Consider the following 71,927-nt stretch of genomic DNA (forward strand, 5'->3'; position numbering starts at 1 on the left):
ATATATATATATGTATGTATAACTAAAATGCTAGTCTTACCGTTAGTAGGCCTCATTCACGAAGCCGATCTATAAGGTGGGTATAAGGTTGCTGCCTATAAAATGACGCTTAATGGGTGTACACTCACACCTACCGCTTGCTTGACTGGTGGAGGGTCGTTAGCCGAACGGGTAGGATAGGGCAACCCTTTCCTCATTAAAAGTATAATGTTCAATATAAAGTAACTACATGTTTTACAAATTCCCATTCCTAGTTACTTTAGGGTAAAATGTGAAAATGATGCTAATCCATGGAATTACACTTCGTACCTTTGTCAAACGTTGATGGAGCGCGTGTGGTTAACCGACACATCAATTTGGGGGTGACATTGGTAGCGAAGGGTGACTCGATGTTTGTCATAGATCAATGGAGCGTGTGTGGTTTACCGGCACATTGATTAGGTGATAGTGACATTGAGTGCACCAAGTTAATTCGCATGGTTATTCACAAATTTGTTTGTGATCCTCGGTATCCCAGTCGCAAATTTGAAATGCATATCGAGATTTAAACATGCCATTGAAAAGTTCAATGAATCTCAAAGATCTAGGAGTTTTCAATACATTTAAAACCTAAATTGCTTTTTCATTTTTCATGGTGAGAATTAGTGAATCGTCATTCACTTACCTTCAAATTATTTACTTTTAGAGTACGGCATCCCTTTCTAAGTTGTAAATAATGTTGTTGGATCCTAACCCTAATTTCTCATTTGGGTGTTTAATTAGGGATTCATTTCTAATCAAACTTTGTTTCTTTCCTTTTTCAGATGTTTGCAAACAACAATAACAACAACGCTTCTGGGTCATTCTCGTTGATGAACTTGTGTCAGAAAGTGACATTTGATGGTTCAAACTTCATCGAGTGGATGAGGTATATCCGCATGATCACATGCTACGAGGACAAAGAATATGTCCTCGATGAAAAGCTTGAGAAGATCATCCCAGATGTTGCTACTCCTGAAGAATTGACCGCCTTTGAGGCCCACAAGCGTGATGCCATGAAAGTTCACTGCATCATGCTGGCCACCATGAACCTCGAACTCCAAAAGTCCTATGAGGACATGTATCCGTATGAAATGCATCAGGATTTGCTAGATAGGTATCACCAGAGCGCGAGGCAAGAGCGCTATGAGATCATTACTAACATAATCACCGCTAAGATGGGGAGTGGAGAATCCCTAACCTCTCATTTGCAGAAAATGCAGAGGTATGTCGATCATCTCCTCAAACTTAATGTTAAGTTTGATGAGGATTTGGCTATCGACATAATCCTCCACTCCATGCCCTCCTGCTACAATCAGTTTAGGATGACCTACCATATGAACAAAGAGGAGGTCTCCTTGAGCAAGCTCCAAGGACTCTTGAGGACTGCTGAGAGCAACCTCAAAGACAAATCCGTTGCACCGTCCCCTGCTGTGGCCGCTCCTGTGATGGCAATAGTCAAGGAAAAGGTAAAAAGAGGAAGGCTCCATGTAAGAGCCACCATAAGGGGAAACCCCGTGATGGTTCGTCCTCAAGTGGGACCAAAGTAGGCCCTGTTAAACCTTCTTCTGATCCTAAAGAAGCAGAGTGCTTCTATTGCCACCAAAAGGGCCACTGGAAGCGAAGCTGCCCACAATATCTGCAGGGCATAAGAGATGGGAATATCAAGCCCACCTTTGCAGGTATGTTTTCTATTAAATCTAATAACTCATCATTTGCTACTTCATGGGTTCTTGATACAGGGTGTGGTTACCACATTTGTTCTGATGTGCAGGGCCTAAAAAGAAGTAGGGAGATGGAACATGGGAAGATAAACCTGATTATGGGAAACAGAAGATCGTCACTTGTGACCAAAGCCAATGTTTATTCTTTGGTGTTAAGTAATGGGTTAGGGATAGATTTAGAGAATTGCTGTTATTCGCCAGATATGGCAAGAAACATTATTTCTTTTCACGGGTTGTTTAGACAAGGTTTCAGATATTCTTTTGATAATAGTAATGGTTCTATTAACGTTTATTTGAATGGTGTCTTTTATTTCAATGCATTACCTTGTAATGGGATTTATGAATCTGTGATGGTTGTTGATAATTTAGGAAATAATGTTTTGAATATTGATTCGTCTACTAGTCTAGACAAAGCATGCTTGTGGCATTGTCGCCTTGGCCATGTCAACAAGAAACGCATAGCCCAACTCCAAAAGGATGGGGTGTTGGAGTCATTCGACCTTAGAGACGATGACACGTGTGAATCTTGTTTACTTGGGAAGATGACAAAGTCACCATTTACTGGCACTTGTGAAAGGGGTGAGGGTTTATTGGATCTCATACACACCGATGTGTGTGGTCCTTTTAGATCCACCACAAGGGATGCTTGCCGCTTCTACATGACTTTTACAGATGATTATAGCAGATATGGATATATCTACTTAATCAAGCAAAAATCGGAAACCTTTGAAAAGTTCAAAGAGTTTAAGAATGAAGTGGAGAATCAGCTGGGCAGGAAAATCAAGATGCTTCGGTCAGACCGAGGAGGAGAGTACCTAAGTCTTGAGTTTCACGACTATCTAAAAGAATGCGGAATTGTTTCGCAATTGACGCCTCCGAGGACGCCACAATTGAATGGTGTGGCTGAGAGACGTAATCGGACCTTGTTGGACATGGTTCGTTCTATGATGAGTCGAACTTCGTTACCAATAGCTTTCTGGGGGTATGCCTTAGAGACTGCCACCCATATACTTAACTTAGTTCCCACAAAGAAGGTTTCCAAGACTCCTCACGAGATGTGGACAGGGAAGGCTCCCTCGTTGGCACACATTAAGGTTTGGGGTTGTGAGGCTTTCGTAAGACGTGAGACTCATGACAAGCTTGAACCTCGGAGTGAGAAGTGTTATTTCATCGGCTATCCGCAGAAGTCTTTTGGATACCTTTTCTATAGACCGAGTGACAATGTTGTCTTCGTTGCTAGAAGAGGAGTTTTCCGAGAAAGGGAATTGATAAGCCAAGAAGACAGTGGGAGGCAAATTGAACTCGAAGAAATTCAAGATCAAAGCGATGAAGGAACCTCTGACACTGGCACTCAACTTGAGGAGGAAACTCCTGTTGAAACTGTTGACAAGTCCTTACCTCTTCGACGTTCCACTAGGGCTAGTGTTCCACCCCAGTTATATGGTTTTCATATTACTACTGAAGGGGATACATTTATTAGTGATAGCACACTAGTAAATTTGGATGAATCTAGCAGCTACAAGGAAGCCATGGCAGGCCCGGAGTCTGCTAAATGGAAGGAGGCGATGGACAGCGAGATTCAGTCCATGTACGACAACCAAGTTTGGAATTTGGTTGATAATGTACCAGGTCGTAAGACAGTCGGGTGCAAGTGGATCTTCAAGAAGAAGACGGACATGGATGGGAAAGTGCATACTTATAAAGCGCGATTGGTTGCGAAGGGCTTTACTCAAACTCCTGGAGTTGACTATGATGAGACATTCTGACCGGTTGCAAAGATAAAGTCTATTAGGGTAATGCTTGCAATAGCTGCGTTTCATGATTATGAAATATGGCAGATGGACATGAAAACCGCTTTCCTTAATGGAAAGTTGGCTGAGGATGTCTACATGAATCAGCCAGAGGGTTTTGTCCATGCGAAGTATCCAAATAGAGTATGCAAGCTTGAGAAATCCATTTATGGATTGAAACAAGCGTCTCGCAGATGGAATCTTTGTTTTGACGAGAAGGTTAAAGAGTTTGGCTTTCTGCGAAGCGAAGATGAATCTTGTGTGTATGTCAAAGCCAGTGGGAGTATAGTAAGCTTCCTCGTATTGTATGTCGACGACATACTACTCATAGGAAACAATGTCCCAACCTTGCAGGAGGTTAAGTCCTGGCTTGGGAAATGTTTCGCTATGAAGGACCTCAGAGAGGCTGCATATATTTTGGGAATAAGAATAGTAAGAAACAGGGAAAAGAGACTGATAGGACTTAGTCAGGATACATACTTGGATAAGGTACTAAAGCGTTTTAGTATGGAAAATTCCAAGAAAGGGGAGTTGCCAATCCAAAGCAATACCAAGCTAAGTAAGACTCAGAGCCCGAGTACAGAGGCAGAGACAGTTGATATGAGTCGAGTACCTTACACTTCCGCAATAGGCTCTATCATGTACGCTATGACTTGTACTCGCCCTGATGTGGCCTTCGCTTTGAGCATGGTCAGCAGATATCAAGGGAACCCTGGTAGAGCTCATTGGATTGCAGTTAAGAATATTCTTAAGTACCTTCGGAGGACCAAGGAATGGTTTCTAGTCCTCGGTGGGAGTGATGACTTGAGGGTACGAGGGTACAGTGACGCCGGTTTTCAGACGGATCGGGATAACTTCCGATCACAGTCGGGCTGGGTCTTTACCCTAAATGGAGGAGCAGTAACTTGGAAAAGTTCCAAGCAAGAGACCGTAGCTGATTCAACGTGCGAATCAGAGTATATTGCGGCGAGCGAAGCGTCAAAGGAGGCTATATGGTTGAAGAACTTCATTGGAGACCTTGGAGTTGTGCCATCCATAAAAGAGCCGATGGAAATTTTCTGTGATAATGAAGGAGCGGTTGCCTTGACTAAGGAACCGAGAGATCATGGTAGATCTCGGCATATTGACAGAAAATACCATTTTATCAGACATCGGGTAGAAGAGGGACTCCTCGTTGTGAAGAGGGTATCATCAAAAGAAAACCCAGCAGATCCCCTTACGAAGGGACTGAGTAGGGTCAAACACTTGCAGCACGCTAGGAGCATTGGGCTGAAGGATGATATAAGTTTGAATTAGATAGGAAATGTGTAATAGATAGTTTGTACTTGACATTAGATGAATAAATAAAGTGTGTTATTTATGAGTAAAGCTACTATCTTTTGTTGGTTATTTATCTATTGTTTCCATTTTGCATGTTTTGACTTCCTGAATGATAGGATTATTCAAAAAGGTCCATAGTCGGTCATATTTTGGAAGTAGGTATGAATGAAGACTGTCATGAATTGTTTGTAGATTGTCTAAAAGGTTTTGGACATAGCAAAGGTTTGCTGCAAGTTCATGAGTGCTTATGAATATGAGTTGAGCATTGGAATAAACCCAAGTTTGCTGTATCACTTTGTGGTGTTTTACCTTAAGTGATCGCAAAGCGATAACATCATATAGTCTTAAAACTTAGAGATATGATTGTTGTTTGCTGGTTGGTTATGCATTGATAATGTGTAAACGCATCAGTAACTTGATGTTATAAAATGCATTATTGTGTGTAATTTTAATTAGTAAATGATGGATGCATATGAGTCGAAGTTGATCTGTTCCTTTTATTCTATGAGAATAAAAGTGATATATTGGCCACTTGATGATTTAGTTTGACTTATGTGTCGGGCCCGGTCAGGATGAAGTTGATGTGTTCAACTAAATTCTAGGTCGAACAAATCAGAGATCAAGAAACAAATGCTGGACAATAAGCATTGTTAGCATAATATATGGAACGGAGGATTATAAGATCCCTTATCTAAAGGACAAGTTGATCAGAGTTGACAGCAAAGTGTAAGAGCTACGATTGCTAATCGGATTCTGAAGTCATATGTGAGATATGGTTACTAGACCTATCCAAGTGGGAGACTGTTGGAATAGTGTCTAAGCCCATAACTATATTTGGTATGTACTTGACCCGGTTGTGCATGGTCCTTTTGGGTTGCCTTCTCCAAAGCAACTTGACAAGGTAATTTAAGGAGAAAGAGAGAGTATTATGATTTATTAATATATATTATAAGAATAATATATTAAAGGAGAAATCATATTTATTTAATTAGTATTGGTCATGAATTAATTAGGAATTAATTTGGTGCCCAAAAGAGATTAATTGAATAAAGGGGTATAAACTGTTAAATGTATGATAGTTAAGTTTTGGGTTAAGGAAACCTAATGGGCTTAAGGGGGAACGAAATTATGATGGGTATTCATCATATTTTCGTCCAAGGCCTTATTCCAGAAGGTTCCTTAGGCTGCTTGGTGGCTAAGTTGTCCATTAGGGTTTAGACTGAAACCCTAGTAGCCTGTAAGTATAAATATGACCCCTAGGGCATTGAATTCGGCTACCACTTGATTCTAAGAGTACCCTAGGCTGATTTCTAGCCTCTCTCACCCTCTCTCATATTGCCTTCTTGCTTGTGGGGTTTGTGAACCATTAGAGGAGTTGCATTTGTGACTCTAAGCTCAAGAGAAGAAGAAAGAGAAGATCTAAGCCAACAATTGAAGAGGTTGTAACGCCCGCATATCTGGGCTAGTCAATTTAGAGGCAATAGGAGTCGAAAACGACTTTTCGACAAAAAGATTATTTAGAATAAATAATCTTAACCAAGTTGTAGAAGATGTCACAGGGTTTCCGTACATATAAAGAACGCCGAAATCCGAGTTATAACGAAGAAGTTATGACCCGTCGAAGTTTCGCGTCAGAACCGGCACGGCGCCGGGAAGCGTAAATAGTAAATTTATGATAAAGCGAGATTTAGATTTAGCGCTCTAAACGAAAGTCGTAGAATATGTTAAACTATGAACTTCGATAAAAAGAACGCCCAAATCTGACTTCGTATGAAGAAGTTACGATTTTTCGAAGTTTCGGATTAGCAGTGTACAGTCCGAAATTCGAATATTAGATCGAGCGATTTTTAGCCGACACAACCTAAAAGAGAATTGAAGATCTCATTATTAGTAGCGTAACAATAAAAAGACAGACGAAAATGGACATCAGATGAAGAAGTTATGACATTATAACGGACCAATCCTGTCTCCGCCTGTTAAAAATATAACTTTAAAAATAAATTCAAAATTAGCCGAAGGAGTCTAAACGAAAGTTGTAGAGTGCGTCTCCACCTACGCATGGATATAAAGAACGTCAAAAACGGAGTTCGTATGAACGAGTTACAAATTATAATAGCATATTTACGTATTAAAATAAAGTATAAATCATATATACGTACACATATATATACATATGTATATATCATTAGAAAGGTATCGACGATGCGGTCATTATAAGACTAATGTTGAGTTCTTTCGACATTAGTTTAGTACAAATATCTTTAAATCTATTTAAAATAGTATTATAAAGGGGTGTTTAGTTGTTTATATAACTATAAGGTCATTAAGTAATTATGGGGGGGTAGTTTTTGTAAATTCAATTACTATAAATAAGAGGCTTGGGCTCTCATATTTTTTGCACCATTCTCTTGATTCAAGAGTCTTTATCTCCTTATCCCCCGAGCATTTCGGTCCCTCGTGATTCGACTTCTCTTTCTGTAGTTTTAGTATAGTAAGGCGAGCGCTGAAGCGTTGCACGAATCTTTCTTAGAAAGATTCAGCGACGAAGTTCTGCCCCTGCAGAGCCCGACTCCTAGCTAAAATCCCCTTGTAAGTAAGTTATGCTTACCCAATTTTAAATATAGTTTATATTTAAAATTAGTATTGTTATTATAAATTTATAATAAATATTTGAGCTATTATTATGACTTATATAAGTGTCGTTATAATATCTTTTTAACTACTCGCGGTACGGGGAATCTGGTTTAAAGGGCCGCATGGGGTTGTTGGATTTCAGAAGTGCTATATGCCAAAATGGTCCTACCCTCCGGTGTTTTATGTCTGGCCCCTGTCTGTACATAGTGGTTGGAAAGTATTGTTTAAACGCTTATATAATAATAATAATAAGACTAATAATTAGTCACGGTAAATATTAGACTAAAATCTAGTGGTAATAATACTAGGTTTCGTCGAAGGAAATTATTTTAAAGTAAACGAAGCGCTGTCCGAGTACCGAGTCACCACCTTCTCAAGTGAGTGCATAGTTACTTTCATCTTACACATAGATATGAAGTATTTTATATAAACTACGTGCTATGTGTGCACATTATCTGAATACTTGCTGTCTATGCTGGTTGAACGTTTTATACATGTTTTAAAGGACTTAAACTGTATACGTATTTTATATATACGAAAATGTTGGGTATGAGATGGGTAGATGAATGATGAGAGATAGAAGATGACGTGAGTATACATTGGCAGCTACAGACTTAGTGCCTATGGGACAAACACCGGTAGCTATGGACTTAGTACCTTTTAGACGTTGGTAGCTATGGATTTAGTACCTGTAGGAATTGGTAGCTATGGACTTAGTACCTGTTGAACATTGGTAGCTATGGACTTAGTACCTATTAGATAAAGACTGGTAGCTATGAATTTAGTACCAGATGAATAGACTATAGCAGCTATGGAATTAGTGCTTTATGAACGAACATTGGCAGCTATGGATTTAGTGCCAATCCCATAACCCTGGAAGTAAGGGACTTCGGAATAAACGAATGCAGGATAGATGACTCTTAGGTTAAATCTTAAAGAGTAAAGAAGATAATGAGGATGGGTAATTGGGTTGATTGTTTGATTGAACATAATAATTATATTATTGTGGGTTGAAAACCCTATGTACTCACCAGGTTTCCCAACCTGACCCACTCAGTTTATGTATATCACAGGTGACGAAGTGAAGTGACATTACACTGAGAGATTTAAAAGAGATGTAGATCACTAGTGTAAATCATTGTAAGTTCTGTTTATGCTTATGTTTCGGTATTAACGATGACATCCCAAACATTTTAAAATGAAATAAATACGTTTCTTCGAAAATGTTTTAATAACGTATTTACCATGTTTTTCTGGGAACAAATTCCGCAACCTTTTTATAAAATGAAGTACTCTGATTTTTATAAAGCATAAAAAAAATCGGTCTTTTCTGGCCGTGATTTTGGGGATGTCACAGAGGTAAACATCTAGATCTGATTCTATATGTTATTTTTGTTGTTTATATGCTAGATTAGGGTTTGTAAGTCTTGGAATCAAAGCATGTTCAATAGTGAAACCTAGATCCAAGCATTAGGGTTTGTATGAGCACATAGAAATGTTTCTTATGTATAAAAACCATCACTTTATATAGGGCTCATCCTCCGAAATTAGGGTTTTCTCCACACAGCACCAACTTGCCGAGTCCAACCGCCGACTCGCCGAGTTGGCCACTTAACACGCGACCAGAATCGCGACCCTACTCGCCGAGTCCACCCATGGACTCGCCGAGTTGCCCTTTTCACATTCACACTTTGAACCCTGAAATTGCACTCATGAACTCGGGATGTTACAATATCAAATTTAACAACAACGTTATTGTTATATTTAAAAAAATCATATATTTGTAAAGACTTCAACTATATAGGTGTTTCTGCGCAACGCACGGACATTCGCCTAGTATACCATTATACCTTATGGTCTTAAGTGTCCCTAATAAATATACCATGACATATGCTAAGACACACACCACTATTCCATTTGATTTCCTTGATTGCGTTTCGTCCGTTTTATTTCCTTTGTGTCCTCTACCTGCATCAAGAATGACCAATGTTTTTTATATGGAAAAAAATGAGAAAAACAAACTAAACCAAAATACCAAAAAGTGTACCATTTTATATATATGTTTAATTGATGAAGTATAAAAATTAAAAGACTAAACTGCACAAACAGTCCTTGTGGTTTGCTCAAAATTGCCACTTTGGTCCAAAAAAGTTTGGACTAGCACTACAGGTCCAAAGTTTTTATTTTGTTGCAAGTTTAGTCCAAAGCACTTTAAAATTTCTTCAAATGACGGATTTGCCCATTTCTATTTGTTTTTTCCTTTACTATTTTTATTATTTAATTACAAAGGGTCATCTCTCTCTCTCTCTCTCTCTCTCTCCAATCGTTCAAGAACATATAAAATAAAAAATACGCTCCCCTTCCCCTTGTTCTTCCTCCTTGCAACCCAAACCCACCAACAACCTTCCTTTGTCTTTCTCTAGTGACTATCGTCTTCCAAAATCGATTTTTTGTGTTCAAAATATCTGTTGTGAATCATTTTTTTATGAGAAATCAGTTTTCGGGTTTCATCTTCTCTAACCCAAATTCTGGGTTTCATCTTATGGGTTTCAGCTTCTCAATTTATGGGTTTTATCTTCCATTATCGACTAGATAAAGATCCTTCGTCGTCAAAGGCGCTGGTAAAGGCGACATCGTTGAAGAGAAAGATGCCGCTTTTCAGAGCCTTCATCAGATTAACTAGTCAGTACAATAACGGTAGTCCTAGAAAAGTCGAAGAAGGCTAGATATGAAGATCAAGGTCGTCGGAGCCACAACGAACCCTAACTCCGATTAGGGTTTCGTCGAAGTTGCTATGAAGATCCAGTTAGGGTTTCGCCTCCACTTTAGATATATCTATCTCATCGTCAATCTGAAATCCCTCACCATAGTTTCTATGAAGATCCACTACAAAAACGCTCGCTGCTATGAAGATCCACAACAAACCCTAGCTCCGATTCCCTCCACTTGTTATCATCGGAAACATCTTTTTCTCCATCATCATCTTTATTCCATTCGAAACTAGAAGCTGCAAATTGATTTGGTGATGGAGTAGACAATTTCAACGGACATGATAATGCTTCAAACTGTAGCACGAGCAAGAGGTGAGAGAAGTAAATGAATTGTGTTCTTGAAGTACCAATTTTCATATGTTTTATAGAACTTCTTCTAGTTATAAAGGTTTGAAAATTATGGATTTTTAAGGTTATAAGCTTCATATTGTTTGTGTTTGCAGTGGTATTAATTCATGGAAGTTTGGTATAAATAGAGAGAGAGAGGGGGGGGGGGGAGGTAATTTCTTTTTTATTTTTCTTTTAATTAGAAAAGTTTTTAAATAAATAAAAAAACTAAAAAAGAAAAAAATAAGGGTAAAATCGTCATTATAAAATAATTAAATGCAAATGGGACCAAACTCACAACAAAATGAAAACTTTGGACCTGTGGTGCTAGTCCAAACTTGTTTGGACTAAAGTGACAATTTTGAGTAAACCACATGGACCATTTGTGTAGTTTAGTCAAATTAAAATAATTATTATGCAATTACGATTAATTTTTTTTTGGGTAAATTACATGGATGGTCACTGTGGTTTAGGGTAATTTGCGTGTTTGGTCCCTAAATTTTTTTTTTTTAACTCGGACCATCCCTATTTTACATTTTGGTTGCGCGCTTGGTCCCTGTCCCGTCTAAAAAGACTGATTTACCCTTATTGATTTCTTTTACATTTTTTAAATTATCAGTTTTTTAAAAAAATTATTAATTAAATGTGGAAAACATATTAACCAGATAAACATTAGTCTGATTCAAGAACCTATACCACCTGAACCTCTCCCCCCTTTCTCTTTTTTTTTTTTTTTTCTCTCTCTCTCTCTCTCTCTCACACACACACACACATTTAAGAACAACACCCACCGCTACCATCGGAAAATCTACACCAAGAAATATACATAACCATCACCAGAAACCCCTCTTTGTTGTCCTACACAGACAGCCTCGATCTCACACCCGGACGACCGGTAGACTCAAAACCCTATCTAGGCGGCGTCAGAACGGGGGTGGTAGGAGGTTCAGGGTCGTTGAAAAATGCTTGGACGAGAAATAGAGGAAAGCGACGAAGAGTCGTCGGAGTGACCACGCATCCACCTTCTATCCATTGTAGCCTTTCCGATGAACGATTTCCGGTGCAGTGTACGTCGGAGTTCATCAGTAGAGCAGAGAGAGGATCGAGAGTTTTAGGGTCCGCCATTTTTTCTTTCAAGAGAGCTAAGGGACGGAAGGAAACAGAGGACGGAAAGAAGGAAGGGGGAGGGGTGGGTTGGTGAAGAGATTGCCTTTTATTTTTATTTTTTTAGTTTAAATTAATAAATAAATAAAAAGAAAATTAAAAAAGAAATTAATAAGGGCATAATAGTCTTTTTAGGTTAGATGAGGACCAAACGTGTAACAAAAATATAAATTAGGGATGGCACGGGTTAAAAAAAGTTTTTAGGACCAAACATGCAAATTACTCTAAACCATAAGGACCATCTGTGTAATTTACCTTTTTTATTAAACATAATCAACATGTGTTTTTATGTTTTAAGAAATTACGTGGTTTTTTTAATTAAATTTTAGCAACATCTTTTCATAAAGAAACCAATAAAATCTAAATAAAAAGAAAACACAAAACAAAAACGATTTTATATGTTAAAAATCAAAATTTTTGATTTTGATATGTTCTTAATAAACAATCAACCTATTTTCATCCTTACCTTAACAAATACTATTTCATAATCACAAATTAACTACATGTAAAAAATGATAGATTATGAAAAGTTTTCATTTAAATATTTATTGATTGTCTAAAACTGTTAGAAATACGGATGATTTATTAAATGATAAAAATAAAATAATGGGTTTTATTTTCATATAGGTTAAAAATATAATGCTTTTCGTGAAACTGTTTTTATTTTTATTTTTTATATATAAAATAAGTTTTCTCTCTGTACATATATATAAAGTTAGATATATTGAAAGCAAAAGCAAAAATCCCTACTCGAAAAGTCCAACTACAGAAAAATAGGCACTTCTAAAAATGGCTTCTTCTCTTCGTCTTCAAGGCCCAAAACGAATAAACCTCCCCAAAATTAATCATAAATCCTGACAGTAGTAGATAGATCGTGTTCCCTCCCTTTTCATTTACTTTCTCTCTCTAAAACGGAGTTGTTTTTAGAGAGAGAAACCACCACGGCGATGGCTATCCACCGTCGGCGCCACCACCACCACAACACTCATAACCGGTTCCGTTACCTTATTCCGGCTATTTCTGTAATTTCCGCTGCTATTCTCATCCTGTACGGTTTCATCTCCCTGCTTGCACCTTCCCCTGACCATCCCCACCATCTTGTACGGCGGAAGACGGTAATTGATTTCTAAATATTACACTCGCTGCTACTTGTATTCGTTTATGTATGGATAAAAGAACACGTTCATTTCACCAATTGTTAAGTTTACATTGATGATTTTTTTTTCAGTCCGATGATGACTCACTTCTAGTTCATTCACTCTTCAAAGTTCCGGTTGGTTTTTTTATTTTTTTTTTTTGCCAAAGAAGTTAATTTTGTCATTGTTCAAATTGGAAGTTTGGATTGTTGTAGTGTGATTTTGGAATCGCGATTGGATCTGGCTTTTGTCATATTAACTAATTTGGATGCAACTTTTTCATGATTTGGGATCTAGATCAGTGGTGGGATGGGAAATGATCGAAGTTTATGGAATACAAGGATGTCGAAATTTTATTTTGGATGTAGCAACGCCAGCAATAAGTTTCCAAGTAAGTGACAAATGGAATAATCTGAGTAAATAGTAATACAGGAGTTTTTGGAGTTTTCCAGAAATGTATGTTTGATCTGGATGTTTTGCTGAATCACAGAAGTGGAAACAGTCACATATCCTAATCGATACCTATTGATAGCCACAAGTGGGGGTTTAAACCAACAACGAACTGGGGTAAGTCCCAATCGTCCCATTATCTCTTTACCAAATCTAAATTTGTACAATTACTTAATTTTGATTTTATGCACCATAGAATCTTTTTTTTTTTTCTTATAATTTCTCAACTATAAATGGTACATTCCTATTTTTACAGATTACAGATGCTGTTGTTGCTGCACGTATTCTGAATGCTACTCTTGTTGTTCCAAAACTAGACCAGAAGTCTTTTTGGAAGGATGCTAGGTTAGTCACAGAGAAATGATTGCACATACATACTATATACATGAATGGGTTCATAATAAAATTTGGAAGGATGCTAGGTTACTCATAATACCCTTTTCTTTTACAGTACTTTTTCAGAGATCTTTGATGTTGATTGGTTTATATCACATCTATCAAGAGATGTGAAAGTAATAAAAGAACTTCCAAAGAAAGGAGGCAAGATTTGGACTCCTTATAATATGCGTGTTCCTAGAAAGTGTAACGAGAGATGCTATCAGATTCGTGTACTCCCTGTGCTTTTGAAGAAACATGTAAGTTATATCTTCTCCAATTCTGCATTGTGTATTTTATAAGCATATAGTGTCTTGCATTAGTTCTAATGACATCATTAGTGTTCTTCACTACTTTGTGTGCAAAAGACATGGATGCCCTTAGTCACTGAAAATAGCTCTAGAAAGCTAGGGCTGGCTGTTAATGGTTTTTAAAGTTTAAATAAATTTATGATTTCTTTTCTTGTGCAGGCTGTTCAGCTGAGCAAATTTGATTACAGACTTTCTAACAAGTTGGAGACTGATTTGCAAAAGCTTAGATGTAGAGTAAATTATCATGCTTTAAGGTTCACTGATCCTATAAATAAAATGGGTCAAAAGTTGGTCAACCAAATGAGGAAGATGGGCAAGCACTATGTTGCTTTACACCTGAGGTATGCACTTAAGCAAATAGTTTTAGTGTCAATATGATTTTCATTCCCAATCCCTTATCTAGATGATTTTATTCTAGGGTTCAATGCAAGAAACAACAAATTACTTTTATTGATTTGTTTATTAAAGCATTGTAGTTTGAAAAGTCCACCTAATTATAGCAATATCATAATAAGAAAAAGTTTAAAGTTATAATGCTACAAGTGGGTATATTTTTTCAATGTTGTAATAGTAACAAATGAAAGTAGGATACTATAATACACAAATAAATGTAAGTGCATTGCTAAGTTACTTTTACAATTTATTTTGTGAGTGATTTGAAAAGTTGCATTCTTTGTGCTAACTACAACTTTGACCATTTTAAAATACAGGTTTGAACCTGATATGCTTGCATTTTCAGGATGCTATTATGGTGGTGGAGAGAAGGAAAGAAAAGAACTCGGTAAAATACGAAAAAGGTGGAAAACTTTACATGTAAGCACTTAATCCTCATCCTTACTTATAATCATTTATGTCCAAACTATCCCCATAACCATAAATTTAACAAAGATAATTTTGACCTCAACTTTATCCAAAGTGAAACAAATGCTATAATAAAGTACATTACTAATCACAGAGCAACAATCCGGACAAAGAAAGGAGACAAGGGAGGTGTCCACTTACACCTGAAGAAGTAGGTCTAATGCTGAGAGCACTTGGATATAGCAAAGATGTTCATCTTTATGTGGCTTCAGGTGAAGTATATGGTGGAGATGACACATTGGCTCCTTTGAGAGCACTCTTCCCCAACATTCATTCAAAAGACACAATTGCCCCTAAAGAAGAACTTGAACCATTTTCCTCCTTCTCTTCTCGTATGGCTGCACTTGATTTCATAGTCTGCGATGAAAGTGACGTTTTCGTTACCAATAACAACGGAAATATGGCAAAAATTTTAGCCGGACGAAGGTATTTTTATTTTTATTTTTATCAAAACACAATATATTTTGTCATTAATTTATTGATTCAACTTCAACCATTGTAATTTTGTCAGCATAGAACAAAAGGTTGTACTGTGTTTGACATGCATTAGAGTGGGACCGGGACTGATAACATTATAATATTTTGTCCTACCCAAAAGGTGGGATGGAAACACACTCTCGATATCTTGTATGTGCAAAATACGTAAATGCCCTCGTCATCCTCATAATCAAAAATAGCCCTGTAAAGCTTGTCCAGTCTCGTATAGTTCTATCCTATGTAACAAACGCAGCCTTTGGCTGCTTTTGTTACACGGGACACGACTAGATTGAACGGGACAAGACGAGCTTCACAGGACTATTTTTTATGATGAGGATGAGAAGGACATTTACGTCTTTTGCACATACAAGATATCGAGAGCGCGTTTCCATCCCACCTTGTTGGGTAGGACAAAAAATTATAATTTTTATGTCGTTTTACATTTCCCATTGGCTAGTTTTACTAAACGTCATTTTATCTGCTGGCAGCTAACTTTTCAGTTAGTCTGTTAAACATAGCTTTAAACAGTGGCACTAACTGTTTTTTTTTAATATATAACAGGAGATACTTTGGACACAAACCAACAATCCGCCCAAACGCTAAAAAACTCTACCGTTTATTCCTAAACCGAGAAAACACAACATGGGAAGAATTCTCATCACGCGTACGAACACATCAAAGAGGTTTCATGGGTGAGCCAAAAGAAGTAAGACCAGGGCGAGGTGAATTCCATGAAAACCCCGCCACTTGTATATGCGAAGACCCCGAAGCCAAATCAAAACTCGAATCACTCCCTCGAAAATTCGGTAAAAACAATCTCATCGACCCCACCGATGAATCATTAGTCCCCGATCAAGATACCGAAAACGAATCTGAACCGTTAGATCAGGATCAAGACGAAGATGATGATCTCATCGGGCCTCAATTTCAACATTTAGTCAATGATACAAGTCTTGATGATGATCCTTTGATATCTGAATTACCTGAACTTGAAGAGTTGCTTTCGGATTAAATAATCCTGGTTTTAACTTTTAAGTTTCGGTTCGTCTCCATGTGTGGAATAGGTATTAAAAGTACAAGTCATGAAGCACATGGTACAAGCATCCACACCCAATCCTGAACCCTTCTCTATAATATTTGTTGTTTCATTAATAATATTACCGGGTTATTATCCTTTTACCCAAGAAAAAACCATGAACCCTAAACCCTGGACTGTACAGAAGGTTAATGCTCACCGGGGGCTTAGGTTAATTAGAGTTGACAGAAGACAAGGAATACAGTGGTTTGGTCCCTGACTAAAAGGGTATTGTTTGAAGGTTTTGGCTTTGGTTTACTTTAGGTTTTTTGAGGGTAACTTTGTAGAAACGTGTTGGTAGACTTTTTTTAAATATCTTTTATTGTATTTTTTTTTGTTGTTTGTGGTAATATTTTGATGGCAATGTAGGAATGTATGAAAGTAGACAGATTTTCGTTTTTGCATTTTGTGAGTATTTTCCTTGTAAAATGTTCGTTGGCTGTGTTTTTATTTTGTGGGTTGAAGTATATTATATGATAAGTTCGTTTGAGTTAATCGTGGCAATGTTGATTTAATTATGTAAAAATAAGTTAATTTGAGCTATATTTCATTTCATTGAGTAATAATATTGGACAAGTGGATGACAAATCGGTGAAAGCATACAGACCAAAAAAAAACCGGAACCAACCCTAGACCGGACTAGAACTACATATTATCAAGGTGGTTTTCGGTTTCCAAATATCCATTTTTTTGGTTTTCAGTTTCCAAATCTAGCACCCAAAAACCGGTGTTGGAACTGGTACCCTTTTAACCTACCTAGCTGTCGGTCCTATATATCTGTTTATTTCAGTTATCGGGTATTCAGTTTCCAAAGTGCTTATCCCTATACTATTGAGACATTTTGAAAATTAACAAGTGTATAGTCATGTCAAATCAGTTAGTATTTTTGTGAGTATTTTCCCTGTAAATTGCTGTAGTCTTTATGTTATTCAATAGTATTATATATATATATATATATATATATATATATATATATATATATATATATATATATATATATTTGTGAAAAGAACGAAATTGTGAGGGTAGACATAAATGATAAAACTATGCTATTACGGGGTGTTTGGATACAGAAAAAATGGCTGCTTATTAGTTTTTTGTTTATTCTCACCACAATAAGCTAATTTAAATGTTTGGATAGGATGTTTAAAAAATAAGCTTATTGTGGTAGGAATAAGAAAAATAAGTTAATTTTAATAAGCAAATGGGAAAATGTTTATTGCTTATTGCTTATTATTTATTTTACTCATATAAGCTGTTTTATTTTGCCAAACACTTAAATGCTTATTGCTTATTCCCACCACAATAAGTTAATTCAAACACATTTTAAAAAAATACTTATTCTCACCACAGTAAACAAATAAGTAATGAGCTAATAAACTAAAAACTATTTATCAAAACGGCTTTAAACTAAAAAAAACATGACCATTTTTTGTATTGAAAGAAACCATTTAAATATTAAATTATGTCCGAAGTCGTTTGTAAGGTGCAAGTTTTAACTGTAGAAAGAGCCCTAAAGATCTTCATCAGCTGATTGACGAAAAATCAAGACATCCTTCCTCAAATGCAAGGAGGATCAACTGGAATCGGTTACGGTCTCAAATATCAGGTGAAAATCGATCACGCTAACCCCATTCACACACCCAAAACCTCCCAAAATCCCCCTTCAATCGATCTGCATTTCACTATAATTGTCCTCCAAATTCTCACACTTTACATCGGCATTTACTCGATTTCTAACTTTTTTTAACAGGCAAGATGTATAGCGGATGTGAAAGCCGATACAGATCACACCAGTTTCCTCACCGGTACTCTCAGTCTCAAAGAAGAAAATGAGGTTTTGAGTTGTTTATTTGATCTCTGATTTGCGTTAATGTTGTATATGTGGAGTTTTGATTTTGGTCGGATTGAACTTCTTCATCTTTGTTTGTTTCAGGTGCATCTGATTAGGCTTTCATCAGGTGGTACGGAACTTGTTTGCGAGGGCTTGTTTTCCCATCCGAATGAGATATGGGACCTTGCTTCTTGCCCTTTTGATCAACGAATCTTCTCTACCGTCTTCTCTTCTGGTAATTAATCTATTATCTTCTTAATTGGGATTATGATTGTGATATTCGTGGTTATAAGCAGTAAATGACTTGGTTAAACTAAGCTAAGAGTGAGATCTAGATAAAAATCCAGAAGAATTCATCTGTTTCACTAGAGAAGTAGCTCTAATAGGATTTGTTGATCAAAGATACTGGTAACAGATATGATTCTAGTTTGGTCAAGGTAGGGAAATGCATTATGAATCTGGAATTTTGAGGTTTGCCAATTTTAAGCCATGATTGCAATCATGACTTACATTTGTGTTTTGAAAAAGTATCTCATTTGAGTTCAGCGTTGTATAAAGATTCCTGTTAATATCTTGCTGTTGAAGGTGAATCATATGAAGCGGCTGTTTGGCAGATACCTGAACTGTATGGCCAGTCAAATTCTCCTCAGTTGGAATGCATTGCTTCACTCGATGCACACAGTTCAAAGATTAAGTGGTGAGTTATGTTTTCTTTCTTCCTAAAAGCCCATTGATTTCCTTTCTTGTATTTGCAATTTGCATCATTATATGTAGTAATGTCTTATTTATGATCATATTTATAATGACAGTGTGCTGTGGTGGCCATCTGGAAGACATGATAAGTTGATCAGTATTGATGAGCAGAATATCTTTCTTTGGAGCTTAGATTCTTCCAAGAAGAGTGCACAGGTATAAGAGAGCAAGATTCTTTAGACTAATCAAAATGTGAAAATCTGACAGCTACAATATAAAACTTTCTAGTATTTAAGAAAGTTTCTTGTACATGAAATATATATATATATATAGGTACAATCTCAGGAGTCTGCTGGGATGCTTCATCATATTTCAGGTGGAGCATGGGACCCACATGATGTAAATGTTGTTGCATCGACTTCTGAATCATCTATCCAGTTTTGGGACTTACGGACTATGAAGTATGCTCTGACTTTGGTCAAAGTTTCTTCCCCCTCTTTAGTTATGCAGAAAAAAGATCTTGTTTCTTCAACAATTTCTCATTTGAATGAAAAAATTGAGTTTATTGTGCAACTTTCTCTTTGATTTCATTATGAATTTTGGGAACTTTTGAAGTACTACTAATTAGATGCATGTTTATCAAATTTCAGGAAAACAAATTCAATTGAGTATTCCCATGTTCGTAATATAGACTATGATAGCAAGAACAAACATATGCTTGTAAGTTCTTTGATTTAAGTTCATCATACATAACTATTATATTATGGTAATTAAATATTGTAAAAAAAAATACAGGTAACAGCTGCGGATGAATCTGGTATTCATATATGGGATCTTAGAATGTCGAAGGCCCCTGTTGCAGAGCTCCCTGGACATTCACACTGGTAATATTATATTTTGTTAATTATTGATATAAAAATAAATAAATTATCATTTTTTGTAATCTGATTACCTAACTTTTTCATTTGACTCTTATCTTTTCTTTCTTTTTATGCAGGACTTGGTCTGTTAGAAGTAATCCTGAGTATGAAGGAGTCATTCTTGTACTCTCTCTCTCTCTCTCTCTCTCTCTCTCTCTCTCTCTCACTTATGTAAATGCAAGAAATAGCAACATACTTTGAATTATCTGTTTATTATAGCCTTTTTTTTCTTATTACAACATTGTGCTTTGAAAAATGTACACAGTTATTATAGAAAATGTAATATAAATAAGTAAATTGAAAGTATGATGCTATAATTGGACATACATTGTGTATATGCAGAGTGCAGGAACAGACTCGGCTGTTAACTTGTGGTTTGCTGCTCCTGCTAGCAATGATGAATTGACATCTGATAGGTCTCTCTTTTTTTTTTTCTTATTATATTTTGTCATTTTGTGTTGAATGAATACAGTTGAAAAGTACGTATATGCCCTTGTCCCCCTTACCAATTTATTTTTATTTTTACAGCTTGTCTAACTCCACTACTAAATGGACGGAGTCTTTGCTCCATACATACAATGACTATGAGGACAGTGTTTATGGTAATTTGATTGTTTTTTTTTTCCATTGATAAATTATGTTTAATGAAATATTTGAGAACATGATGGGATATTGGAAGAATAGAAATAATCGAGGGCAAATTTGTAAAAAATTAGGGATTAATCTATTTATTAAGTCGTTCTTTCTTTCTGCATTAACTTGATAACATTTGTTGAAAACACAGGCTTGTCATGGAGTTCTCGGGAGCCTTGGATCTTTGCATCATTATCTTATGATGGAAGGGTAAGACATCTACTCTGTGTTCTATTTTAGTCAAACATTCAAACTTCACTACTTTTCATGTACTTTACATCGAAACTATATATGGATAAAACATGTTTAAGAAATTGATAGCACACTTATTGGAAAGGAAAAATAAGCCTGATTTTCTCTATTTAGCCTATGTTTGACAGACTAGCTGAAAAGCTAGTTGGTAGTTGATAGAGTAATAGCATTTGGTAAAAACGAGCTGATAAGCTAGATGACAAACAAAATGACATATAAGGGTATATATAGTGGGAAATGGGCGGCATATAAAGGGTATATTATCAAACTTGTGGAATAAGCTCTATGAGCTTATCAATAAGCTATCTGAAATAGTATTTTAAAAAAGCTAGCTTATAAGCTACTTTAGCAGTTTCTCACCAAACACTACACTGCAATAATATATAACACAGCCTTAATCGTTCTTTATATATTATGTAAAAAACAAATACTCGTATATGGTGTACATAATTAGTGAATTGAGTGATATCTCCATTAAGTTAAAAAGAAACAGTAAATAAATTTTACTCTACATTTTGTTATTTTTATGAGGTTGATATTATGTTCTTTGTGAAAAACAGGTCGTTGTGGAGTCGATAAAGTCTCATCTCCCAAGAAAGTGAACACACCCTTTGCACATACAATGTGTATTTTGAATTTTGAGGAAGTTTATTGATATAGCTTTTTTAAAGGATTTTTGTTCTTAACATTGTCCTGTTCTTTTGTCACGCGGGAAGCAAATTATATTTGAATTTGTTATATTTCACTACTATTGAATAATAAGTTGTTTCCATGTTATGTTTTCTTAGAGTTTTGTTTCTTTTTTACTTAACGGGACAAACTTCTAATACATGGCTGTTTTTAAACTACACCATCTGATTTATTGGGTTAAGCCAAAAAAATTATAGCATGACGTATTGAAACAAAATTACTTATAATTAAGTGAAATATAGGTTAATTGATAGATTTGTTATAAGGTTCTTTTTTGTTTAACATGGAAAATAATGTGGTTTGTACTATGTGGGTATATTTAGGGTGAGAGGTACCAGACATGTGGAACTTATATATATATACACTAGAAAATTTTGAGCCCGTGCTAAGCACGACCCACAGAGGATAATGATATGTTTTTTTTACCATAATCTAAAGTATAATCTGTCAGTAACTAAAAAGTAAAGATTTTCTGCTTTAAATGCATGAAATTTCAATGTCAAAGCATTAATAAGAAAAAGAAAATGAAATTATACTCTTATAATGAACAAGTAAATGGCAATTGTGTTATATATTTTTTGCAAGATTGTTGTAGTCATTCATAGGTATGAAATCATGACTTGATAATATGATTGCTTATGCTTTTAAGTTATATGCCATTTCCTCTTGTTGAGTTGATGGAGAGTTGTGAAGCTCATAAGAAATAGAAAACCAGTCAACCACCAAAAAAAGTCAACTGATCTGAAGGGTAAAATTTAGATGAAAGTGCATAGTCGCAAGCATAATGGAAAAGTAAATTCCAACCGAATAAAAGATGACGCCATGGGTAGCAAATACCTTCTGCGTTAACTCAAAACGAAACCAACAAATTGGTATACCAAAATTTCAAACGAGTAAAGTCTAAACTAACCAATCACAACCTCCTTGAGTAAAGTCCAAACTAACCAATCACAACCTCGTTCCCCTTCTTCCTCCTATTCGGCAAGTGTAATCTGTTGGAATTTGAGTAACATCCTTTGTATTCATCACATAAAATATTTTCATTTCATATAAATCACCACACAACACGATATCATATAAAGTATTTATGGTTAAATACAAGACATGGTAACTTACTTCCCTTTTCACCGATAACAACATTGCACTTTGAAAAAATCTACCAAATTAATGGAACAGGATGAAAGTAGGTTTCTATTTGTTGTTTTTAGCCAAGGTAGCTATAGCAAGAGCACATGGCCATACTGCAATAATCATCTCCAATGATATGAAAAATAAACCATGGGAGAATACAATGTTGTTCTAAGAAACCGAGATTGTGAATGCCCCTTCCCTTCGAAGATATATTTTGATTGAAATTTGGTGTAAATATACAAGCAGTTGTCAAAATGTTATCAAAACATCTGTTGTATCTTGATAGATTCTTTAAACTACAATCTCGCTAATAGAACGAAATTAAATCAAGATGCTATGGTAAACAAATAACTGAAAGTATACATTTTACGGGTTAAATGTGAAAAAATTGCTACATATTATGGCAAAAAAGCGAAATTATGATTATATTATGAGTGAAAAAGTAAGGTACCTTCTACACATGACAGAATAACCTAATATTTTTTCCTTCCGTTGGAATGAAGCCACACTTCAGCCTTAAAAAGATAAGTTCCAACTATGCGATGAAGCTTATTAGTTATTTGAATTTACCCCAAATATGTAAGATGTGAAATTACCTACCTGTCCTTGTAGAGTGTAACGACCGAAAAATTCCAACCAATTTAAATTTTTCAAAAACAACCCGATTCCATTAAAGTTATTACAAAAAGGTTTTCAATAATTTAAAGTATTCCCAGAACCACATCACGACAAAAACATGAGGAGCGGTACGATCACGCCTTTGCCTTGCCACGGTCTCCTGAAGAACCTGAAAAACATTAAACCACAACTGTAAGCCCGAAAGCTTAGTGAGGTATCCCCAAAATATCAACCACATATACCATACACGCATAACATGCCATAACATATCCGATCACAGAACAGCCATGCACTTCGGGTCTACTGTGTGACTGGTACGCCGCACCGGCCAACAGTCCACCTGGTCCACCCTCCGAGTCTAGCCATATACATCGAGTCTACAGTGTGATTGGTCCGCCCGCACCGGGCCTTCAATCCACCCGGTCAACTCTCTGAGTCTACAATATGATTGGTCCGCCCGCGCCGGGCCTTCAGTCGGCCTGGTCCACTCTCCGAGCCTCGGCACGTCTAGTCTGCCCTCTTGGGGCCTACAGCCTATCCGGACCGCTCGCTGGGCCTTCGGGACAACCGGTCCGCCCTGGGAATCTTGGCCTACAACACAAAGCAGGACCCGCCTCAACCCAACTCCAGTCCAAATAACCATGTGCACATAAACATACAATCATATAACAATTCACAGTCAACAAGCCGATCAAACAAATCGCATAGCATACCATCATCCTAACCAGGATACCGACCTAACCTGTCACTAGCATAGCATCACCCTACATATCAGGGAACCGACCTTAACCAAGTCTCTAACATATACCATCCTAGCTACCAGGATGCAAACTTATCAAAGCAATAACATAACAACAAATACCCGGATCTCAATCCGATAAAGGGCCGGCCTTGGTGCCTTAGACCCTGTTGATATAGTGAGGATAACTCACCTCGAAACTGCCGGCTGAAAAGATAAGATCTCGCTGCTCCAACTCCGACACGAACTCCTCCACTGAACAACACCAAGGCACTGAACTCAATAATTACCAAAATACCCCTGGAAGACAACTAGTCAACCCTTGGTCAAAGTCAAAGTCAACCTCTGACTGACTCTACTCGCCGAGTCAACTCGATGACTCGCACGAGTCCCCATGCTCAAAATTTCCTTCAATCCGCGACCCAACTCGCCGAGTCACCCCGAGACTTGCCGAGTCCAACAACTCTGAGTCCACTCGCACACAACTCACCGAGTCATCCCTTGACTCACCGATTCTCGGCGAAACCAGAAAAGATTGGGACTCTTCGACAAGACTCGCCGAGTCCAAGAACAGACTCGTCGAGTCTAAGGTTATCTTCAACCTACTCGCCGAGTTGTTCTTCCAACTCGCCAAGTTCCCGCCTATCTTCAAGCAACTCGCCGAGTCTACCCATGTGACTCGTCGAGTACCACCGGGTCTAAATCCATACCGAGGCTTTCCAAGCCATGCAGATGATCCAAACCATAGATCTACCCTTCCTAAGGCCATCCATCACGTAAAGTGGCAAACTTTACATGAATCCAAGGAGATATAGGCATTTTCACTCTAGGGTTTGGGCTTGGGACAAGATTGCTCCACCAACCACTCAAAAGCATGGACTTTTATGCATTCTAACCCTTTTCCATTCCAGATCTGAGGTAGCAACCTCAGATCTAACCTCTAAACTCCAATACACCAAAGGATATGATCTCTAACACCTCCAAAAATGATGAATCTAGATAATAGCAGCTCAAACAATGAAATAATACCTCAAAAGGAAGCTCCAAGAGAAGATTAATCCGGATCCTTGCAAAGCCCTTTGATTCAAGTCTCTTCTCCTTCAAGATTTCTTCAACAACCACTTCTCCAAGCTCCAATTGCACTCTAATCCCTCACAATCACGTCTTAGGGCTATCTAGACTTCTACAGGGGGTAAAGAGGCTGGGAAGAGGGTATAATGTCCTTTAAATAGGGCTCATCCTCCGGATTTAGGGTTTTCTCCACTCAGCGCCTACTCGCCGAGTCCATCCGCTGACTCGCCGAGTCGGCCACTTAACACGCGACCAAAGTCGCGACCCTACTCGCCGAGTTCACACATGGACTCGCCGAGTTCCCCTTCCCAATTTGCTCTTTTAGCCCTTCAACTTTACTCTTGATATTCCGGGATGTTACATAGAGGAAATCAACTTTGTGGTTTTTCATCACTACAAGTTGCATACGCAAGAACCTTTAGATCCATTCAAATCATCATTAAATTCAATGGAATATTAACTAAATTCAATTGAAAAAGTTCATCTTTTGTGATGGTTGTTTTTTTAACAACCAAAAATTACAAACTAATGTAGTAACATATGGGTGAATAATTATTTATATTATACACATTGGTTCAATTTTAATAATTGTTATTAAACAACTAATTGTTTTTTTCACATATATGCCACACTAAAACACTTTGCTTGCTAATATAAATGGAAACTGAAAGAGCAAATATCTAAAAATGCAAGTAGTCATGTATAAATTTTCCACAATAATAGTGCAAGTTTATCATCATTTTCAGGGAGTTCCATTATGCTAATTATCATATTAATACTTTAGCACCATTAACATAATCTTTTATATCGTACCATGTTGCTTAAGAAAAAAAATCATGGTTTTCTATAGCACATCTTGATCTCACCTTGAATCACTATAAATACTATGCTTAAGACATTTCATTCTAATAACAATAGTGATACTGATTGGCTTCTACAACTGACAATCATTATCACTTTCATGCATCAAACTGTAGATTAATAAGCAAACAAGACACCGAAACCATCAATGCCTTCCCAAATTAATAATAAACAATGATTTTACCTCTCTACTGACATTCTAGAATAAGATAAATCAAACTATAGATTAATACTTACTCGAAAACAATTTTACACACAAATACTTGAAACCATCAGTACCTTTTAGAATTGTTCAAGTCAATGCTCCCAATTGTCAACTTTACTTCTCTGTCCTATAAGGAATTGCACTCTACATAATTACATTAGGTTGTACACATATAAGAATAGGAGAAGAGATTATATGTGAAAGTCTATAGAATTATATAAGAATTAGACATTGCCAAACATATGAAATTGGTGCATGAGATATAATAAAATTATATTAATTAATCAATTAGTTTATTTTATTATAACAATAAGGTTATCATTCAAACCTTTTAAACATAAATATGAAAAATACATATAATAAAATTATATTGAAAGTCGATTATTTAATTTTGATTTTTTACTTTTATTTAATGAGGGAAGAACTTATGGAAGAACTTATTCGACCTATAACTGTTGCCACGTGTAAACAAAATAGTGGAACAACAACAATGACCCCACTCTTTAACCTCCGGGATTTCCCCATCGTCACACCAACGGAAACGATAGGTGAATCTCCATTTATCTCTCTCACACACAAACACACAAAAACACACACTCTCAAAATCCTCACTTCGCATTTCGCAAAGATTTCAGGCCTCTGATTTCTGTCTTTAAAGCTCCGTATTGCTCTCTCGAATCTCCTTCAGTCCCCTAACCAGACTACAGAAGAAAGTTTCTAAAAATGGTTGCGAAGTGTCTGGATTCATTAAGAACCGACTAGGGTTTTAGTTACTTAAAACCTCAACTTGCTAATGGAATTTGTATGAATTATAATTGAGTTTTCGACAATGACATTAAATTCCGGTGCGCCGCGTCCGCCGTTTGCATTGCGGTTGCGGGAAGTAGATTTCCCTCCCACGTTGTTACTCCAGCGGAAGCTTTTGATTCTACGAGGTGGTTTCAGGTTTAAATGTTGCTGTTCCGATAAGGTTGTGCCGATTCGGAGTGTTGTTATTGGTGCCGGACGTAAGGGCGTGGATAAAATTGAAGAATGGCCGAGTGATTTGAGCAAGAAGGTTCATAAAGTTCGAGTACAAGCTTCATCTGCATGGTCTTTTGCTTCATCTCAGTATGTTCGCTTCTTTTAGTTAACGTGTGTGTATAATTGCTATGTGATGGTGATGATGAGGTAATGGGCACCATTGTACTAATCAATGCTCCAGTTGAATGGACATCATAATTTATTCAATTTGATTGTCCCCCTTTCTCAGCCCTCTTTATCGGCTTTTGTAGCACATCTTAATCGAATAATTTTTTAATGAATTAATTCTGCCTTTTAGCTTGAAAAAAGTGACAATTTGGCGGTTTGACATCTCAAATCGTTCAATTTTTGGGATTGACAATTGGATATGAAGCATTACTCCCTAGATTTTGCAAAAAGTGTCTATTTTATATATTTCATGGCCGAATTAATACATACTAAATTGGTTGTTACCATGAAATTTCAGGCATTTGAACACCCTTTTCATTTCTAAAGTTCTGGTGCTTCTTGTATGATTTAAGTGGTTACAATTTGATGGACAGCAATTAAAAAAATCACATTGAAACCTAAGTTGAATATTGATTTTTTTTTGGAAAACGAACACTTACTATGGGACTAATGAACTAATAAAATGTGCAAAAGCTATCACAAATTATCATTATTGGCAGCATCTCTTGCTTTGTCATTCATCACTTTGATTGTTCTGTTCTGATAGTGAGTGTTTCAGTGGTTTCATTTTCATCTGAGCAACATAACTCAATCTGCCATTCAATTGAAATTCACATGTGATATTATGTTATTTAAAACATCAATCTCCACAATTCATAACAGGGTTTTGGTCTACTTCACTAATATGAGTGAAACGACATTTGGTGCAAAACATCATAACATAATTCTATAAATGGCATGTTATTAATATTATATTTGCTATCTTTAACAATACTTCAACCTTATATATCTATGTAGGTTGATAATCTTGATTCTTTTGGACCACTTGACTCTGTCTCTTGCCTTTTGTGCTTATATATTATAAGCTATTTTATGCTAAAGGCATAAAGTTTGAAGTAGTAAAGTTGTTCATTGTTGATTGTTGAGATTCAAAAAAATATACGTGTTCTTACTTCTTTATTCAAAACTCATCTCCAATTAAATAATGACATTTCAATTGTAAGCATTTAAAATTGACTCAATTGCTGGTTGAAAACTTGAGGTTTTACTTGCTTTCTGAATTTCTAATTGCTGCAGACCTCAGCTGGCTTCAAGGCAAGAAAAGTTTTTTCCACGCTGTACCCCTAGAAATTCTGGGCCACAGTCTCGTGACACTCCACCAAAAAGAGGTAAAGATTGTGTATTATTTATAGCATCCTACTTTCATATTTTTCTATTACAGCATTGTACTTTCAATTATTTTCTTCTGCACACTTATAGCATTGTACTTTAAATTGTTTTTCTTACTACATCAGTGAAAATTGCTTTGTAATTGGGTAGATTTTTTAAAGTAGGATGCTGTAATAAACAAATTCAATGAAAGTATGTTGCTATTTTCTTGCATTTAACCCCTGCAGTTTACTGGTTTATAAATGTTAGATACGGGTATTGCAAATGAGAAGGACATGGGCATCAATTTGTTAACTGAAGATGTTAATGAATCTGGCATTAATGAAGATGGTAGTAGCTGGTATAGAGAAAGTGGAGAGGACTTGGGTGAAAATGGATATAGATGTAGATGGACAAGGATGGGTGGTCAAAGCAGTGATGCCTCTTCAAAATGGAAAGAATCGGTATTAATATTTTAATTCATGTATTTAATAATTTATAGTATATATTATATGTTACTTTTCTTGAATGTTGAAACTAAGACAGTGGTTTGTAAATTGTAAGAATGTTTCTATTATGTGTAAAGAAACATAAGTACATTGGTATTATGGGTTGCCTCTTCTGGTATTAAGAACATGCTATTAAAAAGGAAAACATGTGACACTAAGTGATTCTGAGTTATAGTGGTTATGATTGGTGTGAATAATTTGTTTTGATGACCTTGTGAAGTATGATCCCAGGTGGATAGATTTAACTGGATTTATTGATTCTCCTTGACAGTGGTGGGAGAAAAGTGACTGGACTGGATACAAAGAGCTAGGTATTCATCCTATGTACTATTTACTATTTACTACTTGTTGATATTCTAAAATTTGGTAATTTGTAGGTGTTGAGAAATCTGGAAGAAACTCTCAAGGGGATTCATGGTGGGAAACATGGCGAGAAGTTATTCACCAAGATGAATGGAGGTTAAAAATTATTTGCATTTGCATTATAAATCTGAATATTAATTACCAAAACTATTTTCTTAGCAATTTGGAAATGTAGTAATATAGCAAGGATAGAAAGAAGTGCACAAAAACAAGCAAAATCAGGCACAGAAAATGCTGGATGGTATGAGAACTGGTATGGATTGGATTGGTGCCTTTATTTTATGTTACCATGACATACTTTCATGAGGAGGGTATTTATGTCTTTTGCACAAATGAGTCTCTGTCCTACCTTGTTCCACCTTTTTGGGTTGGACAAAAACATGACAATCTTTTGTCCAATAGTCAATGAATGCCAAATGCAATATAACCTGTTATGGGGACTAACAAAATAAAAAAGGTAGTATTAAATTAATTATGTTTAATAATGATAATAATGTAGGTGGGAAAAATATGATGCGAAAGGGTCGACTGAAAAAGGAGCAAATAAGTATGGTAGACTAAATGAGCAGTCATGGTGGGAAAAATGGGGAGAGCATTATGATGGAAGGGGATCCGTTCTTAAATGGTATGTATAATGTATGTTTTCAGCCATCAACAATGAAATTATATTTTACGAATGAATGCTTTGGCTTTGGAATTCGAGATTCCATTCCTTGACATGCTTGGTCACCAAATCCATGGAATTGAATTCCGTTCTGTTTTCTGTCAAGATTTCAATTTCTTTAGCTTCCAATTCCATTCATTTAAAAAAAAAAAAAAAAAAACTGTTTTTTGTTTGTTTGTTTTTCTCAGGACAGACAAATGGGCTGAGACTGAAATTGGGACGAAATGGGGAGACAAATGGGAGGAGAAGTTTTTTGGTGGTGTTGGATCTCGTCAAGGAGAGACATGGCATGTCACACCTGCTGGTGAACGTATGTCTCATCCTATTCCTTCCATTTACTCTTGATTATTAGTAAAAAGGTCTCAAATACCCTTCAATGTCATCAATTTTCTGGATCCACCTACATCATGTGTACTAGGTGGCAAATTGGTGGGGTGGGCAACGCGTCAAATGGGTTTGGGTTGTTTGTGTTAACTGCCAACACATTTTGCTCCAATTTTTCGAATTTTATAACATGATTACAAAGACTATACTATTAAGAAACAATATAGTTCTTTTAATAAAGCAAAGATAATCAATAGCATTAATAACATATAAACATCACAATGATAAATACATAAAGCAAAGATAATCGTTTGAAATTTTGTGCAAGGAAAGAACTTTTAGTTTGGATGCACATCTCAACTTGGAAATTGTTGCCATTTTCGTTGGATGAAAGGAGCAACACATGCCTTCCTGTGGTCCAATGAAAACCATGACATTTTCATTTTCTAAGAAATCTTTGTTAAAATTACTTATGTTTCCATCAAATGAATTGATTATCATACAATGCTATTTATTATCAGTAAATAGCATTGTGTTATTGATAATAGCGTAGTTACAATTTGCTACCAATACTGGCAATGTACGTATTGGTAAAAAATGTAAATATGTTGCCATTGTTGGCAAAGAATAGTAAGTACATTATAATCATGTCTAAGGAAATGGAAATGTAAGTACATTGCTGTATGACTTACATACTGTTATTATTGGTAAATAATGTAAGTACTTTGCTATTATGGGTAAATCTAAATAAGTATATTGCTGTTATGGGCATAAAATTGTGTATTCCTTATATTGGTAAAAGGAATAAAGTATTAATGAAATATAAGTATGTTGCTATTATGGGTTAGTAACGTGTACATTGTAACCCTCTTCTCCATACTGTTCTGAGAGAAATCAGTTTCAAGATTTTCATTTAAACATTTAATATGTTGCATTTTTTTTAATCAATTTGTTATGTATAATAATTTGATTGTTGCATTGATATATTATCAGGATGGTCAAGGACATGGGGTGAAGAACACTTTGGGAACGGGTATTTATCAAATTATTCAACAACCTTTATTTTATTTATATCGTCTCGTGATCTCACAGTGTTTATTTTTATTTATATTTATTCTTTTTCTACTTTTTATCAGAAAGGTGCACAAATATGGCAAAAGCACAACCGGGGAAAGTTGGGATATCGTTGTAAATGAGGAAACATATTACAAGTAAGTCCTTTTTTTTTTTTTTTTTTTAAATTATTATTTTTTATATATGAAAGTACGTTGCTATTACGAATTTACGAGCTTTGAACTTGAATTTTTGTGTATTTGATTGAAGGGCGGAACCTCACTATGGATGGGCTGATGTAGTTGGTGACTCGACTCAATTGCTATCCATACAACCTCAAGAGAAACCGCCAGGTGGCTATCCGTATCCTGACTTCGGATCCTTTCCACCGCCACCTCAAGGCAGAGATCCGCCATCGATGCCGCCAAGAAATCAATGAAGTGTAATAGGTTTCTAGAATCATCTGTATTATTTAGCTCTCGTTTGTAATAAGCATTTATTCTTGCATGTAAATGTCTTAGATTTGCAATTTTGGTTATTTAAATGGAAAATTTTGTCAAGTAAAGACTTCTTGTTTCAAAAAAGGGAAAATGATTTGAGAGGTAACAAACTTTTCATTTTTGTACGCATTTAGTCACAAACATTATTTTTGTACATATTTTACCATTAATCTTACATAATTTGTTAAAGAAAATGCCATTTTAACATGCATTCGTGGGGTTATGCAATTACTTTGATTATTTGGAAATAAGAAAGATTATGCGGATATTAGGAACATGTTACGTGGATATTACGGCTTTCCCCTCATTTCATTCTATAACTTTGGTACACTTTAATCAAACACAAGCAAAGGTGTTCCTCCAACAAAAAGTGGAAAGTAAGTTCTCAACCCTTGACATTCGGTACAAATGAGTATTTGGTACAAAGCCTATGTCCATTGCAACCCACTTAAAGTTTTTGTTAGGGATATTGATTTTCAGTTTCATGGATTATAATGACTTGTTTATTTTCTCGAAATATTGATTAAGGAGAAGTGTATAATGTCTACTACTGTCTTGGCAACTCTAAGAAATGATGATGAATATGTTGATGATTTGACATTGTGTATGCTAATCAGTGTTGCAAAACTCGTCGAGTTGACCGATTACTTCTTACTCGGCCCCTTACCGAGGCGAGTTACAGAATCCGAGTATTCCACGATCGACCCCTTATTGAAGCGAACAGTGTTGTAAAACTCAGCCAACTCGATGATTAATGTGTATAATATACTTAATGATTTATTATATAACATACACATATGTGGATATTACTAAGTATATATCTTAAATATTTAGTAATTATTCACGAAGTGTGACCATTGTGTGTTTTTCAATTTTTGTATATTCACATGTATTTAATTTTGTTATATATTTCAATCAACTTATGATTTTGACATATATAATTTTCCTAAAAATATTTCTACATGAATTACCGAATCCGAGTACTTGCTACTCGACAGTCGGCCGAACACGTGAGTAGTGAGTTCTACAACCTTGACGCTAATGAGGGAAAAGTTAGTGTATATGTTGATCACTTCATCGAACCAATAATTGATTGGATTGAGGAGGAAAATGACGAAGAGGGAAGTACTTCGGGTGAAGGCTATGATGAAGATGTGGACTCAATCATGCTTAACCTATCATTTGATCACAAAAGAGGTTGTTGAGGTTATATCACTGAAGAAGCTAGTTGATCCCCTTTTGACCCACATAAGTGTTTAACGCCAAAGATGAAGGACGTGGTGCTAAAGATGATGGAAGTTCCGCATGATGTGGTTGAGGAACATGATGAAGTTGAAGAACATGAGCAATCCCAATCGCCCCCTAAACTTTAATGTTATTTCTAGGTACCCAGAGACGGTTCGTAGAGAAAACGTCATCTTAAGCCTCAATGAATAGAATAAACAATCCCAATCGCTCCTAAACTTAATGTTAGAACAAATCTTATAACTTAATCTTATGTATCTTATGTGCTACATAAAATACAAGATATTACATAGAGCTGACAAAAACCTACATGACACACTAACACTACATAAAACCGATATGAAATAAAAAAGTTTTGTTAACAGATTTCAACCCCTTTAACTAAACAAAGCGAAACAACACATACAATTTAAATAGGTAAGGCTAGGTTCAACATCTTTCAATCCAACACGACACAACACATTAGAAGGTCTAAACCCTAAACAATATAACCTGATATAAACTCAACATGAAATAAAACAAGTTGTGGTAAAAGATTTCTATGTGTTTTGTAAACAGGTTGATACATCACGACACAATAGTTAAACATGTAATATTAGGGTCTAAACTTTTCAACCCCTTGATTTTCAACCCACCATGACATGACAAGTTTACTAGATCTAAATAGTATATGAAACCGAATGTATAGGATAAAAAAAATACGACTTCCTTAATAAACTAAACATGCAAATTGATACATATTTGAGGGACGAAATTGTAGTTCACTAAAAATACAATACCGCTGCTGAGTGCTGTACGGGTGGATTTTGGGAGTATTTCAGAAAGTTTTATAGCTTGTAACTTCGGTTCCCGCTTTCGTTCGTCTTCAATCTCCCTCTAATCACACGTAAGTTTTCTGCTCGGAATTCGTGTTTCTTTATGTGTATTTATTGACTAATAATATATACAAGCTATGTTGTTTTTAAATGTAATTTTGCTATAATTTGTTAAATCGAACTTATAGCACTGTTTAAAGTTGAGATTTTTTCGTATTAGTATTTTTATAGCTAATTGTTGAATTCCTAGTAGAAAATCAGCTCGTATGCGTGGAAGAATCTGCAGATCTCTATTGCTGATAAACCCTAAAGTTCAAACCCTAGTAATTAGCAGAAAGATGTTATTACTTCCTCCGCACATGTAAAACCTAAAGACGAACTTTGACGACTTGTTATGTTAGGTTAAATGATTTCAGCTTCTGACTGTGAAATCCATTGCTTTTTCTAGGAGACTTTGATGATTATATTGCAAATATCATAAAAACTTACGTATATAAACCTATAAGCGCTAAGATAAATATCGTATTGAAGAGTAGAATTGATTTGAAAAATAGGGTTTTGCTACTCCCTCCATTTGGACGGAATAATATATATTGTTTTCAAGAGAATCTTGGCAATAGATTACAAGCTTATAATAAATAATACAATTAGGCAAAAGTTGGACTTAAATTTGTAGCACAGTCGATGCAACTCATCTCTCTTGAAGTACAAGGTTTGACATCGAATTCACATTGTATGTTTTATTCTCAATATGCACTAGTCTTACTCGTTGTAATTCGTAACCATATATCATGCCCTCTCTTGTTATGATTGTAAGAAAATTGTTAAGCTCAGAAATAAATGATCAGTTCCCTATACAAGTTTCAAATACACTCTTATAAATTGGGTATATATGCTAATGAAACTATCTATACCCTACAAAAGTTTATAGATCAGTGGTGATCTTGAAAGATGGCTATTGATGAAGAAGAAACCATAGAGCAAGCAGCAGCAGCTCGACGTGAGAGGCTGAAAGCTTTGAAAGCTGCTCAACAACTTCTTGAAAATCCTGAAGAAGATGGAGCACCCAATGATAAGGAAGATGAAAATGGAAATGATGATGAAGAAAAGTAAGCATCCACAATCCTTTCCCTTTTCTAGCTTTCAATTTAAATTTGATATATTGCTCACTAGAAAACAAATGACATATAATTTGTTTCAAATTGTATCCTTTTTACACAATAAACAGACATTAAATAGTGCAAAGTGAGGTTTTTTGTATAAAGGCAGGGTAAATGCTAACAAACTACTAATTTTTTTTTACAGTGATGTTAATGTGAAATTCCGAAATTACCTTCCTCATGATAAGCAGCTTCAAGAGGGTAAACTTGCTCCACCAAAGTTACCAAAGTTTGAAGACCCTGTAGCTAGTGAACCTCCAATTGAAGAGGAAAAGAAGGTAAATTTTGATCTTTATTTTAATTATCCATCTATTGATTTGATTTTCATCTTATATAATATAATGAGTTTCTCAAATGTTTTCCAGGATCCTTTTTTGAACATTGCCCCCAAAAAGCCAAACTGGGATCTTAGAAGGGATGTACAGAAGAAACTTGATAAGCTTGAAAAACGTACACAAAAGGCCATATTTCAACTTATGGGTATGTAAATCTATGCTATTTATTTATTTATGATTTCTATCACTTTTCTTGTTGAAGGTGATGTTTGGCATGTCACTTACATCATGTTGTACATTTTGCAGAGCAACAAGAAAAGGAAAAGCAGTTGGCTGAAGAAGATGGCAAAGATGATGATTCTGGGAACTAGAAAACAACTTCATGTCTACGAATCAACTACTTTAAGGTAAACAGTTGCAAACTAAAATTTAGTTTATTAAAGTTGTAACAGTTTTTAGCAACAGTGTTACTTAAATAGGAAACAAAACGAAAAACTTTGAGGTTGTATTTAGGATTTTTGAAGGAACATATTTCTCTATCGGGGTTAATCTGGTTCTATGTTGGTTGTGGCTCTAACCTGAACAGACTTATGTTTTTGGTGCATATGTTTATCTTTCTTTGTGAAGGTTAAAATTGTCATTTACTTGAATTTAGGTGGTGTTTTCGTTCCAAAAAAAAGGAACTGTTTTTGCGTTTGTGTATACAATACTTAATGTAGCACCCATATTTTTGGGCTAGAAGTTTTAGTATTTGAAGTATAATTGAAAATTTAATAAAATAAAAATATTTAATTCTAAGGAAATAAATAAATAAATAATAAGTAAATGAGATAAATAATAAAAAAACCCAAAATGATAAAGAAATAACCATAATAAAAATAAAACCGATCCGATCCATGGGGTTAAAAATCGCTCAAAATCTGACCAACAAAACAGACCCACTATATATATTTTTTAGTACTTATTTATATATATATATATATATATATATATATATATATATATATATATATATATATATATATATATATATATATATATATATATATATATATATATATATATAGGTAAAGGTTCAAATGAGAACAAAAAAAGGTTAAGAACTGTAAGAACCTCTAATTTTAGATGTTTATAAAGGGTTTAGGGTTTAGGGTGTTTATAAAGGGTTTAGGGTTACCCTAAACCCTTTATAAACATCTAAAGTTAGAGGTTCTTACGGTTCTTAACATTTTTCTTAACATTTATCGTTAAGAAAAATGAAAATACTCTCACGTCTCAGGTGATTATTAGTTAATAGCTCTTTTAGTATTTAAATTGGATTTAATATTGTTTATTTTACAACAAAGAAATTTTAACGGTTTTGAATATGAAAACCCAAAAAACTATGACCCACAAACCCACAGGTTCAAACCATGATCTCACAAACCAAAACCAAAAAACTGTAAAACAGACCCATATCGAAACCAAACCCCCATGGGTTTGTAACCGAAAAAACCGACTTCTACGGTTTGGATATGGTTTTAGCCAAAATTCGACCGATGCTCATCACTAATGGTCTTCATCTAGGAACCAAGGGTTTTGAATCCTTGCAAATTCGTGATTACATCTTCATAAGAGATTACATCTTCATAAGAGATTGGGAAATTATCTAGCTTAAATTCTACCATTAATTCACCGATCTTTCTTCATTTTCCTTGCATGATTACATCTTCATAAGAGATTGGGAAATTATGAATCATAAATTTGTGGTCAATCTAGATTATCCTAATCTCAAATGATGTTAACTAATACAAAATATTAGACTAGTGGTTTCTAAATTGTGAGCGGAATGATTTGAAGGTTATGTTGAGATCATGTATTTTTTTGATGTGTTTGAACTTTGAATCTAGAACTTCATTTGAATGGATTTAATAAATTGGAATAACAATCTACTTTTGATTTTAGTCTGAATTGATCATTTGGAATAATTATTTTGAGGTCTGAATATATTTTGGCTCATTGGCGTTGAAATAAACTTTTGAACTCATTTGGAAAATTGTGGAAAAAACTAAGGGTGCGTTTGGTTACGGAAAAATGAATTGTTTTTCGGAAAAAATTTCTAAGAAAAATTATAATTTTGAAAAACGCATTTAGTTCAACATATATATATATATATATATATATATATATATATATATATATATATATATATATATATATATATATATATATATTTTAAATTTTTACAATTAAATTTTGCTATTTTCCAAAATTTTCAAGAACTTAGAAAATTTTAGAAAACTGATAATTATTGTTTTCAGTATTTTTCTAATTCCAGAGTTTTCTAGAATACAAACATACCATCTTTCACGCCGCCATTCCACCCCAACCAATATCCATGCACCCATCTACTCCCACATCCCCAACCCCGCCACACTACCATAATCACCGATCTACCATCACCACTACCACTAGCCCATCATCGTTGTCGTCATCATCACCACCACCACCGCCCTTCCATGTCGTCCTCTACGTGCCATGGTGGTGGGGAAGATCGAAAGGGATTTGACACCATTGATGTAGGCCGTGATATAGAAATGAATAAACGCCAATAAAGGATCAGAACTCATAGTTTCTTTATTCAATATTTCAAAAGCCAACCCACATTATTTCAATCCTGATTCTTATAGCAATGAAAAACGCCCTTGACAGCTAAACAATCAAAGTTGTCAACCCCACGTTTCTATATAAGAAAGTCCAATAAGCTCTGCATCATGACCACCACCACGACCCTTATCACGACTACCATCACTGCCGTTGCCACCACTATCATTTCCCACCCGCCCACCTCCACTTCCACCTTACCACCACCACCGTTTTCTAAAAATGAAACCGATGAAAAAAAATACACATCTAAACACTTTTTTTAATTTTCTAAAACAAAAAACAATAAATAAATAAATTTTTAACTAAATGCGTTTTCTAAAATCTCTAATGATAATTGATTTCATTTTTTTGAAAAATGAAAGTGGAAAATGAAAATTGTTTTTCCAAGGTTGCGTTTAGTTATGGAAAAAACAGTTTTTCATTTTCAATTTTTAGAAAAATGAAATAAGTTTTCATTAGAAAATTTAGAAAATGCGTTTAGATAAACTTATTCATTTTTCAATTTTGTTTTAGAAAATTAGAAAACATGTTTAGATGTATATATTTTTTTTATAGGTTTTCATTTTTAGAAAACGGTAGTGGTGGGCAACATGGGTTGGTAGTGGAGGTGGTGTCAATCGTGGGGGTGGTGACGGTGGCGATGATTGGTGGTATTTTGAAACCGCAGTTTCACATAAACATATGGATTCACTTAGGAAAGTGACTTGGTGTGGCACTTAAGAGCACCAAATTTGGAACATTTTGTTGTAATGAGGGCATTCTAGACATGTGTGAGGAAATATATTGTAACATTCAAAAAATCACAATAAATTTTAACTTTTCAAAACAACCCAAAACCATAATTGTTTACAAAACCATTGATTCAAAAGTGTATTTCAGTAATCAGAGTATCCCCAAATCCAAATAACATAAAACTGAAGGATATAGATGATCAACTGTCTCAAATACCACTAAAAATACTCAAAATAACCTTAGGTCAAACTTGGTCAAAACAGGTCAAAGTTAAAAAGTCAAACTTCATCAACACAGCTGAGTACGTTGTACTCAGCCTGTACGTGGGGTGTACTCATCCCTTGACCTAAAATGCGAAGCTGACCCAATACGCTCATCGTACCAACCCTTACACCCATCGTACACAACCTTCCTTCAATCTTTCTATTAAGAGCTTATTCGCGTAAGCTTTTTTTTTTTTTTTTTAATCTAATTCTTAGATCTGACCCTGAACTAATGTCCTTAACCATAAAGTTTCCAAATTTATGGCCTTGCATGGTCAATAAGTGCCCAAACACTAAAACCCTAACTACTTAACGAATTAAGACCTTATAACACATGCATGAGAGGAATCTAACAATCAAGATTATATTTTTATGCTTCTACATGCTTCAAAACGTCTAAAAGGACATCTTATATGGATTAGAGTAAACCATACTCATAATACCAAACTTATGGGACCAAAAGAACACTATTTCATAACAATATCTAAACAACTCTTAATCAAGTTCAGAGCTTTTTACCTCCAAATGATGCTAAATGATGTTGTTATTCTGGATCCAAAGAGTCCCACTCCTCCAAGATGATATTCTCTTTTTTCTCTCTCCTATAAGGTTACCAAAACACACAAAAAGTTCTCAAGAATGCTCTAAAATGGATTAGAGTTTGCTTGGGGATGAAAGTAGGTTGGTGTAACATCCCAAAATTTAAGCCCAAAAATTTCATTTTTGATTAATTAATCCATAAAACATTCTTAGGAAATATTGTATAAACACGGCATCTCAAAACCAAGTATCATGTCTGAAACCCACAACCATGAATAAATGACATATCAGAGTACAATCTCAGAAAACACTGTGCGGAAATCATATGTGAGTGTGTGTGATGCCATTCTACGCCACCGGCTCCTTCCCCTTGGATGAAGAGGTACCTGAAACCAAAAGCTGAAACTGTAAGCACAAAGCTTAGTGAGTTCCCCCATCATACCACATACCATACAACACCATCGGTATCTTTCAACCGGTAATCGTCATCAGTATCTTTCAACCGGTAATCATCATCGGTATCTTTCAACCGGTAACTGGGGACTATTCCACCCCCTACCACTAGCATAAAATAGCAAGATATAAGCATGCATTCAGACATATCTGGGTACTGACCTACCCCTTGGTCCTACAGACCACTATCAGGGAATCTATCCCTATCATGCAACATATCATACAGATGTAACACATAACCAAACGTATACCAAACCAAGATAGATTATCACAGAGACAATTATCTTCTAAATACTCCTCAATGGTGGGCCGACATTGTGGCCTTAGACCCACCCCTACTGGAAGGTAACACACCTTGTATCTGCTGAACTGTGCGAGAATCCTCTGATTGCTGCCGCGGCTGCTCCGGAAGTTCTCCGGCTAAAATTCCCACAAAACACTTAGTCAGAAACTGACATCTACCCTTAGGGTAAAATGACCATTTTACCCATTGACCAAGAGAAAGTCAAAGTCAACTTCCAGTTGACCTGACTCGCCGAGTTGACTCGTCAACTCGCCGAGTCTCTATCCTTTCATCAGACCTCATACCCGTCTCTACTCGTCGAGTTAGGCGATGACTCGACGAGTCTTCCTTCTAAATGAACACCGACCGAAACCACATCCGACTCGCCGAGTTGTATGAACAACTCGTCGAGTTTATCATCGACTGATACTCATGTCCTGACTTGACTCCCCGAGTTGTATGAACAACTCGTCGAGTTACTCTTCATCCTATGAACACGTTCTGTCCTCGACTCGCCGAGTTGATGAACAACTCGCCGAGTTCCATGAAGATTGCATTGGACTCGCCGAGTCCGTTCATGCACTCGCCGAGTACCATGAATTCCCAGAACACTTTGCTTAGTCCAGAACGTTGGGTCACTCCACGGGACTCCCTAAAACCCTTCCACACTCAACTGGTCCTTACGACCCTCACTGATATGGGACCAAAACCCTTGGACTCACCGAGTCCAGGAATGGACTCGCCGAGTCTAACACATTCCATACTAAGAACTTCGATTTCTGATGTACACCACTTAACCAAATGATAGATCCAGGCCCCTAAACTCGAGCTAGCACGTAAAGTTACAAACTTTACGTGCATGCATGGGACATTAGAGCTTAAAAGGTTCTAGAATGGTTCTTTTGTTGCATGGGGCCTTCCTTGGTGCAAAAAGCAACCTAGATCTGACTTGTGGCTCATAAAATGACATACTACAGAAGCCCAAACCCCCAACCGTGTTTGAAAACATGGTTGGCCACCAAAAATGCCTTATAAAAGCCCTAAATCACCCCAAAGAGGGATCTAACAAAAGAATGAGCAAGGTTCAGACTTTATACATTCCAAAGACTGCAAATGATGAACCAAACTCGAATCCTTCAGTCCCCTCTTGATCTTTCTATGCTCTTCCTTCTTCCTTGAGACCAAAACTCATAAGAATCACTCAAAAAGCCTTAGATCTTCACAAAAACGGCTAGGGTTTGCTATGAGGAGTGTTTGGGAGCATAAAGGGAAAAAGGAGGTTGCATAAGGTCGTTTAAATAGGGTACAAACCCCTGGATTAGGGTTTTTGTCCAAACAGTGGCTACTCGCCGAGTCTGGGACTCAACTCGCCGAGTCCGCAACTTAAACCCCGCGCCTCATCCCGCTTCTACTCGGCGAGTCAGTCCTTCGAATCGCCAAGTCCAAGGCCAAAAATGCAGAAATAAGGAAGATTTAGTAACAGAACACATACCAAGAACCAGGTGCTACAGTTGGAGGCTGATGAAAGAAGGCAGTTCGGGGACATAAGGATGCTTAAATAGGATCCAAACTATAAATATTAGGGTTTGGGGTCGTGACATGTATGCCCATCGTACGTAAGCTGGTCCCAAAATTTACGAAAATGCCATTTGGTCATATTGTGCAATTGATTCTCATCCAAGGTCAAAAAAATGAAATTACTTCTCATACTTAGGGTTGAAATAAAAATACCTCAATATTAAGATGTTACAATTCTCCCCCACTTGAACTAGACTTCGTCCTCGAAGTCCGCTATTGTGAACAACTCCGGGTAATGCTCTCGTATCTATGACTCAGGTTCCCACGTCCGTTCGGAACCCTTCCGATGCTGCCACTGAACCTTGACCAAAGAACCCACCTTGTTGCTCAAGGTTTTCGTCTTCTGATCCAAAATTGCTACTGGTCTCTGAACATAGTTCAGGCGATCTTCAACCTGGATATCATCCATATGAACAACCGCTGAATCATTAGCCACACACTTCCGAAGTTGAGATGAATGGAAGGTGTTGTGAATCTAATTGAGCTCCTCAGGCAAATCCAATCTGTAAGCTACCTTTCCAACCCTGGCGATCTCTCGAAATGGCCCAATATACCGGGGACCCAATGTTCCCTTCTTCCTGAAGCGTATAACACCCTTCCAGAGTGATACTTTCAGCAAAACCATGTCATCAACTTATAACTCTTCTGCAAACTCTGAGCTGTCTACAATTGCTGTCTAATCTGTTGTATAAGCTCTGTCGTTTGAAGGACTACCTCAGTCCTTCCCATGACTCTATGATCAACCTCTCCCCAAAAAACCGGGGTACGACACTTCCTCCCATAGAGAAGCTCGAATGGCGGTGCACCAATACTGGAGTGACAACTGTTGTTGTAAGAAAACTCAGCTAAGGGAAGGTAGGAATCCCAACTCCCATCGAAGTCTATGACACAGGCTCTCAACATGTCCTCGAGTGTTTGAATGGTCTGCTCACTCTGATCGTTAGTCTGCAGATGATAAGCACTGCTAAGATGCTACCTTTTACCCAGTTTTTCATGGAACTTCTGCCAAAAACGAGATGTGAATCGAACGTCTCGATCAGATATAATGGAGACTGGAATACCATGTCGAGCAACAATCTTGCGCATGTACAAATCGGCCAATTTCTCGGCCAAAAAAGTCTATCGAATGGATAGAAAGTGAGCTCTCTTGGTCAGATGGTTCAGGATAACCCATATCGCATTGAATCCCTTAGTCGGATGAGGTAACTTGGTGATGAAATCCATTGTAATGACCCGATTCCCAGGTATCGTTTAAATAAGAATTTAAGGTTTTAAGGCTTACTCGACGAGTTGGTTGTTGTACTCTTCGAGTAGCAACGGGTTTGATGCGCATGTTTAGTGACCTACTCGCCGAGTCCATGAAGGGACTCAACGAGTAGGAGCTGGTATATGAAACCCTATATCCCAGGGTTTTGCACCCTATTTTAAGGAGCCTTAGCCTCCTTTGGCCTCTTTACAGTCTTTGAGAAGCTCAGTGAAACCCTAATTCGTGTGGTACTCTTCTTGGTGTGATTTAAGCCTTGGAAAGAAGGTTGGCTAGGAGGGAAAAGCTTGAAGAGCATAGGAGTTGAAGCAAGGAAGGTGTGGGAAGCAGAACTTACCTCAGCTAGCATCTTCTGGAGGTATCAATTTGCAATCTTTACTTCCCTTTCCTTCTAGATCTCTTTTCTTTTGGTTGAGTTTTAGGGTTTTATGGATTTTGAGTTGATATGGGGAGCTATGGTCTAGATCTGAAGTTGTAACTTCAGATCTGGACCCATCCTAAGTCCTAGAGTCATAAAGTTGCGGGTATGGGGGTGATTGAAACCCTCCTTGTGCATGAAACCCCATTAAGAGCTTAGAAATGCCATTAAGAGCCTTTTTAGCCATGCATACACATAAAGTTTGCAACTTTACGTGAAAAGCATGCTCTAGAAGCTTGGATTTGTAATTTGGAGCCATTGCATGGCTTAAATGAGTCTGTATGGCTTAAGGGCTGAAGGAACTTGACGAGTCGCAAGGTTGACTCGGTGAGTCGTATGAAGATGGCCTTGAACTCGACGAGTTGGATGAGCAACTCGGCGAGTCCGATGTAGATTGTCATAGACTCGGTGAGTTGTATGAACAACTCAGCGAGTCGGATGAGTTTTCTACAGGATATGTATGCGTGTGTATCCGTCGAGTTGCAAGAAGGAAACTCGACGGGTGGCTTAAAAGTGTGATTGAGAATCGGAGGAACTCGACAAGTCACCTCGATGACTCAACGAGTTGGATAGTGCTTCAAGGAACTCAGCGAGTAGCCGAGGGTGCTCGGCGAGTTAAGGTCAACATGAACTGTTGACCTTGACGGAGGACTTTGACCTTGGCCAGGGGTTTACTAGTGGGTTATGGAGTACCTTATAAGGTTAAGGACTTATAAGTATATTGTACTATGGTAATAGGTGGTGGAGCCTGTGTCAAGTGACCCGAGAGTTGGAGTTTATCTTCCAAGTCGACATCTGCAAAGTGAGTTATCCTCACTATATCGATAGGGTCTAAGGCACCAAGGCCGACCCTTTAGTTGTTATCGTTATGGTATGCTACATGTGGATATGATCCGTTAGATCAGAATCAGGATAGACTATATGTTATGTTCTTATGATCCGTAAGGATTGATATGTTAGTGACCTGGTAGGTCAGTTCTCTAGTTATGAGAGATTGCTATGTTTGGTAATCAGTGAGACAGATATGTTCGATGTTTTGTATATGCTAGTAAATGTTTGTTATGCACACTTGGTTATTTGCTTGTTGCATGGGTTGAGGCGGTCCTGCTTTGTGTTGAAGGCCAACACACCCTAGGAGTAGTCCGGGAAGACTGTAGGCCCACGTGGCGGTCCAGTCATGCCAAAGGCTCGATGTAGATCCAGTTGGACTGTAGGCCCTATAGGGTGGTCTAGTTAGGCCGATGGCCTAGTATGCATGTTGATTAATTGGTTATTACAGATATGGTATTATCAGTATGGTATTGGTATTTTGGGGGTAGCTCACTAAGCCCTCGGGCTTACAGTTTTGAGTTTATTGTTTCAGGCACCTCACGAGTTCATGACATGGAGAAGGCGTGACCGTACCGCTCCTCATCCTTATGATCTGGCTTTTGGGACACTCTGATTGAATAATGAATTGAAAACACTTTTGTAAACAATTACTATTTGGTTTTATTTATGCTTGAAAAGTTTAAATTTGGCTTAAATTTTTGGATGTTACATCCATAGTAATATGTTCCCATTTCCACATGGGAACCTCCAAGGGCTACACCTTGTCATGCAACCTCTGGTGTTCGGCCTTGACCATCCGACATGTCAAACACCTCTCAACATACCATGCTATATATATATATATATATATATATATATATATATATATATATCTCTTCATGAACGACCACCAGTAACTAAGTCTCAAATCTCGGTACATCTTGGTGGCTCCAAGGTATATTGAAAACCTAGACTTGTGTGCCTCCTCCAACACAGTTCGCCTAACCTCACCAAAATATTGAACCTAGACCCATCCATACCAGGTCAATAATTGTAACGACCCAAAATTTCACGTCCAAAAATTTCGTTTATAAAACATTACATAGAAAACGTTAACAATTAAAACATTGTTTAGTTGAACCACTTCTCATCGAAAACTAAATTAAAACCACAACATTCGATCAATCAAAATATCAGAGTATCAATCGCAGAATAAACTCGTAACTGCGGAAACAAGAGAGTGTGTGTGTGACATGCTGCTACCGCGCCGGCTCCTTTCCCCTAGTTGAGGAGGTACCTGAAACCAAAACTGAAAACCGTAAGCACGAAGCTTAGTGAGTTCCCCCATAATACCTCATACCATGCAAGCATATAACAAACAACGTTCAGCTAGGAGTTACGGGCCTCGCCAACACTCGGGAAGATACGGGCCCTGCCCACACTTCGCTAGCCGGGAGATACGGGCCTCGCCCACACTTGTGAAGATACAGGCCCTGCCCACACTTCGCTAGCCGGGAGATACGGGCCTCGCCCACACTCTACTATCTGGGAGATACGGGCCTAGCCCACACTCCAACCTCGGAGAGATACGGGCCCTGCCCACACTCCACCGCTAACCAATAATATACAAGTATCATACAGACAACAAGTATAAGCAACTCTATCATATTGACACATATACCATACTTGACTAAACCCAGAGATACGGGCTCGGCCCACACTCTAGTACTAACACCTCGTCTACACGGGTCGGCCTTGGTGCCTTAGACCCGTTCCTACTGGAAAGGAAACTCACCTCGAAATAGCTGCTAAACTGAGGTTCAAGTCCTTCATCCTACTCGCCGAGTTGTATGAACAACTCGCCGAGTTCATCTTCATCCGAAGAACACTTTATGCTGTGACTTGCCGAGTTGTATGAACAACTCGTCGAGTCTGTTCTTGATCTAAGGAGATTGCCTTGAACTTGCTGAGTCAAGGCATGGACTCGCCGAGTTCCTCCATGGATGAGTTTGGCTTCCAACTCACTGAGTCACACCCCGTGACTCACTACACACACTCGACACAACGAAAAAGGGGACAACTCGGAGACTCGCGAGCAGACTCGCCGAGTCTGATGAACGACTCGCCGAGTCGTCGCCATGCAATCACTATATACGCGATTTTTCTCGATTCCAGTCCATGCCATTTACAGATCTGGGTTCCTAGAGCATGAATGACACATAAAGTTTCCAACTTTACGTGTAGATACTCACCAATGAGGGATTTAGGGCTCAAAATGCCTCAAAAGGGTAGATCTAGGGTGAACAAGCAACATGGGTCCATAAAGATAACAGATCTGAGCTCCTGGAGCTCAATCTTGCCTAGATCTAAAGGCTAATCAACTTATTACGACTTATATTGCACATACAAGCTTGGGGATTGGCTCAAGAATGACTTAAATGAAGTAATAAGCATAGAAACAAGGGGAAAACGGGTTATACCTCAAAGGAATTGCTGAGAGAGCACAAAGATGCTTGGATTCCTTCCCTTCCTCTTGATCTACTCCCCTTTTGCCTCAAAACCTTCAAGAACACACAACAATTGCTTCAAACTCTCAATGAACAAGCTTATAATGAGGGTTGGGAGCTCTGAGGGTGAATGGGGGCTGGCCTGGGGCGGATATGACGTTTAAATAGGGTGCAAACCCCTGAAACTTAGGGTTTCACCCAACAGCGGTGACTCGCCGAGTCGCCAACTTAAACGTGTCCCGGGTCCCGTATCTACTCGGCGAGTCGGACCTATGACTCGCCGAGTCCAAGGCTACAAAAAAGAGAATACTTAAATAAGATTTACGTACCAGGAACCAGGTGCTACAGATCTCCCCCACTTATTTTAGACTTCGTCCTCGAAGTCTGCTGCTCGATCCTGAAACAGCTCGGGGTAATGCTCCATCATCTCATCCACCGGCTCCCAAGTCCATTCCGAACCCTTGCGGTGCTGCCATTGCACCTTCACTAGCTCCACCTTCTTGTTCCTCAAATCCTTCGACTTCCTGTCGAGGATTGCGACTGGGCGCTCAATGTAATTCAGGCTATCATCAACCTGAATATCCTCTAACGGCACTACCGCTGAATCATCCACTAGACACTTCCGCAGCTGAGAAACATGGAAAGTGCTGTGGATCTGGCTGAGCTCGGCTGGCAGATCCAGCCTATACGCCACCTTGCCCACCCGGGCTACAACCCTGAACGGTCCGATGAATCTCGGGCCCAACTTGCCCCGCTTCCTGAATCGAATGACGCCTTTCCAAGGCGACACCTTCAGGAGAACCCTATCCCCGACTTGGAACTCCAAGTCGGATCGACGCTTGTCGGCGTAACTCTTTTGTCGACTCTGAGCAGTCTGAAGCCTGCTCCGCACCTGCTGGATCCTCTCGGTCGTCTTGAGCACCACTTCGGTGCTCCCCATGACTCTCTGACCAACTTCACCCCAGCATATCGGGGTCCTGCACCTCCGTCCGTACAACATCTCGAAGGGAGGGCGGTCGATACTCGCATGGTAGCTGTTGTTGTAAGAGAACTCGGCCAAGGGAAGATAGGTATCCCAGCTACCACCAAAATCTAACACGCACGCCCGCAACATATCCTCCAAGGTCTGGATGGTCCGCTCGCTCTGACCATCCGTCTGCGGGTGAAAGGCGGTGCTAAAATGCAAACGAGTGCCCAACTTGTCATGAAACCTCTTCCAAAATCTGGAAGTAAAGCGCACATCCCTGTCCGAGATAACCGATACTGGCACCCCTTGCCGCGCCACGATCTCCCTGATATAGATGTCGGCCAATTTCTCGGCCGATATGCTCTCCTGAATCGGGATAAAGTGAGCACTCTTGGTCAACCGATCGACGATGACCCAAATCGAATCCACTCCACGCGCGGTCCTGGGAAGCTTCGTGATAAAATCCATCGTGATATCTTCCCATTTCCACAGTGGAATATCCAACGGCTGCATCTTTCCATGCAGTCTCTGATGTTCGGCCTTGACCTTCCTGCAGGTCAAGCACCGCTCAACGTACCATGCCACATCCCGCTTCATGCAGGGCCACCAATAATCTAGACGAAGATCCCTATACATTTTCATCGCCCCGGGATGAATAGAGAACCGGGACTTGTGCGCCTCCTCCATCAAAATCTGGCGCACGCCTCCGTGATACGACACCCACACCCTACAGTGTAGTGTCAATAGTCCTCGGCTGTCATAATCAAAGGAGGAAACCTGACCCACCACACGCTCGCTCTTCCGATGCTCCTCCTTGATAGCCTCCTGTTGAGCCTCCCGAATTCGCTCCAACAGGGGAGTCACCACGGTCATCCTCATGAAAACGTCCCTGATCGGTGCCGCCTTGCGGCTAAGGCTCTAGAATGGTTCTTTTGTTGCATGGGGCCTTCCTTGGTGCAAAAAGCAACCTAGATCTGACTTGTGGCTCATAAAATGATATACTACAGAAGCCCAAACCCCCAACCGTGTTTGCAAACATGGTTGGCCATCAAAAATGGCTTATAAAAGCCCTAAATCACCCCAAAGAGGGATCTAACAAAAGAATGAGCAAGGTTCAGACTTTATACCTTCCAAAGACTGCAAATGATGAACCAAACTCAAATCCTTCAGTCCCCTCTTGATCTTTCTATGCTCTTCCTTCTTCCTTGAGACCAAAACTCACAAGAATCACTCAAAAAGCTTTAGATCTTCACAAAACGGCTAGGGTTTGCTATGAGGAGTGTTTGGGAGCATAAAGGGAAAAAGGAGGCTACATAAGGTCGTTTAAAGAGGGTGCAAACCCCTGGATTAAGGTTTTTGTCCAAACAGTGGCTACTCGCCGAGTCCGGGACTCAACTCGCCGAGTCCGCAACTTAAACCCCGCGCCTCATCCCGCTTCTACTCGGCGAGTCAGTCCTTTGAATCGCCGAGTCCAAGGCCAAAAATGAAAAAATAAGGAAGATTTAATAACAGAACACATACCAAGAACCAGGTGCTACAAATCTCCCCCACTTATTTTAGTCTGCCGCTCGATCCTGAAACAGCTCGGGGTAGTGCTGCATCATCTCATCCACCGGCTCCCAAGTCCACTCTGACCCCTTTCGGTGTTGCCACTGCACCTTCACGAGTTCTACTCTTTTGTTCCTCAGATCCTTCGACTTCCGGTCAAGGATCGCCACAGGCCGCTCGATGTAATTCAGGCTGCCATACACCACCGACTTCTTAGTCAGTCGAGTGAGCGGAACTGCTATCTTGGAGAAGTCCTGAATGAATCTCCGATAGTAGCCTGCCAAACCTAATAAGCTCCAAATCTCAAATGGAGACCTCGGAACCTCCCAATTCATCACGGCCTCCACCTTGGTCGGATCTACCGAAATCCCGTTTTGGTTGACAAGGTGCCCAAGAAACTGCACCTCGCGCAACCAGAACTCACACTTGGAGAACTTAGCATACAAGTTCTCCCTCCTCAAAGTCTCCAGAACCTCCCGCAGATGCTCCTCATGCTGCTCCCGCGTCTTGGAATAAACCAAGATGTCATCAATAAATACTATCACAGACCGATCCAACATCGGTCTACACACGCGGTTCATGAGATCCATGAACGCGGCAGGAGCATTGGTGAGTCCGAAAGGCATCACCACAAACTCATAATGACCATAACGCGTCCGAAACACAGTCTTCTGCACATCCTCCTCTCTGACCCTCATCTGATGATACCCTGAATGCAAATCAATCTTGGAGAACCAAGATGATCCATGAAGCTGGTCAAAGAGGTCGTCAATCCTCGGGAGTGGGTAGCGGTTCTTCACCGTTACCTTTTTCATCTCCCAATAATCTATACACATCCGATGCGACCCGTCCTTCTTCCTCACAAACAGAATCAGGGCTCCCCAGGGTGAACTGCTCGGTCTAATGAAACCCTTGTCTAACAGCTCCTGCAGCTGTGTAGACAACTCCTGCATCTCAGGAGGAGCCAACCGATACGACGCCTTGGCTATCAGAGCTGCACCAGGGACCAGGTCAATCCTGAATTCCACTTGTCATTCCGGAGGTATCCCAGGAAACTCCTCAGGGAATACGTCCACGAACTCCCGTACCACAGGTACATCATCCACCGTCACCTTACCCGTTTCCCGGGTATCCATAACATATGCGACATAACCTGCGCAACCCTGCTGAAGGTAACGCCTAGCTCTCGCGGCTGAACATAAAGCTGGTCCTCGCTGTGGCCTCTCGCCCTGAATCACCAGCTCTCCCCCACTTGGGGTCCTGACCCCCCACCAACTGCTGCACGTAGTCGATCACTGCCCCATTAGGGCTGAGCCAATCCATACCTATAATCACCTTGTTCACACGCAATGGAATGGGAACCAAGTCTACCAGGTAGCGCTCCTCAAATAACCTCAGTACACAATCTCGAAATACCGTCGATGCCTGCACCGAACGGTCGTCTGCAATATCTACCTCTAGAGGGAAATCCAACATGCTCGAAGACTCGGAAAATCTCTTGCTAAGCGCAAGAGATACAAATGACCGGGTAGCGCTCGAGTCAAACAATACCAGAACTGGGATGCCGTTCACATGGAACGATCCTAAACAGAGCACATATCAATAACACAATCACAACAAAAAGAAGATCAGCGGGAAAGAATCTTACCCGTCACCACATCGGGTGCTGCGCGTGCCTCCTCGGCTGTCAGCTGAAATGCTCGGCTCTGCACCACTGGAACATCTTCCTTGACCTTCCGGCCATCTATAACCCGCGCTGTCGCTGTGACCTGCGCTGCCGCTGGCACTGCTGTCAATCTCGGGCAATTGGCCCTTTTGTGGCCCCTCTGATTGCAATGGAAGCAAATCAGGTCTATCATCTGTACCGCAGGGGCGGGGGCAGTATAATCCCTGCCAAAATGCCCCACCTTTCCACACTTATAGCAGCCTGAACTCGGTCCAGTACGACAAGCTCCCTCGTGTGACCGACCGCATTTCCCACAACGGTCCCGTCCTGCCTGGCCTTTCGGCCTACCATAAGATCCCTTGGGCTTCTTCCCCGAAGCCCCAGTCGTCAGCCCCTCCACTGCCTTCCTCTTTTGGACGTGCTCCAGATCAATCTCCCTCTCCCTAGCCCTGGCAATCATGGAATCCAAGGTAGGGCAAGCTGAAAAACTAACATGCTCCCGAATGTCAACTCGTAGCATGTCATGGTAGCGGGTCCTCCTCATATCCTCATCACCCGCGTACTGGGGCACCAGCAATGCCCAACTCCAAATCATGCGTCGGGTAGTTCACCTCGTGAGGCTTGAGCTGCCTCGAAGCATAGGCAATGACATGCCCCCTCTGCATCAGTATCGCGCCCAACCCTGAAATGGATGCGTCACAATAAACTACAAAATCCCCTACGCCCTCTGGCAGGGCTAAGATCGGCGCCTCGCACAATCTCTGTCTCAGTGTCTCAAATGCAGCACGCTGCTCGGGTCCCCACCGAAAGACCACGACTTTCTTCGTCAGCCGCGTCAGGGGTACAACTATCTTGGAGAAATCCTGGATAAATCTCTGATAGTAGCCTGCTAATCCCAGGAAACTCCGAATCTCAGATGGAGACTTCGGAACCTCCCATCTCATCTCGGCCTTGACCTTGGCCGGATCGACCAGAATCCCGTTCTGGTTGACAAGGTGTCCGAGAAATTGCACCTCGCACAACCAAAATTCACACTTGGAGAACTTGGCATACAAGCTCTCCCTCCTCAGGGTCTCCAGCACCTCTCTCAGATGCTCCTCATGCTCCTCCTAAGTCTTGGAATAAACCAAGATGTCATCGATAAAGACTATCACAGACCGATCCAACATCGGTCTGCATACGCGGTTCATGAGGTCCATGAACGCGGCATGAGCATTGGTGAGCCCAAACGGCATCACCACGAACTCATAATGGCCATAGCGCATCCGAAACGTGGTCTTCTGTGTATCCTCCTCCCTGACCCTCATCTGATGGTATCCCGAACGCAAATCGATCTTGGAAAACCAAGATGCTCCCTGAAGCTGGTCAAAGAGATCATCAATCCTCGGGAGTAGGTAACGATTCTTCACCGTTACCTTATTTAGCTCCCGATAGTCTATGCACATCCGGTGCGACCCATCCTTCTTCTTCACAAACAGGATCGGGGCTCCCCATGGTGAACTACTCGGACAAATAAATCCTTTGTCTAGCAGCTCCTGCAGCTGCGTAGACAACTCCTGCATCTCAGGAGGAGCCAACCGATACGGTTCCTTGGCTATCGGAGCCGCACCAGGAACGAGGTCAATCCTGAACTCCACTTGTCGCTCCGGAGGTATCCCAGGAAGCTCCTCTGGGAAAACATCTGCGAAATCTCACACCACCGGAACCTTACTCACTGTCGCCTTACCCGCCTCCCCGGTATCCATCACATTCGCGACATATCCTGCGCATCCCTGCTAAAGGTAGCGCCTCGCCCTCGCTGCTGAACATACTGCGGGTCCACACTACGACCTCTCGCGATGAATCACTAACTCCCCCCCCGCCTGGGGTCCTAACCCGCACTAGCTGCTGCGCGCAATCTATCACCGCCCCATTAGGGCTCAACCAATCCATGCCTATAATCACCTTATTCCCACGCAGCGGAATGGGAAACATGTCTACTAAGTAGCGCTCCTTAAACAGATGCAATACGCAATCCCGAAACACCATCGATGCTCGTACTGATCGATCATCAGCAATCTCTACCTCCAAAGGGCAATCCAACATGCCCGAAGACTCATGAAACTTCTTGCTAAGCGCAAGGGACACAAATGATCGGGATGCACCCGAGTCGAATAACACCTGAACTGGGATACCGTTCACATGGACCGATCCTAAAACATATATATATATATATATATATACACACATATATATATATATATATATATATATATATATATATATATATATATATACCGAGCACATATCAATATCATAACATCATAAAATAATAAAAAAAAACAGGGGAAAAGAATCATACCCGTCACCACATCGGGTGCGGCGCGTGCCTCCTCGGTAGTCAACTGAAATGCTCGGTTCCTCACCACTGGAGCCTCTGCCTTGCCCTGTCGGCCATCCGTGATCCGCAGGGTCGCTGGAGCTGGTGCCTTCACCGACGCTGAAACTGTCAACTGGGGGCAATTGGCCTTCTTGTGGCCCCTCTGGTTGCAGTGGAAACACAACAACTTAGACGTCTGAATAGCCGAAACTGGAGTAGTACAATCCCTGCTAAAGTGCCCCGCCTTGCTGCACTTGTAGCAGCTTGCTGATCCCATCCTACATGCTCCCTCATGCGTCATGCCGCATTTCCCGCAGCGACCGGGTCCTCCTTGGCCTTTCGGCCTCCCATCTGATCCCATGGGCTTCTTTCCCGAAGCCCCAACCACCTGCCCCGCCTCTGCCTTCCTCTTCCGAATGTGCTCTAAATCAATCTCCCTTTCCCTCGCCCTGACGATCATGGACTCCAGGGTAGGGCAAGCTGAAAAGCTGACATGCTCCCGGATGTCAGCCCGTAGCATATCATGATAACGGGTCCTCCTCATATCCTCGTCACCCGCATATTGGGGCACCAATAAGGCCCTATCCCGGAACTTGGCGGTGATCTCCGCCACAGTCTCCGTTGTCTACCTCATGTCCAAAAACTCCCTGGCCAGCTGTTGAAGCTCGACAGCCGGTGCAAACTCTGCCCTGAACCTGGTCACAAAGTCTGACCAGGTCATAGCCTCGATAGCTGAGGCTCCCAACGAGTCACCCACTGACTCCCACCAATCCCGGGCTCGGTCTCGCAAGCACCCTGCTGCATACCTCACCTTCGACCCCTCGGGGCAGAAGCTAGTCAACTGTGCAGAATCGATGTCTGCAATCCATCGTCTGGCAGCAATGGGGTCTTTCACCCCGTGGAAATCCGGCGCACCACTGCCCCTGAAGTCCTTAAAGGACAGTGTGCGAGATCCTGACTGGCCAGATGCCATGTCGCTCCTGAACGCACTGAGGCGATCCTCCATCAACTTGATGATCCCTTCCTTGATCGACCCGAAGATAATGGGAGTCAACTCAAGAATACCCCTGGTGATCTCTGACGCAATGAACTCGCGTAGTCCCTCATCTACCGGCTCGGAACCTGATCCCGAACCAGACCCCTCTCTTGAACCGCCATCTATCGGCCTCGATCGAAGTACCACCATTCTGCAATACATAATAACACACATTAGTGATACTGATATTTCCTGAGGGATCACAACTACTTACAAGTTCCCTGGTCTTATCTTGGGCTTCCTTGGTTCGGGTACTGATCCTCTACTTTCAGTAGTACGGGCCCATACTACCTTCCACATCTATTCGTACCTTCTTCAAGGACTGCCTCGACTCCACCAGATCCCTTCCACTACGGCTGATCACTACTATACTCATCCTAGGCTTGCCCTAGGGAAATCTCCGACTCCACCCTACCAGGTCCTCAGCTGCTAAAGGCCTCTTAGTAGTGCCAACTAACCATTACCTAAACACCATCACATGTGGTGAGGCTCGGATAATCCTGTTGGATTAATGTCTAAGTCCATAACTATATTTGGTATGTACTTGACCCGACCCGACATGGTCCATTTGGGTTGCATGGCATCGAGACATTTGGATAGACCATTTGTGGGAAGAGGACATTTGTGACATATTAATATATTATAAGTTCTAATATATTAATATAAAATTATGTTATTTAATTAGTATTGATCAAGAATAAATTTGGACTTAATTTATTGATCAAAAGAGACTAATTAAATATATATGGATTGATTGTGTAAATCATTCATTCTTATATAAGTGGGCTTATGATCCAAGATTCCTTATGTTGGGTTTAACCCATGTGGTGGTCCATGGATACTCCATGGAGGTTAAAACCCATGTAGCATAAGGAATGGGTAAAGTCATGAGTTACATGGTGTAATCCTAATAGCCACACTATATAAAGACCCCTTTAGCTCAAGAAATTGGCACTAGTGATACTTATATGAGGGCTAGCCAATTTGAGCATGAAGTGTCTTCTTTTCATGGTTATTCCAAGTGTTGATGATGTTGTGTGAACCATTTGAGGTGTCACACTTGGGGCACTAGGCTCTCGAGCTTCATGGAGTTAAGCTACATCATATTTTCATGGTTATTCCAAGGTATGTATTTCTATCTAGTTTATTATTCAAGTATCAAAAGATTGTATGCTAGTTAGGGTAATACCTTGGAATATTCATATTTGCATGTATAATAGAGAAAAAATAGATCCAAGGTATTTAGGGTTGCATGTACACTTAGGAGTGCTAGAATGCTCAAAACCCAACAGTGGTATCAGAGCCATGGGTTGTTTTCTATTATATTAATGCAAATGTTTTATTTTCAAAGTTGAAAAAAAAGGAAAAAAAAAACATGACGTTTGTCAAATTTTAAGATAATTACTTGTTTTTGTGAAAAACTAATTATTTGTAAAATTTGAATCATTTTCTATATGAGTTGAATTAGGTCAAATTTAGTAAAAGATAAAATTATATGATTATTTTATTAGTTTTAAAAGTTTGATCTAAAGAGTTTTTTGAAACCTCCATAAGTTATTGATATGAAAAGATTTTAAAAAAAAATGATTCAAAGTTTTTTATGGAGTTACAAAACTTGGTCTTAATGTTTTAAAGAATTCCATAACCTGTTTTTAAGTTATGGAACATGAAAAATTTCATCATAAAAGAAACATTAAACTCCATAAGTTATGGAATCCGAAAGTTTTTTTTTGTGTTACCTTGTTTTATGAGTTATTTTTTAGATTAATGAAAAATATGTGTTAGTAGTTTTCAATCCAAATTAATCTAAAAGTTGTTCATAAAATGTGTTTTTGTAACTTTTCCTCAAGTTATATGAAAAGTCACATTTATGAATCTTAAAAACTCATAAAAAATGCCTTAGTTTACAAAAATAAAAATGAAGAGTCTTTCCTTATAAATAGTTTTTATGGCTCCATAACTTGTCCTGACAAGTTATGGATGTCTAAGAGTCTCTTCATTAAAAGTTTTAAACCTTTAATTAAAACTCATAAGCTATGTAAATCCAAGAGTTTTGAATAGTTTCAAAACTTGCCCTCAAGTTTTGGAATTTGAAAAGTTTTCTTTTATGAATACTTTAATTCCAAGTTAGCCCTTATATTTTAAAAGTTAAAATTCAACCATTATACTTTATAATATTATAAGTTAATAATATATATATGTATAAGAGTAAAGTCGGTCTTACCGTTAGTACGCCTCATTCAGTAAGCCGGTCTATAAGGTGGGTATAAGGTTGTTGCCTATAAAATGGCAACTTAATGGGTGTCCACTCTCACCCACCGCTTGCTTGACTGGTGGAGGGTCGTTAGCCGAACGGGTTTGACAGGACTATAATTCTCCCTTCATTAAAATTATTAATGATAAATACTAAGTAACTAAACTCTTAATAATACCCAATCTTAGTTACTTAGGAAAATGTGAATAAGGTGGTAATCCATGAAATTACACTTTGCACTTTGTTTAAGTCGGTTAGTGGAGCGTGTGTGGTTAACCGACACACTAACTCGTATTTAACAAGGTAGGCAAAGGGTAATTTAATGTTTATCATAGTATCGATGGATCGTGTGTGGTTAACCGGCACATGGATTGAGGGGTAAACACTTAAGGGTATCCAGTAATTTGCATGGTTACTTCACACCTTGTTTTGTGATCCTCGGCATCCCAGTCACAAAACCTGAAGGGCACACTCGAGATTGAAACATGCCATTGAACAGTTCAATGAATCTCAAAGATCTAGGAATTTCAAATCCAATTAAAACCTAATTAATTATTTCGTTTTTCATGGTGGAAATTGGTGAATCGTCATTCACCTACCTTCAAATATTATATAGCTTGGATTACGACATCCCTCTTCCAATTTATAAAATAGTTTGTTGGGTCCTAGCCTTAATATTTCATATTGGGAGTTATATTAAGGACTTTAAATCAACTATCTTGAGTATCTCCCAAGAGATGTCAAGTTCATACATCTATGATCGTCCCAAATATCTTGGAACTTCACTTCCTCCACCTCCTCCAATTATTCTCCCTAACCCACAAGTTCAAGGTCACTCAAGCCCTATTGGCAAGGCAAGGTCTAGGTGTGATCACATCTTGGAGATGAAGTCACATGCTGACAAGCCAGGAGAGTTAGGTGTCAAAGTCTTAAGAAAGTTAGTGGTTTAATCACTTTCCAAGTCACATAGTGAGTTCCTTGGGACTCCTATGAAACAGACTATGACAAGACCCTTAATGATCTTATCTATTTGCTTGGTGCTACTAAATCAGAAATGATTTAGTGTACTAGTAAAGCAAATTTGATTTGATTAGGAGATCAACTTCCCAAAACTTTATGGACAGGGACAATAGTGACACAGGAAATCCAGAAATGCATTCTCTTCCCAATGGAAAGGGATTGGCCATAGTCAACTGAGTTGACCAAATGGTAAAGAGAAAGGCTAAGTATGAGATAGTCCCATGTACTATTACCTAAGGGTCCATATGTTTCTATTGCCAAAGGAAGGGGTTTTGGTTACGAAGCTGCCAAACTTACCTAAGGATGGTAAAGTCAATAAGTTTGACTTTATTTCAGGTAAAGTCCATTGTCTAACTCTATTAAGTTCCTACTTGTAGATTCTTATTACATGATGTGGCTGGGTCACATGTTGATGTTTTAAGAATCAAAGAAAAGTAAAGAAACTTAAAGGAATTCTATGCTAATTCTGATCGCGAAGATGGATTTCGATCGCATGGTTCGGTGATAAGAATTTTGAGCACGTGCTTAAGAGTTATGATAGATTGCTTAGGAATAGATGACAACAAGTTTTCATATACATTTTCATTGTAAGGATTAGTTTTTCCGCGAAGTTTTAAAAATAAAAGAAAAGTTTTATTTTGTTTATTTTAAAATATCCTTACAATGGCATTTGTAGAAAAAGGAAAAGATGTTGCTTATATGATTCCATTGATAGCAATATTGAAAATATGAAATTGATTCTTTCATTTGTGGTAATGTCTAAATTGACCAAATAAGGAAAGATTCTCATCACACAAGTTTCAATTGGACCGGAACTTGGAATCATGCAAGTTGTATAGCATGATGAATGAGAACTTTCAAGTATTAGAAAATTAAGACTAATTACTTGTTCACATGGATGTGTGAGTCAAGTAATGGACTAAGGGATCGAGTACACATTCTTGTGCACTGGTCAAGTCACCACAAAAAGATCGATAAGATTATTCGTCATGATTTACTTAAGTTCAGTAAATATGGTTATACTTACAAGCTTAAGTGTAACTCTGAGACATTGGAAAATGTTCCAATGTAAGGCAGAACGAATAAGAAGAATCAAATTAGGCAGAAAGATAAAAGATTCTCAAATCTGAAAATATGGGAGAGTACTTTAGTATCATGTTTGTGATCATCTTAATGATTAAGAAACCATATCAAAATTAGTTCTCTAAGGAAAACTTAGTGCATTCTTATGACTAAGAAGAGGAACTTGAATTGTTGAAATGGTTAAATCAAGAAGAGGACTCATACTTCGTTCCAAAAACAATTCTTAGAGTTATACTCTAAGATCGTAACTTGAGTGACATGTCTTAAAGAAGGTTTAAAACACTTGTCAAATGTTAGAGTAAAAGTTATCTACTCTTGTACATTCGAAATTGGTAAGTTGTGATGTTTTGGATAAAACAAAGATCAACTAAGGCCAATTGTGTGAAGTGTTTGTCTTGATTAGAATCCACACTATCTCTTGAATATTTGACAAGAAAGTCTTATAGGTCAAGGAGACAGTGGGAGTCTAAAAGATCCTGAAAGGGTTTCAAGAAGTAATCAAGAACAAAAAAAAACCTGTATTTCATCACTAACACACAACTAGAGGTTTATAACGTACCGGGTTGACATTTCAGTGCCCATTCCAGTTAAAGTTGGCTTTGCATATGAGTTCTTAGAGTTCTCAATTGGTTGCACAACAATTTGGAAGCAATGGCAGGCCCTTGAGCTGCCAGGTGGCAAGAAAGTAAGATTGCACAAGTTCAATCCATATGAGTTAGGATTTGTCACTAACCTAGTCTTGTGACTATGGTTTTGACAATTCACATGGATAAGAACACATACACCATTAAATCTAAGGGTCATAAGGTTTCTCTCCGATTCATGAAAATGATGGTGAGGAAACACTTCCACCAAGTAAGATTTGAAGTAGATAGCAATTGTGATATTTGCATTCTCAAAGTCGTTAGTGGAGCGTGTGTGGTTAACCGGCACACTAACTTGGACCTGTGAGAAGTGACAAAAGGTCTAAACATTATGATTACGGCATCCCTTTTCATAATTTTTTAGACACTCCTGTGAGCTAGCTAAGGCAAGGTTTATGATTTTGATAAAGCTTTATCAAAGCAATCTAGTATAAAAAATCTGAACTTTGGTAAGAAAGTCAATAAAGTATTGATTTCTAGAAGTCCAGCTGATTTCTGAGTACATGTCAAAGCTAGTGGGAGCATAAGTGTTATGCTAATAATCATCATGTTAGTGGGAGCATGATAATTATGATAAGTATTTCAAGTTAGCAATGTTAATTATAGAAAACAAAAGTTTCAATCCGTGAGGCTGCACGGGTTGAAAAAGTTGTTTTGCTATAATTAAGGGAGAGGAAATTATACTTCATTTCAGTTCTAAAAGCTTAGATTGAGATTTTAATCAAATTTAGTCAAGAATATATATGAATTTCATGTTGGAATGGCTCAACATAAGAAAATTCTATATATGGGTTCATTATTTGCGTTCTAAAATTCGATTATGATTACGACATCCCTGTTCATAATCTGAATTATGAGAACTTGGCAAATAGAAATGAAAATATTATAGCAAAAGACTGTTTTAGGCTTTATGTGAGACATCATGAATCGTGTCCCATATGCTTCGAATATAGGATCAATTACATGTGCTATATTCATCCTGTCTAAAATTTTCCAGATGCCTGGGGCATTAAGAAGGGAAAAAGTCTAGAACTGGATATGACTAAAACAATTAAGCAATTGTCGAGGACAATCTAAGATTTACCAAAGACTGGTTGCTCAGGGACAATTGGAAGTGTAGTGTTAATTGTTGGAAGGACCATATTGACAAATTCTGAAAAGAGGCAAGTCTTGTTCAGAAGTGATAGTCAAAAAGGGAATGTGGAAATGATCCCATTGGTGGAAGTTGTTCAATAAGTATGTATAAGATTAGAAAACTTAATGCAAGAAGCATGTTTCTAAGGACTTGATCTTCTTTGGAATGTTCTGTAATGTTTGTTGTCAAATCTTTGTGACTTTATGCATAATCATTACAAGAGAATCATTGCATGTAAGTTGAGAATCTAATAGATTTAGGTAAAATGGCATGAATTTGGAATTCCTGCATTTGCCATAAGAATTCGGGAGTGTGAAATTAGAATCACTAAAAGTTTGGTCAATTGGTTTATTTCACAAAGTAAAGATCATAGACAAACATAGTATGCATACTTGGTGTGTGGCATGACTAGTGTTTAGAAAACATAGTGTACATGCTTGGAGCATGGGACAACTATTGTTTTAAATTCAAGAATAATGTTGATAGCTGAAACAGTATACAATGAATAAAGTGTAATCATATGGTGATAAATAAAAGGTGTTTTATTTATATTCATAAGTTCTGAGACCATATTGGATTCAATTATTCTTGTGTTTTATTTTGCATGTTTTGACTTCCAGAATAAACTAGGTTATTCTTTTGGAATGACTAAGTTATTCAAACCATCCACAGTCGGTCATATGTTGGAAGTAGATATGAATCAACACTGTCATGGGTTGGCTTGTAGAGGTTTAAGGTGTTGGACAAAGGGCTACAACACTCATGAGTGCTCATAAGTTCTGAGTATTGGATTAAACCCGCGCTCATTGGAATCACTTCATGGATTTTATCACGAGTGATCATGAGACGATAATATCTTATATTCTTCAAACCTAGAGATATGAGTTGTTACTATGAGTTGGTTGTATATTGATTGCACGAAAACGCATTCGGTAACTTGGTGTTATAAAACGTGCATTTGTGTATGATTCAACAAGTAGTAGAACAAGCCATATGAGTCGAAGTTTATCCATTCCTTTTACCTTCGGGATAAAAGCGATATCTGTGGGCCCCTCGTTGATTTAATGATGACACATGTGAGTGCTTGGCCAAGCCAGGACTGATTTGATTTGTTCAATCAGTCAGTCGTCATGAATCGGAAATCGGGAAACAACAAATGGACAGAGAGAATGATTATAATCCATGTCTCAGTCCATATGATATCTAAAATGTAGGAATATATGATCCCTTATCTAATGGACAAGTTTGTTGACAAGATCAGAGTTCGACATCGGCTTTAAGAGCTACGATTGCCATTTAGGTTTTGAAGTCATACTCACTAATAGTTTTAGACTTATCCAAGTGGGAGACTGTTGGATTAATGTCTAAGTCCATAACTATATTTGGTATGTACTTGACTTGACCCGACATGGTCCATTTGGGTTGCATGGCATCGAGACATTTGGATAGACCATTTGTGGGAAAAGGACATTTGTGACATATTAATATATTATAAGTTTTAATATATTAATATAAAATTATGTTATTTAATTAGTATTGATCAAGAATAAATTTGGACTTAATTTATTGATCAAAAGAGACTAATTAAATATATGGGGATTGATTGTGTAAATCATTCATTCTTATATAAGTGGGCTTATGATCCAAGATTCCTTATGTTGGGTTTAACCCATGTGGTGGTCCATGGATACTCCATGGAGGTTAAAACCCATGGAGCATAAGGAATGGGTAAAGTCATGAGTTACATGGTGTAATCCTAATAGCCACACTATATAAAGACCCCTTTAGCTCAAGAAATTGGCACTAGTGATACTTATATGAGGGCTAGCCAATTTGAGCATGAAGTGTCTTCTTTTCATGGTTATTCCAAGTGTTGATGATGTTGTGCGAACCATTTGAGGTGTCACACTTGGGGCACTAGGCTCTCGAGCTTCATGGAGTTAAGCTACATCAACAAGGTATGTATTTCTATCTAGTTTATTATCCAAGTATCAAAAGATTGTATGCTAGTTAGGGTAATACCTTGGAATATTCATATTTGCATGTATAATAGAGAAAACATAGATACAAGGTATTTAGGGTTGCATGTACACTTAGGAGTGCTAGAATGCTCAAAACCCAACAAATCCTTCGAGTAACAGGCTCACCCCTACAACGGTTAGACTCAAACGAGAGCTGTGTAATAGGGCCAAATCCGTCACTCTAAGATTATTCAACCCACCCTGATCACATGTGACGTGACGTATTCACCTAATGGCTAACTCCCACCACTCAGAGTCCCACAAAGCACAAAGCAAGCAGCATTCGAACTAGGGGAACAATCTCATTCAACTCTATCGGCTTACAGGAACTGTACTAGCATACAATGCTAAGCTCATACCATCAGGCATAACCTAATCAGGCTATCCTACTTGCTGTCTACTCAATACTAGCATGCAATTCTCATACAACTGAAACACATAAAGCAGGCACATAAGGCATCACTCCTAGATCCTTAGTCCTATTCTAGCATGTTGTTCTACAAAAGCTGATAAACATAACATAAACTTGTATGGGTACTTTGGGGAATACTTACTTGAGCTCGGCCGGTCGCGCACATCACACACTTCGTTTTTTCTCAAAACTCTTTTCTCAATTTTAGAAAACATTTTCTTTTAGAAAATCCTTTAATCCCTCGATTTGAGTTCAGACACCCCCGAAGGTGTGTCCGAATCCCTCAAACCAGGTCTCTGATACCAACTTGTAACGACCCAAAATTTCACGTCCAAAAATTTCGTTTATAAAACATTACATAGAAAACGTTAACAATTAAAACATTGTTTAGTTGAACCACTTCTCATCGAAAACTAAATTAAAACCACAATATTCGATCAATCAAAATATCAGAGTATCAATCCCAGAATAAACTCGTAACTGCGGAAACAAGAGAGTGTGTGTGTGACATGCTGCTACCGCGCCGGCTCCTTTCCCCTAGCTGAGGAGGTACCTGAAACCAAAACTGAAAACCGTAAGCACGAAGCTTAGTGAGTTCCCCCATAATACCTCATACCATGCAAGCATATAACAAACAATGTTCAGCTAGGAGTTACGGGCCTCGCCCACACTCGGGAAGATACGGGCCTTGCCCACACTTCGCTAGCCGGGAGATACGGGCCTCGCCCACACTTGTGAAGATACGGGCCCTGCCCACACTTCGCTAGCCGGGAGATACGGGCCTCGCCCACACTCTACTATCTGGGAGATACGGGCCTAGCCCACACTCCAACCTCGGAGAGATACGGGCCCTGCCCACACTCCACCGCTAACCAATAATATACAAGTATCACACAGACAACAAGTATAAGCAACTCTATCATATTGACACATATACCATACTTGACTAAACCCAGAGATACGGGCTCGACCCACACTCTAGTACTAACACCTCGTCTACACGGGTCGACCTTGGTGCCTTAGACCCGTTCCTACTGGAAAGGAAACTCACCTCGTAATAGCTGCTAATCTGGTAGAGAACTTGTAACAGCCCGGAATTTCAGATATTGATATAATTATGTTTTGGGGGTGATTTAAGAGCGAGTTGGAGCTTAGACTCGCCGAGTGGGATCGCAGACTTGGTCGCGGGTTCGCGACTGGACTCGACGAGTGCAGATATGGACTCGGCGAGTCGACGCTGTTCAGCAGAAACCCTAACCGTTCGGTTTTGGATCGTATATAACGCCCCTTAGGCCGTCATTGTCCGTATTTTGGTCGATTGAGAAGAACCCTAATCGTTGTGGACGTCTAGAGCAAGGGAGAAAGCTATTGGAACTTGGAAGAACTTGTTAGGCAAGAAGAAGAAGAATTTGGCCAAAGGAATATCAAAGAGGATCGAGTTCTGAGGTTTGGGGACACAGAGAGTGTGTTATTCAGGTAATAATTCGGATCATTCCTGTTATATTGATGTGTGCATGGATCTAGGGTTTATGGAACCCACTTAGTGATTAGATGGGTTATTATGTTATTACCCAGACGTTTATACCCCAGTAATAAGATGTTTAGAAGTCCAGAAAGTCCAATGATTGTATATCTCGGGACCATACGTAATTCAGGAATCAGTTGCTCGCCTGCATGACATGGACTCGCCGAGTTGTTCTTCAAACTCGGCGAGTAGCTTGAAGATTAACTGGGACTCGTCGAGTTGTTCTTCAGACTCGGCGAGTTGAGTCGGGGTGGCCCCACGATTCTTCCAGGAGGAACTCGTCGAGTAAAAAGGGGATACTCGACGTGTAGAAAGAGAATCTTAAGGAATCGGTGAGTCAAGGGCGAGTGGACTCAGAGTCGTTGAACTCGGCGAGTCTTGGGGTGACTCGGCGAGTTAGGTCGCGGGTTAAGTGAAGTTCTGAGTATGGGGACTCGGCGAGTCATAGGGTTGACTCGGCGAGTAGGGTCAGTCAGGGGTTGACTTTGACCTTGTCTTTGACCAAGGATTTGACCAGTGGTTCCAGGGGTATTTTGGTAATTGTTGTTTATTGTTTGAGTTCAGTGCATTGGTGGCTGCCCAGAGGTGGAGATCGTATCAGTGATCGGAGCAGCTTGAGCTATCTGTTCAGTCGGCAGTTTCGAGGTGAGTTATCCTCACTATATCGTTAGGGTTTATGGCACCAAGGCCGACCCTTTTACCGGATGGAAATCCGGATAGTTGTCATTACATGTTATGGGCCGGAAGGCATTGCTATGTGGACCGGAAGGTCATGGCCTGGAAAGGCGTATGTATGCATTTAGTATGTTGACTGATTCATAGGGTAATCTTATGCTAGTGACCGGCTAGACCGGTATCTTGTTAGAGTAATGCTATGATATGTGATCTGTTGATCGATTGTTGTTTATGAACTGCGATATGATTATTTGTTATATGTGCTATGTATGTTATGGGCCGGAAGGCGATTATATTATGGGCCGGAAGGCGATATGTTGTGTGATGGACCGGAAGGTCGGCGTGGGTAAGGCCGGAAGGTTTACCCAGCAGGGACGGAAGTCCCCTGAGACACATGGACCGGAAGGTCAGGGCCTGGAAAGGCGTATATGCGGTTGGTATTCTGGGGGTATCTCACTAAGCTTTCGGGCTTACAGTTGTGGTTTTATGTTTCAGGTTCTCAAGAGTCTGTGGCAAGGCAAAGGCATGATCGTACTGTTCCTCGCGTTGGTGTTTTATGACATGAACCTGGGAAATTACTCTGTTTAATAATGTATTGAAAACCTCTTTGTAACAATGTTAATAAAATGGGTGATTTTGAAAAGTTTTAATTGTTTTGAAATTTTGGATGTTACAAGTTGGTATCAGAGCCTTGGTTTGAGTGAATTGGGGAAACATTCGTGTGACTCCAGTCTCAAATCGAGGAGGATTTTAAAAAGAGAAATTAAAATGAGAAATTAAAATGGTTTTCAAATTAAGTAAAAGGAGGACGCAGAGGTACGATCAGCCGGAGCCAGTAAGTAACCCCAAGATACCATACATGATATTTGTTTATTTGAGCTTGATAGCACAGCATGCTAGGGTTAGGCTAGGGATCTTCAGGAATTCATGATAATGTTGCCTGATTTGTGATGCCTGTAGCCTAGGGTCCCTTATGGGATATTCTCAGTGTTCCTCTAGTGGTGAGGGTTGATAGTTGTTATGCATGTTCTCTAGGGTATTGTGGTAGTACTTCATACAAATATGGGTAGGTGTGGAAGGTAGTATGGGCCCGTACTACTGAAAGCACAGGACCCATACGCGTATCAGGGAAACCATGATCTCTAGGGTAGGGTTGCGAGAGTTGGATCCCAGGATTGTAAGAAATGCCTGGGATTTGGTGTGGTGTTTTCGGTATGGAGATTTCGAGGCATGATGATAGTGGATCCGGATCAGGATCGGGAGCTGGAAAGCGAGTTCCGGGTGGATCGGTACCGTCTGAGGTTACCGATCGAACGAGCACGAACGAGTTGGACGCGAAGGTTCGCGAGATCCTGTGTGATGAGGTTGCTGCATTGCTACGGGCTGAGTTGCCGGAATTGTTTGGGTCGATCAGGACCGCCATGGTTGAGTAGTTTGATGAGCGATATGCGGCTCTCGCAGAGACGGCTGCCGCGGCAGCTACAGCGGCTGTAGCAGCGGCAAAGGGAAGACCTAGTCGGGGTTTCAGTATCGGGACTTCTATTATACGAAGCCTCCCACACTCGACGGAGTTCAGGACCCGATTGTTGCTATGAGACGGTTATCAGATTTGGAGGGGTGTTTCTCCACGAGTTTATGCCCTGCTAATCAGAGGGTGAAGTGTGCTCCGAACCTATTGAGGCTCGGGGCGAAGGATTGGTGGAGACTGACCACGGGGTCATATTTCGACGCACTGAGGGCTGCGATTTCAGAGGATCAGTTCAGAGAGATGTTCAGTACTCGCTATGTACCGCGAGGTGAAAAGGAGAGATTGGCTCGGGAGTTCCTTGAACTGAAGCAGGATTTGGAGTCGGTGACTGAGATCACCAGGATGTTTAATGGGAGGGCGATGTTTTGCCCTGAGTTCGCTTCGGAGCAGGCTCAGATGCCCCGATATCTGCGTATGCTCAAGGGGGGTATCAGACAGTTCGTGTCTGCGCAGAGGTGTGAAACCTTGCTGGTGTTGCAGGAGGCCGCCATGCGGCATGAGTTAGAGGTTGAGTTGCAGTTGCGTGAACTGAGGCCGGCTCCGATGCAGTCGCAGCCAGCGCCGAAACGGTCCAGTACCGTTGATGTTAGAGTGGGGGATCGGAGCGGCCACACTTGTGGGAAGTGTGGAAGGAGTCACACCGGAGTTGCTGGTCCAGTGGTGCATGCCGCAAGTGCGGAAAAGAGGGGCTCTATGCGCGGGATTGTCGGCAGTCAGTGCCGACTCGGGATTTGAGGATTTGTCATCATTGTCGGCAGGTTGGACATTTGAGGGTCAACTGTCCACAGCTTTCTGCAGGATCGGTGCAGGCTCTAGCACCGGCCACCTTGAGGAGTTCAGGAGGAGGACAGGATGGAGCAGAGCCCAAGGGCTCAGGGTTGTGCTTATCGGCTTGCGGCAGAGGGAGACGGAGCAGTGCCAGAGGCAGCTGCGGGTATGATGCTGTCTTGATGTCTTGATTAGCTTGCGTTGATTGTGGCATATTGTTTGTGCTGGTAGTGTGGATTTCGATGCGGTATTCGTTGTTTCGCGGGATTGGCATGGTTATGGATTGGTGCTTCAGGTTTCGCTTTGACATTCGTTGTTCCCTGATGGTTTGGTATGGTTATAGTTTGGTGTTTTAGTGCCGGTAGCCTTGTGCGGTTTTCGATGCGGTATTCATCCTTTGGCAGATTGTGGGTTTGGTTACGGGTTATTGTTGAGAATTTCGTTGGTTATCGTTCGTGGGGGTTGTTAGTGGAGATGCGGCACTGGGTTGAATGTCAGGTAGCATCTGCAGTCGTGGAGTGGATGATTGAAAGACAGGGTTCTTTTGAGTGGATTAATCAGGGAGGAGATGTGTTTTGCTGAGGGTTGCTTATGCTTGTGGGAAGCAGTCAGTGGGTAAATGTTCTCTTTGTGCAGGATTGTTCTGAAAGGTCGTTAATGACGATCGGTGGCAGTTAGGCAGTGCTTTAGTGGGGGAGAATTGGAGAATTCTCCGGGAGATCGATGAGTATGTGAGGGTGCTTAGCTGTTGGGATTCAGCAATGTTTGTCAGCGCAAGGTATAGGCCGACGAGAGCGAGTGTCGGGTATGCGGGGCGGGATACAGACCTAGGGCATTTGATTGTGGAGGCCTGAGAGAAGGTCGGGATCAAGCTTGAGTAAGTAACCGGGGTTATGCGATCAGAGTATTGGTATGTTTGAGGTACGTGATGGGTTGTACTGCATTAATCCCACGGGATTATGTTGTGCATGTTTCTAGAGCTGGAACCGGAAGGTTCCCAGAGTTAGAACCTGAGGGTTCGCAGAGTTTGGGTGTACGGACCCACAGAGATATAGCCTCGAGTGGCTAGTATGTGTTATGAGAGTCGGTCCAGTCATGCTGGAGACTCTGTTGGTATTGCTGGATCAGTTTGAGATTGCGGATCGTGTATGTTGCAGTGTGATTGCATTGGAAGGTCTGGCCCCGGGTTAGTGATCTTGTTTAGCTGAGGCAGTGATTTTGATGAGTGGAGAGAGTGCATGGGATTGAGAGCCCCTGCAAAGGGGAACCAGAGTATGTGAACAGCGGTTACGCAAAAAGGGTGGTGTCGCCTGGGGCGAGCACGGTGGCACCGGTTGGAGTGGCATTATGGCCAAGAGGGTTCCTAGGAAAAGAGGAAGGTGTGTAACTCTGAAGGGGTGCAAGTTCACGAAAGTGAAAGCTGCAGAGCAGAGTTATGGTTAGAGTATTTCAAGTATGGTTTCGAGCATCGTGTTCGCGGCAGTGAAGTAGGAACCCATTCGGGTTGGGATGACTGTCGAGACTCGGAAAGGATGCAGGGGGAGAGAGAATCTTGAATTCTCAGTGTGATTCTGATCAGGGTATAGGACGGATATTAGTGGTTCGTCTTGGGAGATGTTCGAGGATATCATCAGTGTATCGGGTTTTTCAACCTGCGAGTGTTGGGACTAGTTCAGTATGTGTATATGATGGCAAGAGGGAACTTGTGAGAGTTGCTCTGAGAGGGAAAATGGATCTCTCAGTCGGTCCGGAATGGACAAAGTGGGCTTTGGATCGGGGATCCGGTGGTTCAGGGTTTCCTAACCCTTATGGGTCGAGTGATTGTTGAGATTTAGAGCAGAGTTGCATCTTGAGAAATTTTCGGTTACAAAGAGTGATGTGCAGTACAGAGATCGTGCTTCAGTTGTCAGAACAGATTCAACAAATTAGACAGAGGTTATTGACTGCCCAGAGCCGACAGGAAAGTTATGCAGACAGACGCCGGTCCGAGCTTGAATTTCAGGTCGGCGACTTCGTTCTCCTGAAGGTCTCTCATTGGAAAGGAGTGATTCGATTCAGGAAGAGGGGCAAGTTGGGTCCACGGTATATTGGGCCATTTCGTGTGAGTGCAAGGATAGGCCGGGTAGCCTATCGGTTGGAGTTGCCAGCGGAGTTGGGACAAATCCACGACACCTTGCATGTGTCGCAATTGAGGTAGTGCATAGCCGATGAGTCGGCGGTGGTTCCATTAGAGGATATTCAGGTGGACGTGAGCCTGAATTATGCGGAGAGACTAGTGGCTATCAGGGATCGGAAGATCAAGGTTCTGAGGAACAAGGAGGTATCTCTGGTGATTGGTTCAATGGCAACACCGTAAGGGATCGGAAATGACTTGGGAGCCGGAACGTGATATGTGGGAGCAGCATCCGGGGCTATTTTCAGAGTGAGACTTCGAGGGCGAAGTCTAGTTCTAGTGGGGGAGAGTTGTAACAACCCGGAATTTCAGATATTGATATAATTATGTTTTGGGGGTGATTTAAGAGCGAGTTGGAGCTTAGACTCGCCGAGTGGGATCGCAGACTTGGTCGCGGGTTCGCGACTGGACTCGACGAGTCCAGATATGGACTCGGCGAGTCGACGCTGTTCAGCAGAAACCCTAACCGTTCGGTTTTGGATCGTATATAACGCCCCTTAGGCCGTCATTGTCCGTATTTTGGTCGATTGAGAAGAACCCTAATCGTTGTGGACGTCTAGAGCAAGGGAGAAAGCTATTGGAACTTGGAAGAACTTGTTAGGCAAGAAGAAGAAGAATTTGGCCAAAGGAATATCAAGGAGGATCGAGTTCTGAGGTTTGGGGACACAGAGAGTGTGTTATTCAGGTAATAATTCGGATCATTCCTGTTATATTGATGTGTGCATGGATCTAGGGTTTATGGAACCCACTTAGTGATTAGATGGGTTATTATGTTATTACCCAGACGTTTATACCCCAGTAATAAGATGTTTAGAAGTCCAGAAAGTCCAATGATTGTATATCTCGGGACCATACGTAATTCAGGAATCAGTTGCTCGCCTGCATGACATGGACTCGCCGAGTTGTTCTTCAAACTCGGCGAGTAGCTTGAAGATTAACTGGGACTCGTCGAGTTGTTCTTCAGACTCGGCGAGTTGAGTCGGGGTGGCCCCACGATTCTTCCAGGAGGAACTCGTCGAGTAAAAAGGGGATACTCGACGTGTAGAAAGAGAATCTTAAGGAATCGGTGAGTCAAGGGCGAGTGGACTCAGAGTCGTTGAACTCGGCGAGTCTTGGGGTGACTCGGCGAGTTAGGTCGCGGGTTAAGTGAAGTTCTGAGTATGGGGACTCGGCGAGTCATAGGGTTGACTCGGCGAGTAGGGTCAGTCAGGGGTTGACTTTGACCTTGTCTTTGACCAAGGATTTGACCAGTGGTTCCAGGGGTATTTTGGTAATTGTTGTTTATTGTTTGAGTTCAGTGCATTGGTGGCTGCCCAGAGGTGGAGATCGTATCAGTGATCGGAGCAGCTTGAGCTATCTGTTCAGTCGGCAGTTTCGAGGTGAGTTATCCTCACTATATCGTTAGGGTTTATGGCACCAAGGCCGACCCTTTTACCGGATGGAAATCCGGATAGTTGTCATTACATGTTATGGGCCGGAAGGCATTGCTATGTGGACCGGAAGGTCATGGCCTGGAAAGGCGTATGTATGCATTTAGTATGTTGACTGATTCATAGGGTAATGTTATGCTAGTGACCGGCTAGACCGGTATCTTGTTAGAGTAATGCTATGATATGTGATCTGTTGATCGATTGTTGTTTATGAACTGCGATATGATTATTTGTTATATGTGCTATGTATGTTATGGGCCGGAAGGCGATTATATTATGGGCCGGAAGGCAATATGTTATGGGCCGGAAGGCGATATGTTGTGTGATGGACCGGAAGGTCGGCGTGGGTAAGGCCGGAAGGTTTACCCAGTAGGGACGGAAGTCCCCTGAGACACATGGACCGGAAGGTCAGGGCCTGGAAAGGCGTATATGCGGTTGGTATTCTGGGGGTATCTCACTAAGCTTTCGGGCTTACAGTTGTGGTTTTATGTTTCAGGTTCTCAAGAGTCTGTGGCAAGGCAAAGGCATGATCGTACTGTTCCTCGCGTTGGTGTTTTATGACATGAACCTGGGAAATTACTCTGTTTAATAATGTATTGAAAACCTCTTTGTAACAATGTTAATAAAATGGGTGATTTTGAAAAGTTTTAATTGTTTTGAAATTTTGGATGTTACAGAACTGACTGCCCACTGCTGCTCCGGAAATCCTCCGGCTGCAATTCCTACAACATACTCAATCAATCACCGCTAACTGTCTATTGGGTAAAATGACCATTTTACCCCTGATCATGACATAAGTCAAAGTCAGAGTCAACATTCAGTTGACCCGACTCGCCGAGTTGGCTCGCCAACTCGCCGAGT

At 39.6% G+C, this 71,927-nt stretch overlaps 4 protein-coding genes across 5 annotated transcripts; all 4 read left to right on the plus strand.

The window, feature by feature from the left end:
* Positions 1-12,484: 12,484 nt before the first annotated feature.
* Positions 12,485-16,928, plus strand: LOC111902804 (O-fucosyltransferase 16). 2 transcript variants are annotated; one of them, XM_023898615.3, is made up of 10 exons: positions 12,485-12,863; positions 12,977-13,021; positions 13,182-13,275; positions 13,375-13,451; positions 13,591-13,679; positions 13,786-13,969; positions 14,180-14,361; positions 14,731-14,833; positions 14,976-15,307; positions 15,920-16,928. In XM_023898615.3, the coding sequence occupies exons 1-10, from the start codon at positions 12,696-12,698 to the stop codon at positions 16,368-16,370; spliced, it is 1,725 nt and encodes a 574-aa protein (XP_023754383.1). In that variant the 5' UTR covers positions 12,485-12,695; the 3' UTR covers positions 16,371-16,928. The 2 variants fall into 2 exon arrangements, with proteins under 2 accessions (XP_023754383.1, XP_042754921.1); XM_042898987.2 differs by lacking the exon at positions 12,977-13,021.
* Positions 16,929-17,884: 956 nt separating this feature from the next.
* On the plus strand, positions 17,885-21,542 carry LOC111902795 (WD repeat-containing protein DWA2). The gene is made up of 13 exons (XM_023898607.3): positions 17,885-18,042; positions 18,187-18,270; positions 18,370-18,502; positions 18,853-18,964; positions 19,077-19,176; positions 19,294-19,421; positions 19,611-19,680; positions 19,756-19,844; positions 19,958-20,003; positions 20,223-20,296; positions 20,409-20,482; positions 20,665-20,723; positions 21,326-21,542. Exons 1-13 carry the CDS (start codon positions 17,998-18,000, stop codon positions 21,365-21,367), a joined length of 1,056 nt encoding a protein of 351 aa, XP_023754375.1. The 5' UTR covers positions 17,885-17,997; the 3' UTR covers positions 21,368-21,542.
* Positions 21,543-26,607: 5,065 nt separating this feature from the next.
* LOC111902781 (uncharacterized) lies at positions 26,608-31,898 on the plus strand. The gene is made up of 11 exons (XM_023898597.2): positions 26,608-27,190; positions 28,349-28,440; positions 28,691-28,884; positions 29,201-29,240; positions 29,307-29,388; positions 29,468-29,545; positions 29,792-29,917; positions 30,145-30,266; positions 31,274-31,313; positions 31,417-31,491; positions 31,604-31,898. The coding sequence occupies exons 1-11, from the start codon at positions 26,910-26,912 to the stop codon at positions 31,770-31,772; spliced, it is 1,299 nt and encodes a 432-aa protein (XP_023754365.1). The 5' UTR covers positions 26,608-26,909; the 3' UTR covers positions 31,773-31,898.
* Positions 31,899-33,808: 1,910 nt separating this feature from the next.
* LOC111902771 (uncharacterized) lies at positions 33,809-35,932 on the plus strand. The gene is made up of 5 exons (XM_023898588.2): positions 33,809-33,964; positions 34,818-35,002; positions 35,199-35,331; positions 35,419-35,533; positions 35,635-35,932. Exons 2-5 carry the CDS (start codon positions 34,845-34,847, stop codon positions 35,697-35,699), a joined length of 471 nt encoding a protein of 156 aa, XP_023754356.1. The 5' UTR covers positions 33,809-33,964; positions 34,818-34,844; the 3' UTR covers positions 35,700-35,932.
* The last annotated feature ends 35,995 nt before the right edge of the window (positions 35,933-71,927 follow it).

The sequence above is a fragment of the Lactuca sativa genome, chromosome 2 (genome assembly GCF_002870075.4).
Source record: "Lactuca sativa cultivar Salinas chromosome 2, Lsat_Salinas_v11, whole genome shotgun sequence".
Classification (NCBI taxonomy): Eukaryota; Viridiplantae; Streptophyta; class Magnoliopsida; order Asterales; family Asteraceae; genus Lactuca; species Lactuca sativa.

What these genes read in the sequence shown, in the direction of transcription:
- LOC111902804 (XM_023898615.3), top strand. Translation starts at nt 12,696, where the DNA reads ATGGCTATCCACCGTCGGCGCCACCACCACCACAACACTCATAACCGG. An exon ending in ATTCACTCTTCAAAGTTCCG is followed by an intron (nt 13,022 to 13,181) that starts GTTGGTTTTTTT and finishes TTTGGGATCTAG; the next exon opens with ATCAGTGGTGGGATGGGAAA. An exon ending in TATGTTGCTTTACACCTGAG is followed by an intron (nt 14,362 to 14,730) that starts GTATGCACTTAA and finishes TTTAAAATACAG; the next exon opens with GTTTGAACCTGATATGCTTG.
- LOC111902771 (XM_023898588.2), top strand. Translation starts at nt 34,845, where the DNA reads ATGGCTATTGATGAAGAAGAAACCATAGAGCAAGCAGCAGCAGCTCGA. An exon ending in CAATTGAAGAGGAAAAGAAG is followed by an intron (nt 35,332 to 35,418) that starts GTAAATTTTGAT and finishes AATGTTTTCCAG; the next exon opens with GATCCTTTTTTGAACATTGC. An exon ending in GGCCATATTTCAACTTATGG is followed by an intron (nt 35,534 to 35,634) that starts GTATGTAAATCT and finishes TACATTTTGCAG; the next exon opens with AGCAACAAGAAAAGGAAAAG.
- LOC111902795 (XM_023898607.3), top strand. Translation starts at nt 17,998, where the DNA reads ATGCAAGGAGGATCAACTGGAATCGGTTACGGTCTCAAATATCAG. An exon ending in TGGGACTTACGGACTATGAA is followed by an intron (nt 19,422 to 19,610) that starts GTATGCTCTGAC and finishes ATCAAATTTCAG; the next exon opens with GAAAACAAATTCAATTGAGT. An exon ending in CATTATCTTATGATGGAAGG is followed by an intron (nt 20,724 to 21,325) that starts GTAAGACATCTA and finishes TGTGAAAAACAG; the next exon opens with GTCGTTGTGGAGTCGATAAA.
- LOC111902781 (XM_023898597.2), top strand. Translation starts at nt 26,910, where the DNA reads ATGACATTAAATTCCGGTGCGCCGCGTCCGCCGTTTGCATTGCGGTTG. An exon ending in CTTCAAAATGGAAAGAATCG is followed by an intron (nt 28,885 to 29,200) that starts GTATTAATATTT and finishes TCTCCTTGACAG; the next exon opens with TGGTGGGAGAAAAGTGACTG. An exon ending in GACTGGATACAAAGAGCTAG is followed by an intron (nt 29,241 to 29,306) that starts GTATTCATCCTA and finishes GGTAATTTGTAG; the next exon opens with GTGTTGAGAAATCTGGAAGA.